This window comes from Hypomesus transpacificus, unplaced genomic scaffold (assembly GCF_021917145.1).
Source record: "Hypomesus transpacificus isolate Combined female unplaced genomic scaffold, fHypTra1 scaffold_431, whole genome shotgun sequence".
Lineage (NCBI taxonomy): Eukaryota > Metazoa > Chordata > Actinopteri > Osmeriformes > Osmeridae > Hypomesus > Hypomesus transpacificus.
Window position 1 is genome coordinate 1 of NW_025813948.1, and position 57,627 is coordinate 57,627.

Here is a 57,627-nt window from a genome sequence, read left to right on the forward strand (position 1 = left end):
TACATCTACTGGCAACATCTGGCTCATTCTGCCCCTCTCGTGTACAGCTGCTGCTGATTGTGTGTGAAGTGGACGGAGACAGGGACGTAGACAGGGAGGGAGGCAGGCAGAGAGGGAGACAGGGAGGGAGGAGCTGATTGTGTGTGAAGTGGCGTTGGACGCGCCTAGATCTGCGCGGCTGGTTTTGCGACACCGGGAGGGAGGGAGATTCAGATGATTCCAGAAGGGAAGAGAATAATAACAGAAGAGTGAGAGAAACTCTTCTAGGGGAGAAGAAAAGGCTGGTAGCGATTATCACTTAGCCATCTGTTCATATTACACACCACCTTGACTCATCTATACACACACACACACACACACTCGTTTCTCTCAATTCAGGACAAGGGGGTCATCTCAACTGTTACCTAAAGTGTTTTTGAACAGAGTTTTTACCTAACTGTTGACACATGGAGATGTTTTTTTAATGACTCCATTTCCTTTTCACAAGCTAGCATACTGTGGTAGCCTACAGATCAGCAGTTTTCTGTCCACTCTGGCTGACGGTGAACGTGTGACTGTTTCATGGTTCTGGTTTTCAGCAAAAGCCACATATCGAGTCAGGCCTTCTATTTGGCAGGTTTATCTATCTGATACACTTCAGTACTGGAAAACACATTATCTTCTCACATCATCTGGCCAACGCAACTGCACACGCAGCGCAAAGAGAGGCAGAAAATAAAGCATTCATTTCTGTATTTTGCCATCACAACATTGTAGCCTATACAGAGAGCTGTTGTTACAAGTCACACTAAGCAAGTAGAGAACTGTAAATATGGACAGCTCTTGCTTGTCTGGTTCGGTTTTCCTTGCCACATGGAGCAACAGCTAACTTATTCTTGCTATAAGTCGCCCAGCGGCAGCCCTAGGAAACGGTGTTACTCATGGCTGTTGACTCTGGGCAAAAAGCCAATGGAAATAATTTGAGGATTTCCACTGAACAACCCCCCCACAAACATGGAAATATGCACAAGCTATATTAATACTTGGCTTTGTCTTGTTGCGGGAAATGCCACACCAATAGCCGAACATCAACAGAACATACGGTTTTCGTAGAGAAGAGCAGTTTGGAACACTTGCATTTTGTCCCGTAAACAGTAGGCCTGACTGCTCCTCCGCCCAGCTCCATGTTTATGTTCCACTTATTTTACACCTTGACTGTGTTTATTTATTAACATGAAGTCAAAAGAGTTGAAGCTCACCTATGTCTTTTTGTGTTGTGGTTCTGGACTGTAAATCAATCTTCTGTTCTTCCTAGCTCCTTTTAGCCTAAATGATTCTTTATTATATTCGGAGTAATGCCATACAAAGGACAGGGATGTCAAAACAGATAACTTTGACCTTGTGAGGTCAAGTCCAAATTGATCGATCCAAATCGATCCCAAACAATAACGCACACGCGCACTTCAGACTGGGAAAGTAGCGCGTGAATATTTTATGATGCACCACGTGCCCACCCTCCTTAAAGGATGACATAGGCTAGTTTGCCGATGATGTCATTCAGAAATGACATCATCCTCGAATGTGGGTGGGTATGAAAGCGAGAGGGGAATGATGTAACCTTTTATTTCACCTTCTCCTCAGCAAAGTCTCTCTTCTGAAACTGTCTCTATAGGCAGGATTGGAAGAAAATATCAGAAAATCAGAAAATGCTTTATTGGACTGCATCATTTTAAATTAGTCATTGTATTACCCAGGATGAGCATATAAAAGCTATACAATAGAGAAATGTTGATTTGATTGTCTTATGCGTTGACAACAGAACAGTGTCGTGGCTGTGACAGAACAATATGCACATCATCAGTCGTTATACGGGATCAGATTTGTGTGTGGTGAGTTGTTCCGTGTAAGTGAGTCATCCTGTACAATGCATTGCAACACCTTGACAGCAAACACCTACACTGTTGCTTTCATTGGAAGTTAAGATGTTTCAATGATAACGATGAAGAGGTTTGGGCACACTGTCAGAGATGTGACAAGTGCAATCACACACACACACACGTGTAGCTGTCCCCCTCTCTAACACACACACACCGCGAACCGACAGATAGTCATAATTCCACGTCGCTAGTTTGCATTTTCAAATAATTCCTTGCTGTTGTTCAATTTCCATGCCCGTTTTTCTTAGTGCAAAACACGTCCCTCCTTTGAGATGTGTGGTCACAAACATCAAACAAACAGCCTCTTCATGTCTCGAGGTCTCAGAGAGACTAACAATGTGGACTGGTCAACTGCCCTGTAAAACCCTGTTATGGCTTCTCCCGAACCTCTCGACACTGCATCATGAATATGATTCCAATTCCCAGCACTGTCTTCTGCATACAGAAACAAAGGTGTGCTAAGCATCCGGAACAGGAATTGCTCCACATATTGAATCATGTATAATACACAACAGATGTGATAAATCATTCCGACCATGGGACAATCAGAGTTGCCATTTGGCTTAGCCTACGAACAGAACTCACCTCTGATAAATTACACATCTATTATTTAGCCGCGCTGACTCACTCTCAGCACATGTCTAAGGAGCAGGATTTGCACTTGTTTTTAGCCCTCTCTGTAGCCAGTGGCGAAAATCTGCTATCAATTTTGGGGGGGACAATTATATGACATTTTCTCAAGAGCAATTCCTAAGGGGGACACCACAATTACTGCTGTGACACAGGCTACATTGTGATATGTTAAATGTAGGCTATATTATCAATATTATTGAAATGTCCAAATGTTTACAGTAATTTATTGGGGGGGGGGGGGGGGGGGGGGGCAAATTATATTTTTCCCAGGATGGGGGGGTCGTGTCTCCCCCGGAATTTCCGCTTATGTCTGCAGCTCTGCTCTTCTCCTGGGGGGAAAGCACAACTTTGATGTTGACAGGAGGAGTCTTGGGAATCTGTTGACAGGAGAAGTCTTGGAAATCGAACACGGCTTGCTTACAGACTGCAGGACGAAACTAAGGACTGGATTTGCACTTTGTGTCTCTGATTCATTGTCTGAACCGACACCATAACCAAGGGGCCTGCTATGTTCAGATAAACCTTTTCAGGACAATACTGGCATTCTGGGGAACGTTTATCTGGCTAAACCAGCGTTTTTTCACTAAGATATTTATGTTGAGCATGGCTGTAATATTATTGTGACGCTCCACAGCCAGTGAAAAGGGTGTGTTTTTTTAAGAAGTTTCGTGGAAGTCAGTGGATTTATGTAGTGTTAAGAAGCAGATAAAAAACAATCCCTGTTTGACTGGTGCTTCCATTACTGCATTTGCTGATGCTGCACATTCCTTATTACTACAGTACAGCACAACAATCCGCAGGAGTATTTAAAAGGGAAATAAATTGAGTAAATCATTTGGTGGCCTGTCGTATTCAGCCCACATGACTTCTGTGGTGGAACAAAGTGTTATCCTCCTCCTGTAGTCTCTCTGCGATCCAAACTTAAGGGGAAAAACGTCCTCTCACTTTGCAAATGTGACCATATTAAACAGAGACCATTTGACAGTTTTGTTTCTTATTTCATTTAGCAAAACTATTCATAATACTTACATTTTCGCTTTATGCCCTGTGTGCCAATGACATCACCATGAGATCATCTTGCTGAAAAGTAGTTTCCCGGGCATAGACACAATACTAGCCAAGACAATGCCTTCTCTGCTTGTACATTAAAGAGTTATGGTATACTAAATAGTATACAAGAAGAACATAATTGTTTATAATGTTTTGTAATATATACTGTATAGTTTTAGACAAGAAAAATAACGGCTACGCGAGTAGAACAACTGGGACAGCAAGGGTGCGCAACTTGTGACGACATAGCCTCTCAAACCCCTCCCTCTGTCTGTAAAGAGTCTCGTTTGAAGATCGCAGACGTGCGGGCGCTTCTCTGTGACAGGCGGGAAGAACATTTGGGAAATATTAAGACAGGATAAGACTATAAGTACGGTCATGATAACGGGTAGATTTAAGAAAACTTAAAGGACTTTCACTCGTGTTGCCCTCTGCCAGGCTTACACACCGGTTGAAGAAGACTTTAGCAAGTAAGGACACACTATAGTTAGTGTCTACCATGACCTGTCATTTCAAGCTTACGTTTTTTTGTAATTTTGTCCTTCTTTTAAAACATCATCATTTTGATAGGTGGGCGCACAATCCCATACGTAGTTGACGTATCGGTGTTTGTGACGATAACCACTTTGTTGTTGAGATTTTTTTTTTTACTGAGTTACAATAGGCTATTAAAGTCAGTATTGATTCTCTACGACTAGTTTCTGTCTATAAACATAGACAACACAGTGAAAAGGTGTTGATGAAATAAGCGAACATAGCATTCTACATGTACGAACGGATCTCCGCATCTCCGGATCTCTTCTATCTGGAGGAATCGTTATTAACGTCTTATTCGTGTAATTTAGGGAGGAGTTGGTTTGGAGCTTTGGGAAAGTCGCGCACTCGGTTGAGCGTTTGGGGCTCGTGCTATAGCATGGCTGGGGCTGGGGGACGTGGATCGCAGAATATCCCTGAAACAGACCGTGGGGCGAATCAAGTCACATGTCACCTGTATATCGTAAGCCCTTTTGGATCAAGGCTTCATCCATGTGACCTTTAAGCCCCCAGCAGTTTGATAACATCCTGATAAATAGATGCTAGGGCGCTATAACATTGAATAATACATCACCAGTTGTTATTGTAGATCCTCGGGTCACATACGCATTTGCCTTCTGGGATGCACTGTTTTGATGCAGTATCCATGAATTACTGAGTATGACTTTCTGCAGGTTTGAACTAGGGCAGGGGTCTCCATCACAGATCACTGGACATAAGGCACTCTCCTCCTCCTCTTCCTCCTCCTCCTCTTCCTCCGTGAGATTCATCCCAACCTACAGAGACAATGCTCTCTCACCCATGACAACAATGTGAGTATTGCACTGCATTATGGAATAATCCAAACAGCATTTGAAAAGTGTCAACTTGAATTGGTATCAGGTGATTGTTTATCTGGTTGTTATATAAATCCTCAGCTATCATGTGTATTGCGATTGCATTCAACTTGATAGATGATATGGAAATGTTATGTTACAGTGACTGGTATGAATATCTTTCCATTTCTAACGTCATTTGGAATAATAATTGGAACCCAATGTGAATGGAATGTGTGTTAAATAATACATCGCATCCCTTACGATTGTTATTATTTTAGTATGCTGCTGTTTTGCATCCACACTTTGTAGGTGGAGGATGTTTTGTGGTGCAGTATGTCTGGGTGATTCAGTCACCTTTAGAATGGACCACTTACGTACTCAGTTTGTTGCCTGTGCTCTGACGAAGACAGTGGCATTATTACCTAGCCTCCCACTTTCAAACGCTCCACCATTCTGCTGTGGAACAAGGTTCCATCACTGGGTTATTCATCTGTCCCTCCTCATTGATTTGAACTCTCTCTCTCTCTCTCTCTCTCTCTCCCTCTCTCCCTCTCTCTCTCTCCCTCCCTCCCTCCCTCCCTCCCTCCCTCCCTCCCTCCCTCCCTCCCTCCCTCCCTCCCTCCCTCCCTCCCTCCCTGTAGGATCCAGTCTGCAATGCTGACATTCCTGGTGCATACACTCCTCATCATCTCCCATGGTAAGTTCTAAACGGACCTACTGTCCCCCTGGGCACCCTGTTTGCAGTGAGACAACTCGATTCGATTCCCAGCTGTCATTTTAAACTAAGCTTTCCTTCAGCCTATAAAGAAAAACAACGTTTCCAATAGCACCTGTGGAATTCTAGTTGAGCAGCAGCTCAAAATTGTCCAATGACCCCTGACCCCTGTCTGGCATTGCCAGGTCCTTATTCCAGTGTCTTCAGGTGTCTTAGAGTATGGAGTCTGATGGTGTGTGAGGCTTTGTGATCATGAACCTCAGCTCTCTGTCTGTGGAGGTGGTTAGTCATGAACACCCCTCATACCAGTCGATATCACCCCACATGGAAACACAGAAAGATATTTCCCCAATGCACCGTAGCTGTCCTCATGAGATGGATGACTCGTGTGTGTGCGTGTGCGTGTGTGTGCGTGTGTGTGTGAGCGGAATGTGTGAAACGCTTTTCTACCCATGTTTTTTCTCTCCTTGGGAGGTTAGCGTACACAACACCCACACAGTGACTAAAGTGTACACTATGCCCTGCACCCTATGTATTTCTAGTATTATGTACTTCAAACACAATGTCTCTTGCAAAAAAGTCAAAATCACCCAAATTCAATGATTAAAATCAAATGTCCACACTACCTTTGGCCTTTGTTCGTAACGCATCCTTAAACCAAGCCCTAACTACCTCATGGTAGTCTTTTACATGAAGTGTCAGATGTTCTTACTGATTTGCGTGCTAACCTCATGTGTCTGGTCCAGGGGTCGTGTGTATGGAGCCAGAGAGACAACCACCTCCAGAGGAAGCAGACCTCCCAAGGCAGTCCCATCTCTGCTGTGACACACTGCCCCCCCACCCCCAGCCCACCCAGCCTGGGAGGTCCAGGGGGGACCTGTCTGACTCAGGGAACCCCCACAGCCCCTGCATCTACTCCACCAGCACAGCGTCTCCTCGACCCCCCACAGAGAGTCAAGGTAACCCCCCTCCCCCCAATGAAGAGGTGGGGGTAGAGGGGGGGGGGGGAAGCTCTGTCTGCATGGCGTAGACTGCTGCTGCTAACACAACAACATTGGGGGGTCAGATGGCTGAGCGGGTAGGGAGTCGGACTATTAATCAGAAGGTTGTTGGTTCGATTCCCGGCCGTGCTAAATGACGTTGTGTCCTTGGGCAAGGCACTTTACCCTACTTGCCTTGGGGAGAATGTCCCTATACTTACTGTAAGTCGCTCTGGTAAAAGCGTCTGCTAAATGACTAAATGTAAATGTAAACAAGAGAAAAGAAAAGCAGAAAGGATCAAAAAGCTGCGGGGGGGGGGGGGGATTTCGACTTCAGATCGATAGCGAGGCGGCGTAGCGCATGCTAATGGCTGGTCATTAGGCCGGCTCATGGCACAGGCCCAGCCCATGCCAAGGCAGCGATCATTATATCCAGGTTACGGTGTCTGCTGGCCCCCGTCTGATTGGTCCTTGGCGTTGGGCTGAGAGAGGTGGGACTCACAGGCCTTACAGATGGAGGGACAAGTCACAGAAAACAGTGGAACTGTGTGAAAAACCTAATTTTCTGTTTCTTGATCATAATAAAGTACTATTTGGCCTTATAAGGGCAGTACTAGGGGAACCTGAAGAGTGTCTTAATGACTGCCTCAATGTTTTGTTTTGCTAGCTTGTGATTATGTGAATGCTAACACGCTAATTACATTTATTTCCAGTCTCTTTGGATATCCAGTGCGTAATTGATGCAAGCGGGGAGAAAGTAATTTGCCGACTCAAACCTCACAAAGGATCGTCAAACTCCACTGTCGGGCTCACAGCAGTTACCTTGCGGCGTTTGGCGTGAGTATCAGATTCAGTCTGCTGGTGAGGAACCAGCTTTACCCATTCAGCTGGTTTCATCTTCCCAGCATTTGCTTTAAGACGTGCTTTGGTTGTGAAGAGCGCAGGTTGGCTTTCGATCAGTGTGTGGGTGTTTGCGTGTGTGCTCCGACTGCCGGCCTGTTCATTTGGCACCTGGGGGTAAAGCCTACGTGAGTAACTGGGTCCACACAGCGGGGGGGGGCAGATTATTGCTAGACTGATAACACATCAACACTGGGATTACCTTCCTCCTGGATACACCAGAGAACGCTGCTCCACACAAGAACCCTTTGATAACAGAACCTGAGCTCCCAGCATGAGGAACCTCCTTCTGATGTGCACACCTCAAACAGCTGCCTTGTTTTCCTAGTGTCATGGCAACCGTAACGTAGAATGATTTAAAACTCATTGAACTGATACCACTTACTGCTTTCAAATCTAAAATGAAAGAAATGGAAGCAGGTTCCCAAAAAAATGTTTTTAAATTAACCAGGTCATGTTACTGACTAACTTTTTAGTTTGTTTTTTTGACGTGTCTTATTCTGTGTTCTTCTGTCTGTAACTATGTGTTCTTATGTTGCTGCCTGTCTTGTTCAGGTCGCCCCTTGAAAAATTGATTTTTAATCTCAATGGGACCTTCCTGGTTATATAATGTTAAATAAAAATAAAAAATAACCAGGCTTGCCGGTCCACCGTGTCACCGGGTGTCGTTTGTGCGCTTGTCTCCCTGCTAAACGACATGCTGGTGTTTTCAGACGCGGCGAGGAGAGAGAGGGCGAGCTCGTGAACGGGATGGGTGCCGTCGACGGCGCCGGAGCGTGTCCCTCTGGGTGCTCCATCGCCGTCAGCGCCGTCGTCGTGGCAACCGTGAACGTGTCCGGAGGCGTGGCCCCCCCGGTGCTGCTCTGCTCCCTTCCCGTTACCGGTAAGGACGTGACGCCAATATTTAAACTCTTGTAGCCTTCTTTGCGTTAGGGTTCGATCATTAAATATCCGTGAATTATTAATCCAAAAGTTGTTGGCAGGTGAGCTAATAGGAGATTTAGCATTAGCCAAGTGTCTTGGTGCCCTGGTACACCTAATACTGTGGCCTCTTTGATATCGCAATGCTTATCGGTTTATAGGCCAGTTAGAGGGCGAAACTGCTGATGAGTGAACAGTGTTCTCAGTTAGATGGAACATACTGTAGGTGGGCTTGCAAGCACACACGCAAGAATATATATGTTCCTCCCTCCACACACACACACACACACGATAACTAAGTGCTCTCCTTGTATCCGGATCATGGTGTGACGTGCAGGGTGAATGTGTCCTGTGCGCTGGGCAGACAGCGTGTTCAGTGAGTGTTCAGTGAATCCACTCTGCAGCCTCACGGCTCCCTGCTCCCACCTCCATACATCCGTGTTTGCAGACGCCCTGAAAACCATGGCGATGACGCCTTGTCTCGTGTGTTTGCTTAGAGACAGGTCTTTGTGAGCTCACGGCTGATTCAACGGAACATTGCACACCCCTCTTCCCATCCCACTCTCTACAGTCTCACGGTGATTAGAGTTTGATTGTATATTTCAGTCAATGGATTTCCCATTTCTTTGACATCGTTCCAGAATAATAGGCTTGCCTGAATGACCGCTTGAGTCCAGTAATGGCGTGTCCCATATGTGAAGCTCTGTTCACTGCAGGTTCCTGATGAGATAAAGAGTTGTTCATCTGTTTTCTCCTCCTCAGTCAGTCAGTGACTCTCCTCTGAAGCTTAACAACTCTCTGCTGTCTCCTTTTTATGACACGTCATTGATTGTTTTGTGTCTCTTAATAATGACACGTCTCTCTTGTGTCTTGGCTGAAATTAAACCCTGTCTCTTATCTGTGTCTTGTAATTCTGACACCTGTCTCTCTCTCTCTTTCTCTCTCTCTCTCTTTCTCTCTCTCTCTCTCTCTCTCTCTCTCTCTCTCTCTCTCTCTCTCTCTCTCTCTCTCTCTCTTTCTCCCTCTCTCTCTCTCTCTCTCTCTCTCTCAGCTGGGCTTCTAAATTACTATAAGGCCAATCACTAAAAGTAATTACAAAACACATATTACAAAAAATAAAACAGCCGGCAAAGTTTGATAATGAATAGCTGTCTCTTATCAGCCATAACTTGACAGGCTCTGTCCTGATTCATATGGGTGATTTCTGAAATATTGACAACACTGTCACGAAGGGCAGGACAATATCGATTGTCCTCCTGGAGTGATGCGCAGGGAAGTGGAGAGATAACTGGATATACTGCCAAGAGGTTATGTCATCTTGGAGAACTGGACATCCTTTTCAAATGTATTTTTAATGAAAATATTGGCTATGATATGAATCAGTGCTTTTGTCTAGAGGCCATAGCATCCACTGAACAGAAGGTGTTGACCTAATCGTGACTGTGTTTCATCCTGTGGGTTTGTTTACTGTGAGGGCAGGGCTGAATATCACGTCGGTGAGATTTGTACATGATAAAGGATGATGATGATGATGTGTGTGTGTGTATCTTGCAGGTAAACCAGACCCACCAGTGAATGTAGCACCCAGTGTGACCCCTGATGGAGACCTCCTGCTCAGTTGGAGTTCTTCACCGCTCCGCCCCGGGCCGCTCCGCCACGCCCCCAGCACCCCCCCCCGCTGCCTGGAAGGTAGATACGCTCAACATCAGCAGCAGCTGAACACACACAACGTAAACATCAACACAACGTAAACATCAACACCTCCAGGACATAAAGTAGTCTATCAGTCTGTCAGATTATGGACCTAAACACAACATTTATTCAACACTTTTTATTGCATTTAGTCATTTAGCAGATGCTGGATAATTGATGCTACATGCTTGTATCATGTATTGCTCATAACCTAATGCTTGTGCTTGTGTGTATTTGTATGTGTGTGTGTGTGTGTGTGCGGGTGTGTGTATGTATGTGTGTGTGCAGCATATAGAGGTGATCAGGGAATCCAGGGTTGCTCTGCTGGACGTGAGAGTGGAGGTCCCCTACGTGGTCCAGGTCCGCTCCCTCGCTCCGCCCCCGTCCTTGACTCCGAGCCACTGGAGCCAGCCTCACCCCGACCTGCTGGAGTGTAAGACCTTTACCCTCCTCACCTCTCCTGTGTTTGCACTGCACATGACGCAAGCCCTGCCCCCCCACCGTCCACCTGCACCATCAGCTCAGGGTGTTTGTCCTTAAACACTAGCTGTGTGCAGTAGCTGACAGGATAAGCGCTTCTTCCGTGTATTTGCGTTGTAGAGGGATTAGTGTGATGGGAGCTGGTGTAACCATCTTCACCCGGACGGTTTCATCATGACAATCCTGTATTCATTAAGATGAATGAGATGGCGAGTTTTGACAGGTTTTTGTATGGCATGGGCCATTAGAATTCTTAGTGTAGGAGTCACCCCCGACATACAGGACTGAGTCATGGAGCTTCTCTTTAGGTACTGTGTTTGTACTTGCACGGAAGATCTTTTCACATTCCAGCGTCAGCATTTATTGAGATCGTACCTAAAGATAATGTAACGCTTAGTCTCTCTGAGAGTTTGGGCCCTGGAGAAGGTCCTAAGCTGGCTAACAACAGGACACGACCTGGCCTCTGTTGGGGAATTGTTTTTAAACGACAGACCGAGCTCATGATTCATCGTGGTGATTCAATCTCTGACCTCCAAAATGATCTATAGAGAATGTGCTTCAGCTAAACTATTAAAAGGGTTCACATTCATTAGCCTGAGCCACGCTTGGGGGGTTTGTCTCAGTGAGAGGAAGAACAACAAGATGAAGGTCTGCCCCTGCCCCCCCTGTCCCCCCCTGCCCCCCCTGTCCCCCCGCCCCCCTGCCCGCCCAGCACAACGCGAACACTGTGTTTGATGGTACAGAAGGACACAGCTGCAGGATAGCCTATCCTAGTTCTTAAATTAAGATATTCATGATTGTTCTTCAACCTATGTTTCATTGTACTTTGACAAGCGTAAACAGATTCATTGTGGCTTCTCTCTCTCTTGCTCTGTCTCTCCCCCCCACACACACCCACACACACGTCTTTCTCAATTCAAGGTGTTCCCACACCTGTGATGTGCTGGCTTTATCAGTCCATCATTGAATGAAAGGATTTGTTTAGCTGTCCATCCTTCCACAGGTTATTACATAACACAATGCATTTCCCTTTTGTTCAATCTTCCCCATCTGAAAGAACAATTATGTGACATTATATTGTTTCTGGTGCGTTGGTGCTAATTGGCCTTATGTCTTTCACCACGTTTTCCTCTAAATAAATCCTCACTGGCCGTAGTTGCCATGGTACCATGGTACCATGGCTCCAACAGAACGACAACACAGAATAAACAACAACACAACTCGATGAACAGCAGAGTCGTTGGCTTTTGAATCGGTTTCTAACTCTGATCGTGTCCCATGTTTGTGATGAGGCACCCTGTGTTTGGTTTCAGACGAGAGCTACTTCCCTGAGAGGATGGTGGTCCATCGTGGGGCTGAAGTGAGTGTCCGCTGCTTGTTCAACGACTCCGCCGCCAACTCCAGCACCTCCGTCTGGTTCCTGAACGGGCACCTCCTTCAGGTCCAGCCCGCGGTGGTCAGCGCCCGGGTCAGCCAGATCACCCTCCGGCCGCCTGAGGAGAGGCTGTACAGCATGCTGCAATGCTACCAGACCAGCGCCGACACGTACCAGTTTAAGATTCCCTACGCCAAGATCTACGTCCAAGGTGAGAATCGATAACGAGGCGATTAGAACCCACTCTTTTAGAACCCACTCTTTTAGAACCCACTCTTCTAGAACCCACTCTTTTAGAACCCCCTCTTTTAGAACCCAGTGTTTTAGAACCCACTCTTCTAGAACCTCCTCTTTTAGAACCCCCTCTTTTAGAACCCACTCTTTTAGAACCCACTCTTCTAGAACCCACTCTTTTAGAACCCACTCTTTTAGAACCCACTCTTCTAGAACCCACTCTTCTAGAACCTCCTCTTTTAGAACCCCCTCTTTTAGAACCCACTCTTTTAGAACCCACTCTTTTAGAACCCACTCTTCTAGAACCCAGTGTTTTAGAACCCACTCCCCGTTTGATTTTAGGGGTTGAGGTTGCGGTTGTGGTTTCAGTGTCTTGCACCCTCCTCTGCTTTAGGAGCGCTCATCGATATCCGCTGTGTGACCAACGGAGACATGGACCGCATGACCTGCAGGTGGAACAACAGCCACTGGGAGGAACCTGCCTTTTTCTCCAGGTAAACTCCACGCAGCAAACATAAAGACGGCAAGCGAAGCAGGCAGCTGCGACTGCAGGACATGACACATCGTGCCTAGCTCAGGGCTAAAGATGTCTGGTATCCATCTACACCCACGGACTCTTAGGGCGTGGCCCACCGTTTACTTCTCCCTCTCTTTCTACCATTCTTTCCTTCCTTCGTCCTTCTCCAGGTGGGAAGCTGTGACCTGTGACATCATGGAGGAGGAAGGAGAGGAGGAGGCTCGGAGCATGGAAGGGGGAAGTGAGGTCAACGGGACAAAGTGTCAAACCGTGAAGGAGGAGGGGGAGGAGAGGAGCTGTACCCTGCGGCTGCTCAGATACACCTTCTGCTACAAGCTGTGGCTGCAGATCCAGTCAGACGACGGCCCCGTGAGGTCACATCCTGTCTACGTCACGCCCAATGAAAATGGTGGGTCGTCCGTACTCGTCATCATCTCTTGTCTCTGACGGGAGAAATCTTGTGAAAATGGTTTCCCTGTTGTGCCTCTGACCCATGTCCTCTCCCTCCACCTCCCTCTACCTCCCTCCACCCCCCTCCCTCCATCTGTAGTGAAGCCCAGGCCTCCGTCGCAGGTGGAGGCGGATGTCTTGCCCAGCAGGGTGCTGAAGCTGCTCTGGCTGTTTCCCAAACTGCCCCCGGGCGACTTCCAGTCCCAGGTCCGCTACCGCCCCGCCACTGGCCGCCAATGGCAGGTGAGCAGCAGAGGCCACACCCCCCAGCTGCAGGGGGCGGAGTTTCATGAGACATTTGGAAAATGGCCAATCTGCCCACCCCCCCGCCAATGCAGGAAAGCTGTCCCAGCTAGGAAAACAAGCCTACGCCCCGGTCCAGATTAAAGAGCAAGAGATGTAGCTCCAAATCCAATCTCCTGTGTAGCCTTGCTTGTAGAAAATAAATAATATTTAACCTCCCCCCTCAGTCTGAGAGCTCGATCCAATCACATCCTCTATTTCTGTTTTGAGCTGTTTCGTGTTAGCATTCAGCGAAAATCTAAATCTAAATTGTCTGTGGTTATTATGGGATGTCTGAGTCAGTGTCGGTGCGCTTGCAGGAAGTGGGGCCTGTGAGTGAGGCAGGGGTGGAGGTCCGGGTGTCTGACGTCTGCGGGGTGTACCAGGTCCAGGTCCGCTGCAGGCCCACCATCGGGACCGGCTACTGGAGTGACTGGAGCAAGACGGTCGACTCCAAAACTCTCAACCGCAGTGGTAAAGTATGACTCCATTAACAGACTGTAATAGATTAATGTTCGTTTCAAATGTATCTCGACTTGCGGTATCTTTTTTAATTGGTGATCTACCGGCCACCACATTTTTGAGTTTTCGGGCTCCACCAATAGGCTAACAGTGTCTGAGAAGTTGTCATGCGCTTTGATAAACCGTAAAGAACAATCGCATGCCAGGGTCATGATGAGACGCTAGATTAGCATTCATGAGGTGCTTTGCATTGACTATTTATGGGTTCAAAATGGGCGTGTTCAGGGCGGGGTATACTGCTGATTCACGTACGCACACTTGTGGGTAATCTGTGATTTATAAAGGGAACATTGTGTACAGGTGTGCGTGCGCGCGGTTTTATAAATCTGAATTTTTGTGTGCGTATTCCATTTTAAGCTTTTGGGCGTACGTACACTTTTAGTAAGAATCCTACGCACACTTTGATAAATGAGAGCCCTGGTCTTTCCTCTCAGCTCCCCTGCAGGGTCCAGACTTCTGGAGGATTCTGGAAGAGGACCTGAACAAGACCTACGTCACCCTGCTCTTCAAGGTACACCCAGGGCTGACGCAGGCACCTTCGCTGCCCTAGGCAAGATGTTTCAACAGCCCCCCTCCCCCCACCTACTCGTTGGTACCACGTCGCATAAAATCATCCAGTAAACTAAGGATGCAGCCATCTTTCCTCTCCGTGCATATGCATTGAGACCTATGAGAACTCCAGACGATAGAAACAGCTCTTAAAGGACGTCTGTTATACTGAGAGTGACAAACATTTTCCTTTGTTTTTCGCAGCATGTCTCTGCGCTGGAGCCGTCCTACTGTGTAGAGGGTCTTGTAGTACAGCACCAGGCCTCTGGGAGCGCTGTGCTCAGGGAGCCCATAGCCCTGGTTCCTTCCCATAGGTTTGAATGGAGGGAGGAGGTTCACACAGTGACGGTGGAGGCCCAGAATCGCTTGGGGTCTTCACGTCACAACATCAACATGACCTTGGACCGACGCGTCAAACGTGAGTCGAACTGGAGAGATATTTGTTGAAGGTGGCGTCATTGAGATGTAAGAGGGTCAGATGGCTGAGCGGTTAGGGAATCGGGCTATTAATCAGAAGGTTGCCGGTTTGATTTCCCCGGCTGTGCAAAATGACGTTGTGTCCTTGGGCAAGGCACTTCAGCCTACTTGCCTCAGGGGGAATGTCCCTGTACTTACTGTAAGTCGCTCTGGATAAGAGCGTCTGCTAAATGACTAAATGTATGAGGGTGAGAGCATGTTCTTGCCTGTTAAAAGCCACGTGACCACGTCACGCCAGCAGCTTTAGCATGTTTTACGATAAAAAGCCCTGATTGACTTTGAAAGAGATGGTTTCTAATGGACCTCAGAAATAAAGCGCTCTGGGTCGTTGTTGTTCAGGATGAGAACATTTCTGTCGCTCTGGTTTGTGCACACACCCAGAGTCTGAACCCTGTCCTCCTCTGTGTGTGCAGGTCCGTGCTTGCGCTGGTTCAGGGCGTCCCTGGTGAACAGTAGCTGTGTGGGGCTCTCTTGGGGCCTGCTGCCTGGTAGCTCCGCCCCCTGGTCCCTGGTGGTGCAGTGGAGGATGGGGCCCCAGCACGGCCACGGCCTGGCCTCCGAGAGCAGTCTGAAGTGGGCCAGGGTGCCGTTCACCGACCGCGTCTTCTACCTGCACGGTACGCACCCCAGACCTGAAGCTTCGTCTCTCTCAGGAGTGGGTTGGCGCCCTCTAGTGGTGGAACTCTTATACGTCTTCTTTGACTCACCCCAGGTGAATTCTACGGCTCTGAAGAGTACGAGTTCATCTTGTACCCCATATTTGTGGACAGAGAAGGAGAGCCGATGCACGCTAAAGGTAAGATTTACCACCAGAGGAGCACAAGCAATCTATAATGCCTCCATAATGAAACATATTAAAATATTAGTATTTTATATTGCTGTTGTCAATGTTCTGTCCTCCCAGACACTAGAGGGCCCCCTGCAGACTACATGCTCCTGTTTATGATCACCTTCCTTGCTATCGTCCTCTTCGTCACTCTCGTCATGTCCCAGAACCAGTAAGAAGTCCTCTCTGTGTGATTCTGTCCAGCTCTAGGCCTCACATCTTTCTTGATTCCCACAAAGTGCCGTTCACCTTTGACCTCTGACCTCGGTCTTGTTCCCAGCATGAAGAAGCTGCTGTGGAGGGAGGTTCCTAACCCCACCCACTGCTCCTGGGCCCAGGGCCAGGACTTTCGGAAGGTAATGACACGTTTTTATCACCAAACAAGCACACACACTGGTTTTAATCCGGTTGGAGATATAATTATTCTACTCTCTATCTTTCTCTCCCTTTCCCTGTCTCCCTCTCCCTGTCCCTCTCCCTGTCTCTCCCTCTGTCCCTGTCACTCCCCCTATCTCTCTCTCTCCCTCTCTCTCTCTCCCTCTCTCTGTTTCTCTCCCTCTCTCCCTGTCTCTCTCCCTCCCTCTCTCTCTCTCTCTCCCTCCCTCTCTCCCTCCCTCCCTCCCTCTCTCTCTCTCTCTCTCTCTCTCTCTCTCTCTCTCTCTCTCTCTCTCTCTCTCCTCTCTCTCTCTCTCTCTCTCTCTCTCTCTCTCTCTCTCTCTCTCTCTCTCTCTCTCTCTCTCTCTCTCTCTCCCTCTCTCTCTCTCCCTGTCTCTGTCTCTCTCCCTGTCTCTCTCTCTCTCCCTGTCTCTCTCTCTCTTTCTCTCCAGGCGGACACCATTGCCCACCTGTTCAGACCCCCAGAGGGTCTCCCCGCCTGGCCTCTCCTCCTGGTGTCCGAGACGATCTCTGAGGTGGTCATCATGGAGAAGACCAGCCCTCCCCACCCCGGCCCTCTCCCCCGCTCCAGGCCCCGTCCCTGGGCAGGACCCCCCCAGAGGCCACCCGGACCCAGCCCCCTCCTCCAGCCCCAGCCAGGGGTTTGGGTCTGGGCTCTCCAGGACGTCGGAGAGCTCGGCCCAGTCGTCCGTCACCTACGCCACCGTTCTCCTCTCTGACAAGCCACGCCTCCTCCACGCGCAGGACGGGGGCAGCAGTTCCAGCGACGAGGGCAACTTCTCCGCCAACAACTCGGACATCTCGGGGTCCTACCCCGGGGGGCTGTGGGACCTGGACCCTCTGCGGACAGGGGGGCCCGACCCTCGGCGCTCCTGCTCCTTCAACTCCGTGGAGGAGTTCTCCGAAGCGTCGGAGCAGGAGGACGAGGTGTTGGGGGGGGGAAAGGGAGGGGAAGGGCCTGTACTATCTAGGGATGGGCTCTCTGCAAAGGGAAGAAGGTGAGGAGGAGGAGGAGGAGGAGGAAGGGAGGGTGGAGGAAAGGAAAACGATGCTTCTCCAAGATGTGGGTGTGGAAAGGGAGGCGTCGTGGGTCGAGTCCAACTCTCTGCTTGGGCGGGGTGGCCCCAGGTTCGAGTCCAGCGAGGGGGGGTCAGGTGACAAGGCAGGAGGTGTCGCACTCTACCTGCCTCAGTTTAGAACTGCACCCAGCATGCTTCACACAGAGGAAACCCCAGACAGCGCCCCCCAGCTGTGAGATGTGGGACTTGCTCCGGATGCTGCGGCTCAGTTTGTCAGGCCAGAATGGAAACAGAGAAGGATGTCATAGTCTCTTCATGTCTGCACACATCTCTGTCAACAACATGGATGAACTGTATATCCATGGACTGTCGTGCCTAAAGAATAAGTGCTTTCAGTCTAAAACGTCAGCTGTTATCTGTGTTCGGGGTCGGAAACGTTTCATCAAGTGCTGCTCTACCTTCAGAAAACAGAGGAAGGGATTCCAGAGGAAGGATAAAGAAGAGGGAGGAAATCTCACCTTCTCATCTTTCCTGGCAAGGTTTAGGTTCAATTTCCACTGGCTGCTATGTTCTCACCAGATTGGACAAGCATTACTGGGAATTCACTTCAGATGCAGATGCGAGTGGCTCTCAAGCTCCAACTCTACTGTGTCAGAGTGGCTGGTCTGTTGTGGAAATATGACTTCAGGAGTGTTGCTTTTGAGACTGACGTCTCAATGAATGTCTCTCTTTGCTGTCGTATACTGTAACTACTGTATTTGAATGTTTGTTACAAAGTGCTATAAACAAGACATCTATTTTCACCATGCGTAATTTTCTATTGAAAGCTGTTGAAAGTCGTTGCAGGTTAGGACAAAAGAATGTACGCCATTTGCATCCAATGAAAAAAGAAAACGATATAAAGTGTAGGTGCAGTACAATGCGCTTTCAGAATATTTTTGTGGTCAAAATAAAATATTTATTGCCAGTGGCATTGGATTATTGAGCGGTGAATGTTGTGAATGTGTGTGTGTGACAGTGAGACCCTGAACTGTTGGCGATGAGCGTTATTTATAATATTTGACTACATGTTAGTTATTTATTCTCCTCCACAAAGACACAAAATATTCTTAACAGCCTGCTGTTTTATGGAGATAAACGTAAATCAATTATGCTGCCTTAAAATTACAACTGGTGGGTTTCAACACTCATTGCTGATTTAAACAAACGTCGGACATGTTGCCTATGCAGTGGCGATTCGTTAGAGCAGCCCTGCCCCACCTTTTCAAGTGTGGAAATATTAATACGCATGCTCAGAATGTTAACGTGATCAATGTAGATTTGGGATGCCAAGTGGGGCTGACCACTATGGGGCTGGCAGCCGGTAGCCCCACTACAGCGTCATTTTGTATTTCAGACCTGATTGGCTGTCTGTCTGTGTGGCGCCAACATTAGTAGACAAGAAGCGGCTTACTGTAAGTCGCTCTGAATAAGAGCGTCTGCTAAATGACTACATGTAAATGTAAGAGCGAGGAGGGTAGATTGTCTTAGCTAGCTTGTTAGCTTCACAAACGCCAGATAACTTGAGAAAATGAATAAAGTGGATTACATACTCGAGCACCGGTTATATACCCTTGCCCATCAGCCACGGGATATTGTCATCACTCAAACTGCTGGTAAAAATAACCGCAGGTTTAACGTGGAGTGGTTTTTGAAGAAAAAGTGGCTAACGGTTAGCATACAAAATAAGGCACCTTTCTTTCTCTTCAAGTGAACCCTCAGCCTTGGTGAGTGAAAGCATATCTTATCATCCTGCCTTTGTGGTGCTGGTCTGTGCATTGGTCATATTTTTGTGCTGGATCGATAGATATGGTGACGAGTGTCAGTCTGTCCATGCTTATCTATTAAGGTTGCTGTCATAGAGACGCATAGTTGTGCGTGTGTGATTTGGTCATGTTTGATTCTGTTGCCATGGGATAAAACGTTTCTGCAAACTGAAAACGAAATGGCAATTATGGCCCAAAATTCAAGTAATTTTTTTTAATGTTTTAATTATATATATATATATATATATATATTTGAGAAACGTTTAATTACTAACTAGAAAACCGCAAGTTTTTCATGCTATCTGCACACGTCAATTTCCTGTTCTAGTAGTGCAGTTACACATAGCCACCAGGAGATGGTAATCTTTATCAATCATACTCGGTACTCGTTTGGTAGGTGGGGATTTCAGCCATGTACTAGAAAAAAAAGAAAAATCTAAACTCTTTAAAAAAAAATACCCCCCCCAAAAATGTTGTACCTTTCCAAGCTTATTCCAAAGCTTTTTTCAGATGTTTTTTAACCTTTCGAGAAAAGAAATTCGAACCATCTTTTTTCCACACCTTTTTTTAAAATCTTTTTATTAATATTTTTACGCCATGAAAGTTTGCACAGACAAGGAATTTACTTTGACAGAAAGGTGCATACATTAAACATATAGGAATCATATATGGGAGTCACATGGCTGAGCGGTGAGGGAGTCGGGCTAGAAATCAGAAGATTGCCGGATCGATTCCCCGCCGTGCAACATGATGTTGTGTCCTTGGGCAAGGCACTTCACCTTACTTGCCTCGGGGGGAATGTCCCTGTAATTACTGTAAGTCGCTCTGGATAAAAGTGTCTGCTAAATGACTAAATGTAAAACGTATATATTCTTAAATGTCTGGTTTGAATGTTGACCAGATCGATTGAGCTGAAAATGACCACACAGGATGACTGTGGCACCCAGGGAGAATGCTGAGGACTGCATAAAGGAACAAAGGAAAATGGTGTCTTTTTTAAAACATGTTTCATTAAAAAAAAGTTATTACGGGATGTGGAAACGGGGGAAGAGAGAAGGGGGCTTGGGTGGAGGGGTGTGACGAGAACATCAAAAGGAATGAGGGCGAGAGGGATAATCACAATCATCGAGACACGGATCTGACGGAGGGAGATCAAGTGGGATTACAGATGGAGAGATGGAGAGACACGAGAGCCAGAGAGGAGGGATTGTGGCACATGCATTCTTAACGAGCGACCAACACAATTCGTCACTGACAACCCTGTCATTTCTGCCCCGGCCTATGGCAGTCGACCCCCTATGGAGCCATGAAGTCAAATCTATGAACCTCTTTTGAAAGAGCACAGTAGGTTCTATTTTAAACCAGGTGATGTTTAGCTTCTGTGGGGAACAGCTGTTCTTAGAATTCAATCTTCCTTCATACCTCACAAACACCCCCCCCCACACACACACACACACACACACACAGGACCAAGTATGAGTGCTCTATCAGAGAAGAGACCATTATTCTTAATAATTCATATTTGAAAAGGGACGATGAAAACAGAAGTTCCACTGAATAAAATAGAGTTTTCTGTGTATTCTTGTCTCATAACTTCAGGGGCCAGTTGTACTGTTAGAGGGGGGCAATTGTACTGTTAGAGGGGGGTAGTTGTACTATTAAAGGGGGCAGTTGTGCTGTTAGAGGGGGGTAGTTACATTAAACACTATTGTTGTCATAGGCCTGTAGTTTTCTTCACTGCCTTGCAGGTATTGAGGTAAAATACCACGTTTGTAATTATTCAGACTACATTAAGGAATAATGAATATCATCCGCAATACAACATTGACTTGTTTTATTTATCACAATTTCCACATTTATCCTGTAGCAACATTGCCAGTTTACAAACACATCAGGTGTAGGAGGTGAAAGGTGATGTTTAGGGAAAAGAATGGTTGTACCAGTTACACCCACGACAACAGCAGCATACCGTACCACAGCACAGAACACTGTGCACTATATAGGCAACATTTACATTTAGTCATTTGGCAGACGCTCTTATCCAGAGCGACTTACAGTAAGTACAGGGACACACACAATGTCATTTGGCCCAGCAGGGAATCGATCCAGCAACCTTCTGATTACTCACTTCCGACTCCCTCACCGCTCAGCCATCTGACTCATCTGACCCAACATATGTACATGTTAATTATCCCTTACTCTAAAACAACTTATAGAATTAAGTGTCTTTGCTGTTGGCTGCCGAAAGGATTGAGCTGTGCATCGGATTCTGAGAACCGCAGACATGGGTCAAGTTTGTTTCTTGGCCGGGCAGTGCGGCTAATCCTTCCCCTAAACTAGAGGACCTGCAACGTTGATGAGCACGAACATGGATTGTATAAAAAAAAAACGCGCCAGAGATGTCCTCATCATTTCGAGTGGGGCCTACGCAGATTTACTGCGGCACTAAAGAGTCAGGGAGTGAAACCATATTTCAATGGAACCTGGCTCCCACGCTCAGTCACGCCTCTCCCTCTCACACATCCCTCCATGTGTGCGTGCGTGCCTGCTCCGAATGAGCAGAGCTCGTTTCTGAACACGGTAGAAGAATTGGCAGCCTGCCAACTTCATTAAAGGCAGGGTATAAATAATGTTGTTGAGAAGCACTTTTTTTCCGCACATTTGCTTAAATTAACCGCACATCTTGATTGTAACCAAAAAATATAAATGTTTGATAGTGAAATTTGATATATAGGATATATGTGGGCGAAACAGGAGTGTAATAATCACAACCAATCATTTAGTTCGGACCTACTACTTGTCTGTCTGTCTACCTACCTCCCGGCAGTAGTCATGTGTTTTGGGGGAGGGGCTTTGAAGGGAGGGGGTGGGGTGTATAGTTTTGAACCCTTTAAAACTTCTAAAAACAGGTGCCTACCCTGTCTTTAAAGCAAACACGAGGCCTAGCATTGTTGCAGTCAGAGTGACTCATCCAGCCAAGAGGAGGAGTTGGACGGATAGCCAGCTGTGGCCGCTGAAATGGCCCAGTAATTACATCAAGTCACATTGAGTAACAGGGGAGAAAGAGGGAGAGAGAAAGAGGGAAGGAGGGAGGGAGGGAGGGAAAGAGGGAGGACAAGAGCTGGCTGAACAAGACGACCCCTGGGGGACGCAAATATGGAAATACTGACAGAGACAAAGGTGGTGTGTGTGTGTGTGTGAGAGAGAGAGAATGCCTGTATGTGTGTGTGTGTGTGTGTGAGAGAGAGAGAGAGAGAATGCCTGTGTGTGTGTGTGTGTGTGTGTGTGTGTGTGTGCATATAGTACAGACGGAGAAGGAAGCCATCCCGACTGTCTGGCAATTCATAGTAGAATCAATCTAAAACCTTCTTCTCACCACCTCTGCTCCTGACTGACAAGAACCAACCGTCTCAGTACAGTGAGAGAGTGAGAGAGTGAGAGAGTGCGTAATGATTATTTAGGTCCCCGGGGACCGACCACTGGTACTGTACATGTGAGAAGAGGGTGTGAAAAACATGAGTGTGGGAAGGATGTATGTATGAGGAGATGAACCGCAGCGTGAGCAGGCCGGTCAGTCAGACCCCCTCCTCCTCCTGCTGTCTCGCCCCTCGCTGAACTCTGGTGGGATGCAGGAGCAGTCTCTGTTTCCCTCCTCAGTCAGTCACAGCTGACCCCTGGGACCCAGCCTTCAGCACTGACAACCTGTCAGCATCTTCAGTCGGGTCAGACTCACTGTCACTGTCACTGCTTCTGTTTTCGCTGGTTGGTCGTCAGCCCCCTGCGTCGACCTGGGGAGACCCCACAGGGTGTCACTGAGCCAGCAGGTCAATCAGACTGCCCTGTCTCCTGGTGTGTCTGGGATGACGGGGCAATGGAGGGTTCGTTCATTTCTACTTCCTGTGCTCCCCCCCTCCCCCTCCTGCTCCCCCGAGACTTAACTTGCTTCCTTCCACTTCCTTCTTCATCACCATGACAATGCTCATTCAGGAAATCAATGCGAAAGCTGCCCTGAGATGTGTGGATTAGATCCATCTGCTTTGTCATATTTATTTGTATTTAATCCACACAAGCACGGTATCATCTATGGTGAATCCAAAGAAGATCCATTTCAAAAACCACATTCCGCCAACTTGACATTGAAGATTCCGTTGTGATTCCTTCTTCCAACTGATACTGGTACAAGTAATCACGTGAATATGTTATCCTCCATTAAACCAAGTTTGTTTACCAAGTTTGGTTCCTCCCTAGCCTGACGTTGTCATACTCATAATTTTTGTCAGAATATGAGTCTGATAACTCTCCGTTGGGCTGTGACTATGGGGCGTGTTTCAACCGAACTCGTAAAACAAATGCCTCTTCGCTCAATTGGATAGACCTACAACCAATCAGAGCAATGTAATATGTTGTTTGTTGAAAACGAAGGCAACCCAAGCGCTCTTTCGTGACGTTGTTGATTATGTTACTGTTGATCATCTGTCCATCATCGTATAAAGCCCGCCCTGGCAATTTCATTGGTCCGCCCAGCTCCTGGTTTTATATCGTTTGTCCCCAATACAAGCCCCTCCAGATTGTTTTGTGGTCGGGGCTAAGTTGGGCTGGAAGCCAGGCTAGTTCCTCCCCAGTTGAGTATTTCATTAGTGACCAGCTAATCTCAGCTGACCAGCTGGTGAGTCATGGTTGTTGAGTTGGGCATACACACCACGGACACCTCGTACCTACTGTCAGCCTGCATGAAGATATTCAACCTAACAATTTGGGACGCTCAGTTGTGGAATCTCAATTAGTGTCAGCGCAGCTATGTTATGTTGTACAGACTCCTTCATCCAGCCTTAGAGATTGAGAGACAGGGAAAGAGAGAGAGAGCGCTGGAGGGAGGGTGAGAGAGAGAGGACGATGGAGGGAGGGTGAGAGAGAGAGAGAGGGAGAGGGCGCTGGAGGGAGGGTGAGAGAGGGAAGGAAAGAGAGCGATGGAGGGAGGGTGAGGGAGAGTAAGATAGGGATGGGGGGCGTGAAGTCTCTAAACCACTGAGGAATCTTAGCGGACTGAGCTCCAGAAATAGACGTTTTTAATCAAATCTGAGTCCATCAGATAACAACAGATAAAGATCTGACACTTCTAGATGTGGCTCAACACTGAGAATTATTAAAAAGTTAGTCAAACCATGTTTTTTTAATTTTGTATTATACATTCCTTTAAAACTCCAGTTGATCAGACGTATAAAAGACAAAGAGAGCTTGAGAGGACATCGCTGATGGCCCTCTTGGCTGTTCTTCACGAGATCACAGAACCTTCCGGTGTCTCTGAGAAGTTTTGGTTGAGATGACAAGCAGGGGCAACACTAAGCATTTCGGGGCCCCGTGAAGAGATAGCGTGAAAGCGACACACCACACGGTGTTCCCATTGCAGAAGAGAAAGAATAAGAGAGAGATGGAGAGATAGAAAGAGAATGTCTGTGTTGGTTGTGGAATGGGGTGCATGTCTTCACTGACAGTACTATTTTCAGACTTTGCCTATTTCCGTGTGGAGGAGGAATTGTATAATACATCATGTGTTGGTGTGTGCATTTATGACGTGTGTGTGTGTGTGCAAACGTAAGGAAATGCTGTTTGTTGTGGTGGGTCTAGGGAGCCTTGTGCCAGAACTATAATTAGTCAACATGACATACGATGGTTGATTCGCTAACCATTCAAACAAAGAGAATCTGGGACTAACACAACAATCCCTCCATTCATCCATCCATTCATCCATCCATCCATGGCATTGGCTGGACATGGCACACATCTGTCCACAGTAGAGTATGCTCTAGTGTACGTGGTCTGAGGAGGACCTGTAGAATGAAGAGAGCAATTTTCCCGCTGGGAAGGTATGGGTGATGTTGCAAAGAGCACTTTGATATGTCGCCGTATCAAGACTCCACCTTGTGCTGTAGGCTGCCGGCATTCTGATCCTACGGAGCTGACGCGTGCTGGATGAGTCATGTCTGGCCAGGCGGCTTGTCAAGCTGGGATCGTGTAGGTAGAACCTCTTAACGTGCCTCGCTAACACAAGATGAGTTACATCAGCTCTGTGTGAGGGGAGGGGGAGGGGGGGTGGGAGTTTGTGTGTGTGTGTGTGAATGTGTGTGTGTGAGTGTGTGTACGTTTGAGTGTGTGTGTGCGGTGTGGGAGTGCAGGGACACATCAAGACAGACATTAGCATACGGAGAGCCTAAGGTGAACACAGGACGTCTGAGAAATAGAGAAGCACCCGATGACTCCAGCTTGACAGGGTTCCACTGAACCTGAGCTGCCAGGCCAGAGGACGTTCATGAGTCATGTCTCCGCTCTCCCCCTTGTTCAGAGTTTCAAGGTCTGAGAGGTCTGCACTGGCATTAGCTGTTGGGTTGTGTGAGTTGGGTGAGTGGGGGGGTGTGTGTGTGTGGGGGGGGGGTTTCAGTGCACATTCATGAAATAGCATTGCTTAGCAACGGCATAAACACGGGCTGAAAGGATTGACAGTTACGATGAACACTTGCCCTTACCTGCCTTACCTTGACCGATTAAAACGGATGGCTAGCTTGTTTACCAACTAGCTGGAGGCTGCATTTACATATCGTGGGAATGTGTGAAAATCTCAGGAAAGCTAACCGTTAAGTCATTAGCATGCTATGGTGGTTTCAGCCCGGCGAGGGGAAAGCACTCAGGAGGAGAAGCAGGAGTTCTGTTAAGGTTATCAAAACTATCAGAGCACACATCGGCTTCTCAGACAGACAGATATGGTAAAGACCTATAGCAGCCGTTATGGTGTATGGATGTGTAATATAGTAGCTTGTGGGCACCATGGTAGCCAATTAAAACTCAAGCAAAGGATGTGAGAGAGAGAAGGAGGGAGAGAGAGAGGGAGAGAGAGAGAGGGAAGAGAGGGAAGAGAGGGGAGAGAGGGAGAGAGGGAAAAGCTGTATTTGCTTTGAGATGTGATGGGCAAGTGTGTGTGTAAAGCAGCCCCTCATAGACTACCAGATGGCTCTGTTTTTAAATCACGCATGGGTTACTTAAGCATTAAACAGTAAATCCCTGTTTGCTCAATACAGCCATGGGGGCCTACGCCCCCCCCCCCCCACCCCATGTCTCAGCGCCACCCTAATCATCGTTACACACACACACTCACTTACCTGCACACACAAAACACACACCTCCAGATTAACATCTCAACAAAACACATTCAAACTACTTCACTGTAGATTCGTGAGCGGCCTTATTTTATATTGACGTTCTTTGAAAAAACAAGGTATTTTCAACCCAGTCAGAACCGGCTTTCAGCAGGTGTTTATACAGGGTTCCTCCCCTGCGTTCCTTTCAAGTTCTCCAAGGACTTGTGTGAACCTATTTTGATTCCTATCAGTTCGGATATTTAAGTAGTCTGAAATGACTCCATCACCAAAGCATCCAGTATTTGCCTGATGCTCGTGATATGAATTGTTTACATGCAGTCATCTAAAAGAGGTGTTGATTGCATTAGTACAATGCTGTCACAGATAAATACCTGGACAATGGAGATGTGACTGCAAGCTGGTGAGAGAGATTGAAAGTGCGTGAGAGAGAAAGAGACAGGAAGAGAAACAGAGAGAGAGACAGGAAGAGATAAACAGAGAGAGAGACAGGATGAGATAAACAGAGAGAGAGACAGGAAGAGATAAACAGAGAAAGAGAGAGAGAGAGAGAGAGAGAGACAGGAAGAGATAAACACAGAGAGAGAGACAGGAAGAGATAAACAGAGAGAGAGACAGGAAGAGATAAAGAGAGAGAGAGACAGGAAGAGATAAACAGAGAGAGAGACAGGAAGAGATAAACAGAGAGAGAGACAGGCAGAGATATATAGAGAGAGAGGTGTATCATCATGCAGTCGTTCTTGCCTTAATGGTGTAATCATACTTTCACAGGCAAACAGCCCTGACCAATTGTAACCTCACCCAGTCTCCTGCTAGTATCCTTCTGTTCCGCCCCCCTGTGGATGACAGGAAGGGGGGGTCATCAGGTCACTACAGGAAGCCACTGTTGGGGTCCCCCTGCCCCTGTGCAAACCACCCTAAAGGCCCACTGCATTTCCAAGATGGGAGAAAGAGACGTTATGTTCTTGTTTGAGTCACTCACTGATTTATTTGTTTGGTTATTTATTCAATGATCTACGGAGAAGGAAATAAACATGGATGTTGTTGTTTTTGGTTGAGGATGAGAGCAGACAGGTTTAAAATGGCACACAGGATCACTCTGGCTGAGCGGTTAGGGAATTGGGCTACTAATCAGAATGTTGCCGGTTTGATTCCCGGCCGTGCCAAATGACGTTGTGTCCTCGGGCAAGGTACTTCACCCTACTTGCCTCGGGGGGAATGTCCCTGTACTACGTCGCTCTGGATAAAAGCGTCTGCTAAATGGATAAATGTAAAAGCACTACGAGGTCAGTTTGAACTGTTCTGCTCCAAGCCAGGAAAACGCAATCAGCTCACAGCGCAAGATTCGATCGAAAGGTTACAGATTATCGTCACATGCGGGGACAAGGGACAGGGAGTAATCCCATGTAACACATCCCAGTGACATGGATTCACATTGCCTAGCTGTTACAAATCAAAGGATTTACCATTTTCATTATGTTAATTCCAATCAGCATTGAATCAAAGTATTCACTGTTAAATTCAGTGTAAGGGCCTACTGTTTCATTGATTGCATTGGACTGTGTCGACTGATGATGGACAGTCATGTATGTGCTCGTCTCCGTTTACCCAGGGACGTCACCAGTTCTCTGCTGTTGGGCTCTCTGTGGCTGGGGTGAAGAAGGGTGTCCGGGTCAAGATGTGTTTGGGGCTGTGGTCCGAATGGAGACACCTGGGCCAAGACTCACTAGGACCTGCCTCTGTTCCTAGCCTCATTCAGGTTGTTCCAAGACTCACTAGGACCTGCCTCTGTTCCTAGCCTCGTTCAGGTTGTTCCAAGACTCACTAGGACCTGCCTCTGTTCCTAACCTAATTCAGGTTGTTCCAAGACTCACTAGGACCTGCCTCTGTTCCTAGCCTCGTTCAGGTTGTTCAAGACTCACTAGGACCTGCCTCTGTTCCTAGCCTCATTCAGGTTGTTCCGAGACTCACTAGGACCTGCCTCTGTTCCTAGCCTCGTTCAGGTTGTTCCAAGACTCACTAGGACCTGCCTCTGTTCCTAGCCTCGTTCAGAGTGTTCTCTAGGCCAGAATGAGAGCTGACAGGACAATCAAGAGAGCACATGCACCGCGTCGAACGCCATCCTGTTGTTCTATACTGATCTGAATGGTTTCACTGACTTTGTTAGCTAACAAACTGGGCGCTGTGGCCTTAACGCTTCAGGGAGACTTAGCAACACGCCACTGTCTCTGCTGACTTTGTTTATTCTTGTCTGGTGTAATTTTCTGTTTTAGCTTCTTGACTAATAAACGTCTAAATCCAGTACCTAGTCACGTCGTTGATCGAGTACCGACCTCTTTTTTCCCCCCCACAAACTCACACGCACACAAGTACGTCGGAACTAGGGTGACCAGATGTCCCGCTTTGTGCGGGACAGTCCCGCATTTCTATCATTTTTCACCCGTCCCGCAAATTGAGACGTTATCCCGCATTCTTACCGATAGTCAGACTCCAAATTTTGAAATGCGTGTTTTATCAAACAGTTGTTTGTGTGTGTAGACAGCCGTGAGGGCTGTCATCAGAGGGCGCCTAGACTCGGCTAGGCTATTTCATAGATGGGCTATGGCTATTTGCTATTTCATCATGTCTGGGACGCGGACCTATGACGCGGAAGAAGTTAAGCGCGCCAATCGAAACAATAGAAATCAGGTCAGAACGGCAAGCAGCAGACATGGAGGAAAACACGACACTCACGGGTAAGAAGAGGAACTGGAAGTGCAGTTTCAACAAAGACTGGGAAACTATCTATCCCTGGGTGAAACCAGTGCCTAGTGATTCTAGCAAAGTGTCGTGTGAAATTTGCTCAAGTCAATTTTCCATTTCACACGGAGGTGAATACGACACAAACAGTGCGAGGCACATAAAAAACGTGTTGCTCAAAAAGAGTCTTGCCAGTCTATGGATACGTTCCTGCTAAAACCCAAACAAGAGTCAAACGCCAACAAGGTAACTGCAGCTGAACTAACTAGTGTTTACCACACTGTAAAACACTCACTATCATACAGGTCAGAAGACTGTGGTAATAAGCTAGCATCTACCATGTTTCCAGACTCTGAGATTGCAAAGAAAATGTCATGTGGTCGTACAAAGGCAGCATCCATAGTAACAGATGTGCTTGCACCTGCCTCTGTAGAGAGTTGTTTGAGAGAATTAAAAATGCCAGTGGTTCAAGAGCTCCCAAGTGATAGAAAAGTCCACACGCCATTTTTTTCAGTGGCTTCAGATGCATCTAATCATGGCACTACAAAACTCTTCCCACTGTCGTTACGATATTGGACACCAGAGCTGGGTTTGAAAACTAAGATACTGGACTTTTATGAAGATAGCCAAGAGTCAGCTGCTGCCATACACCACCAGATAAAGAGCAAGTTAGAGGAAAATGGTCTGCAACTGGAAATGATTTTTATCTTACACTGCAGACAATGCTAGTGTGAACTATGGGAAAAACAACTCGGTTTACCAAAAGCTAAAGGCAGAAAATAGTGGCATCATCAAGGCAAACTGTATGGCCCACATAGTGCACAACTGTGCAAAGCATGCTGGAGACATGCTGAACATTGACATTGAATCTGTAGTCAACAAAATATTCAGCCACTTTTCAGTCTCAGCAAAGCGCACAGAGGAATTAAAAGCAGTGTTCGCCTTTGTGGAGGAAGACTATCATGCTGTACGGCGACATGTACCAACAAGGTGGTTAAGTCTGTGGCCTGCTGTCCAGAGGCTACATAACAGCTGGGCAGCTATCAAGAGCTACTTCTTGTCGCTGGGAGAGAGTGAGTGCCCAAAAGTACTGTGGAAGCTCTTAAAATCAGATCAGGATGGTGAGGGGCATCCCATTGAGCTGCAGGCCTACCTGGCTTTCCTCAACAACATACTCAAGGTGTTCCATGACGTTGTGCTGCTGTTGGAGGGACAGGATGGGACCATCTGTGAGCTCTATGACATCATGCAGACCCTCAAGACCAAGCTCAATCAGCGACAGATCGATTCCTTCTTTGGAATGGAGACCAGTGCGATTGTCCAACAGTTTCCGGACCAAAAGGCAGCATCAATCAAAGAGGATATGTCCAACTTCTACCAGACAGCACTCAACTACCTGGAAAAATGGTATGACTTCAACGACACCAACTATCAGAAGAAAGTTGCCTGCTTGTCACTGAAGAACAGCTTTACATTCACCCAGCTCAGTGATGCCGTGGAGGCCCTACATATAGGGGGGAAACTGGACATGGACGAACTCTACGAGGAGTACTGTGTGACTCTGCCACGCCAGCCGGAAATTGTGCAGAGAAGAGCTCCTGTTGTGGAGAAGTGGTCGACCTTTCTCAAAAGCACGAAGACACCAAACCTGACTGCAGTTGCCTCCTTTGTCTTCAGCATCCCAATAACCAACGCATCTGTAGAGAGAGTGTTTTCCCTGATGACTGCAGCCTGGACCGACCAGAGGAACCGTTGCTCTGTGGAGCTCATCAAGAGTGAAATTCAAGTCAAGACCAACTTTGAATACAGTTGTAAGGAATTCTACAGTTATGCACTTAAGCAGAAAGCCTTATTAGAAGCTGCAAGCTCAAGCAAGAAGTATAAAGCCAAGAAGATCATCTAAGGTAAGATAAACATTGTCTATATAAATTTAGAATATTGTGAGCACTGAGCCAGTGTGGTGCTAGATTTTAAAACAATGCTCTATTCTTGTGTTTTGCTGGCAGGTGCTTTCCGTGGTGCTGAGAGTGCATCGTCTGTGTGGGCCTGCAGTTGTTGCTGTGATGTAGAGAACTGAAAACAAAATTCAGCCAGGTGCTCTCCTTGGTGCTGGAATAGCATTAATTGTGTATTTTTCTATGATTAACTAAACATATTTCATTAAAGTGTTTGCTCTAGTTAAATATACTCAAGCACATACAGTATTCAAGTAGAACATTTATTTTGTGTAGTTTATCTCTATGTGATTCTGAGCTGAGTGAGTTTAGTTATGTTCAGATAATCAGCCTATGTGCTCCATGTTCTACTTGAATACTGTATGTGCTTCAGTTTATTTTTTTCTAGAGCAAACACTTTATTGAAAAATGAAAACATTATTTTATTTAAGTTTGTGTTACCTCCTGACCAGTATTGATTTGCACTTCAGGTTTTATTTATTATTTTATGTAGTGCCTATACCAATTTGTGCGTTTTTGTAGCATTACTTGGTCCAGTAACTGCAGAGCATTTTCAAATGCATTTATTTTGTGTAGTTTATCTCTATGTGATTCTGAACTGATTAAGTTTTGTTATGTTCAGATAATCAGCCTATGTGCTCCATGTATCCAGTGTATGTTCTACTTGAATGTATGTACTTCAGTTTATTGTTTCACTAGAGCAAACACTTAAATGTGGTTGTGTTGTTGTTGCTCTCTGTTGTTGGAGAAAAGGCACATTAAAGGACAATATTTGAAAGAACAATTGTAGCCTTGTCTTTCTGTTTGATTGTACACAGTCAGGAGTGTTAACTTGAGGGGCACTGTGAAACAGCATGAAAACTCCATTGGGAAAGTTGCATTTAAATACATGTGTTACTTTTTTGTTTGCAGGCTGTTATGTGCTCCTGAATCAACCAAATGGCAAATCATAGTAACGTTATAGCAAAGGGGAAGAATAGAAATGTTTATTTAAATTTAATTTTATTTTAGACTGCCTCGATGCATTGATATCTCACATTGTCCCACATTGTCCCACATTGTCCCACACAAACGTTGTCTTTGTCCCACATCTGGTGAATTGGGATCCGGTCACCCTAGTCGGAACACGTCCACACACACACAACAGAGATGGTTAGTACAAATACTTCTTTACTGAACTTAAGTAACCTAGATTTTTCACCATGGCAACATTGCTTACAGTAGTAGCATATTTATGTGTAATACAGCACATTAAATATTTCTGTGGAAACGATGGCTATTACCCAGGGCCGTAACTACCATTGAGGACACCGAGGTCGTGTCCTCGGTATTTTTTTTCGTATTTCAGTTTTTTTTGTGCTTAAATCGTGGTATATAAACTCAAAATAAAGTACACGTGAAACTGACTGCAGGACGATGATCTTGGTCTCCCACAAACCGTAACGTGATTTTATACTTGAAGAGCCGAGTAGCTCAAGAGTTTGGACATACGTGCTGCGCGTCATCAACAAAACGTACTGTCGTTATGGTAACCACCAAACACAAGTCGGACGCTGATGTTACCGCCATAGACCAGAGCCATAGAAAAAGAATTTGCAGAATCTTTTTCTATGGCTCTGCCATAGACATACCGCTACTGTTAGTGAATAGCCTATGTTAGTTACAGTCACTGGAAGAGGAGCGCAGCAAACTAAACATGTAGGTTAAGAGAAGTTTAAGTGGCAGATGACTGTGAGAAGAAAGATTCATTTTCATGTGGAAATATTTGTATTGCAGCACTCGGATAAGGAAACATCAAATCAAAGTTTGGTTAACTCCGTCAGTACCGGTTGTCAATCAATTTCCACCGGTTGAATCAACATTAATTTTGCGATTGATATGTCATTGATGTGATTGATTGAAAATGAAATTCAGTGGCAATTGGGAAATATCAAACTGACTCGCTATGGCTCGGTCGATACGTTCCAGCCTCAGTTTGATATTTCCCGGCATGACCGAACGGTCGAGGTTAGTAAGTAGTTTATTATTAAACTACTTACTAAGTAAGTAGTTTAATAATAAACTACTTACTTAGTAAGTAGTTTATTATTATTTATTAGTTTATTATTAGTTTATTATATGGCAATTTTAGATTCTTTTCATTTTGTAAACGAAAATAAATGGTACCTTTAGGCTAATTGTAGCTAGCTCTCAAGTCTTCTCACGGTGTGTTTCATGTGTTGCCAAGCAACTCATTACTTTTTATAGAAAGCTGACAACATGGTTCTGCTAAAATGGCTTTAATTTCATCACAAAATAACGACACAAGTGATTCAAAGAGTCTGGTCTTCATCCTCACTTTCGATGACAAAGCTTTTCAGCATCATCTGGATAGTAAAACTCAGCAGCTGACTTGTCCATATCGCTCATTTTGAAGCTGACGTCAGAGGGCAATACGGATCCGTATTGACCGGCGAGGAGGGCAATACGCGGCTGGGGTGACTACTCATTATCCAATCAGAACGCTCGTACCGTCGTTGCCATATAATAATAATTGTGGTAACTTGCCCTTACTTCATGAGTCCCATAAAGGTCCTTCAAAAAGCCTCAGAATGCCCCATGTTTACCTCAAAATTTCAAAAGCTCCACACCGCCCCATATTCAAAAGTCATAATGATGATGTTTTTGCTCCTTAAGACTCAATAAGAGAAAATGGCCATATTTAAATAATGTAATTTAAAAAAATTCCGGGGGAGCATGCCCCCGAACCCGCCTAGAAGTTCTGACTCATGACCTCAGTATTTTTTGGGCCCTGCGTACGGCCCTGCTATTACCAATTTGGTTTGAATTCACGCCCACGTGACCACTGGGCCATTTACACGAACCGCTTGTATGAACTCTCTTATGGGACGTAGTTTCTTGTTGTCAAAGAGAATGCGAGATATGTAAACGCAACAGGCAAGCTGCATTTCACTGGATACAGACTGCCGACTGTACCCTAACTGACTATTCCTTAAATAATTACTCTACCAGAGAACTATAGTCACAACTGGGTGGAACTTTGCGGCTGTTGGTTGCCTGGTAGCCCGTATTCTTACCAGTCTGTGTGCATCAGACTCAGGCTCGCGTTGCTACTCACTAGCTGGGCTCAAGCAGCGCGTGCACTGCTACAACTCCTTGTTTTTATGCTGGCCGTGACAGTCTCTGTTCTGCTCCTGCGGTCGAAAGAGATAACCGACAACATCGAGAACCATGTATTTTTTCTCTATTCGTATGAGACTGGTCGTGAATGTGAAGCAGAACTGAAATATTTCTTTCACCTCATCGAAACTAACGACTCTGTAATCGTGTAACCCATTGACAGAGTGGAACAGCACACCAACGAGAGATGTGAAGAAGTCTCGGGTTATAGCTGGATGTCTCCAGAACAAGCTTTTCGTTGGACTATAACTGCACGAGGAGGCTCCTGACTGCTTTGGAATAACGGAACCAACGGATGTCCACGACTCGTTAAAAACGTGGAAACACATTTTAGACGTTCTGTCCTCATTACTCAAGGCTACGGAAAGATCTCTTTGTCACCCCACGCGAAACAGTGGATCAATTAAAAGGTAAAAGCGCGCTTAGATAGTTGAGCATTTAGGCGACACTAATTATCTCTCCGTTATCCTTTATTGCCGTTGAAATGGTTAACATGATCGGAATTCTAGTTTGCTGTTCTTCCATATTCATCTAAGAAGGGAGTTAGCCCATGGACACCCGCTTCCTTTGTTAACTTAAATATACGTTCTGTGATGGGTATATCTCCTGGAAACAGTCGCCTACATTTAAACTTCCCATCTATTAGGCGAGGCTTCATAGTGGTGTGTTTATGTGAACTCTGCGATTTAAAAACTCGGTCTGCAAATTTGATTAATTGGCTTCCTCGTCATTTTGCCTATATAGTCTCTGCGTGAGTTTTTAATACTAAACCCATGTTGACAATGGACTTGAAATTACTTCTATATCACGTTGTCAATAAAACAACCTTTCAGAAACGGGGGGCTTTCAGCTTATCAGTTTGGCCCAAACTCTGTCTCGTTTCACCGTCCGATGGCTCTTCTGCCAGGCTACACCTGACTCCGCTACACTTCGAGGCTCGATGTAACAGCCGGTCACTGCGCTACTGTTATGCTGCCTGCCAGAATTAAAGGCCGTCTGGTAAATCATTTACAGTCTGTCTGAAGGTTCACCAAACATCATTAACGCCCCCCCCCCCCCCTCTATCTTTGTTTAGGGGTCACTACTACATTCAGACTGCTAGTTTTGACATCTCTCCACTAGCTGCTGTAATGGATTGACAGTAGGAGGGTAAGAGGCGTGTGCATCAGAACACAGGTAGTTGAGGACTCGGCTTAGTGAATTATAGTAATTGAATGCTTAAGAAACCCACCTAAACAAATGCATCTTGTTTCGTCTGTGGACCATTTAGCCCCTGTCTACCCTTTCTCCCCCATTCCTGTCTCTCTCTCCATATCTCTGTCCATTTCTCTCTCCCCACCCACCCCTTCCTCCACACATCCCTCCCTCCATCTCTTTATCCATCCGTGTGTGTGTGTGCGTTTGTGGAGAAACCTGGTTAAAAATTGCCGGTGGCTGTGAGCAGTGTGACATGTTCAGTAGGTGTGTGTGTGTTCGGTAGGTATGTGTGTGTGTTCAGTAGGTGTGTGTGTGTGTTTGGTAGGTCTGTCTGTGTGTGTGTGTGTGTGTGTTCAGTAGGTGTGTGTGTTCGGTAGGTCTGTGTGCGTGTGTGTGTGTTCAGTAGGTGTGTGTGTTCGGTAGGTCTGTGTGTGTGTGTGTGTTCAGTGGGTGTGTGTGTTCGGTAGGTCTGTGTGTGTGTGTGTTCAGGAGTTGTCTGTGTGTGTGTGTGTGTGTTCAGTAGGTGTGTGTGTGTTCAGTAGGTAGTCTGGCAGCAGCAGCAGAGCCGGGGCACCATCAATCAGCTCTGAGGTGTGGGCCCTGTCTTGCCAAGGCCACCGGCTGAATGATCACCTGATTTGCTGTACATCACTCTCCACAAGAGATCTATTCTGTGTGTTTGGACAGAAAGAGAGGGGGGACGAGGGGAGAGACATCGAGAGAGAGAGAGGGGTGAGAGAGAGAAGTTTGCTGTGTCTTCAAAGATGTCATTTTTTTTTATGTGTATGTGGCATGATCTGAATATCCCTGAGATTCTTTGGTCTTTGGAGATTTAACTGAAAGAGAATGGATGGATCTGTGTCTGTGTGTGTGTGTGTTTGTGTGTGTGAGAGAGAGAGAGAATCATCAGTTAGACCTACAGTCGTCTGGCAACCTCATTAATCTGTCCGGGTGCTCTGGCTGGGAAGAAATAGCCTAGGTCTGGGACATCTCGGAGACAAAAAATCAACACTCAACCAACACCTGGTGCCCAGGCTTGTGTTTAATACAGCAACACAAAGCACAGCAGGGGGGATTTACATTTGGTTTGGTTATTATCTAGAGCATGTTTTGAAGAAGGTGATTTTGTTTAGAGAGTAATCAGGGGAAAAGACTGATGAGAAGCCTGTACAGACACTAGGCCAACCACCCTGGATTGCTGGATCCATAGACCTTACTAAAGCAAGGATGGGGGGGTAAGTGGTTTGATGGAAGCTAAAAGAAGTCTCAGCTGATGAGATGATAGGATAATGATCGGAAGGTACTCGTGTGGAGAGACTGATGAAAAGAGCTTTCTGCCAATCGGACTGATTTGTCTTTGCGTTAAGACCTCTCGCAATTGTAATGCTGCATCAGAAAATGTATGGATGAAAGGTATTGTATTTCTGGGATACTAAATAGCGATCTTGATGGCAATGCAAGCTACAGTTTTCTGCCTAACTGTCCATGAAGGGTGGACGGAAAACACACAGCTTTTAAAAACATATAGTTTGAAAGATAAAAGTTTTTACCGTTTCAAACGTATTGTTGTTAGCTAGCCAGCTAGCTTGGTGTGCCCAAATAAAAACAAGGGGTAAGTTTGCATCCCGTACACAACCACTCGGATCAACATTCCAGAATTTTCTTGACTTTTTCTAGATTTGTGTGTTTGGTTACCCAGTATTGACATTTAGCTTGCCACATCAAGCTATTTTGATCCTTTTTCTGTAAAATTGCTAAACTACTGAACTGACCGGATACGCTGAAATGCCTTCTGAATATACAGAACTGACTTCCGAACATTTCACATATGTGGATGTGAGTTTTCAGTAGTATGAATGTGTGAATGTTTCATATGTGAATGTGCATGTGTTTCATATGTGTTTGTGTAAGGACCGTCTGAATTATTTCCTAAGCGGCCCCTCATAGCAACCCCGGAGCACCGGGAAAATGTTTTGGACCGACCGACCTTCACAGCGGCTATAGAGCTGCTTGTCGCAACAAAAAATGGTGTGCAATGTGTTAGTAAGCTAAGGGTTGGGGCCCTTACTACAGAACAAACTGTATGAATGTTCTCACACGCATCTTCCATGCATATACGAACACACAAACATTGACAAAGACACTTTCGCACGCCAACACTGTCATCTACATAATTTAGTGAGTTAGTTTCTGTGAGGATGTTTGAAAGTGCTCCTCTGAGAGCCATCAAACCCAGCCAGACTCTGTCACCAAGTCTGTTTATTAATGTGTCTGGAACATTCCCATCATCACCAGTAATATAATGTAACTGTTTGCTTTCAACCGTAGAGAAAGTCAGGGGAATAGTGTTTATTTTTTATAAAGCTTCGCCATTTTGGTTCTAGATAGCATCCTTTAGCAGTACTTGCCAGTAGTCTGCCTCTCATTAGCAAACCTGCCCCCTCCTCCTCTCACATCCACCCCTTGCCCCACCTGGCTCCACTCTTCATGTTAGCCTGTGAGTGGATCACAGACGGAAATAAAGCTTGAAACAGGAAGACGGAAGAAATAATATTCACTGTGTGTGTGTGTGTGTGTGTGTGTATGTTAGGTCAAGGTGAAGTCAAGTCCAGAAAGAGCTCTCACCGCCTGTAATCAGACACAGGCTGTCTCTCTGCTTCTGTCTCTGTAGATCTCCCTGGAGGAGAGAAACTCACTGGCCGCTGCTAGAACATATCCAGCCTCCGCCTTCTCTGTCTCATGCACTTTCTACCTTTATGTTTAGCATACTTCATATGAATGTCTGACAGAAGTGACTGCAGGGTTTTTGGCTGTCGTGGATGTCGATGGCGGATGTGTGAACGTGATTGGCTATTTGGGATGCCGGGGATCTTGTGATTGGCTGGAGAAGAGAAGAGGAATCTCCCTTGCAGGACCAATCAATAACCCCCCGATGTCACCAGCCTCATTATGTAATGGGCAGACAGTCAATGCTATTGATCACAGCTGCCAACTTGGGCCTCAGCCGTGAATTGATTAACTCATGGATGAAGCTGGACATGTCAAGTGTGTTTCCGTGTGTGCGTTGGCATCATTGTTTGTGTGTGAGAACGTGTAGGCTCAAGTGTCTGTGTTTGTACAGTTGTCAATCAGCCTGTCTGGTTTTTTCAGAATGTAAAGCAGCAAGAATCCAATTTAACACGGTCGGGATAGTGAGGAACATGCTCATGCGACCCCATGGAAGCGTTTAAACAGCCAATTCTGATTCCATCTCTCCAGCCATAATGGAAAATAGCTTTTCTTTTCTTCTCCCTCCCCCTAATACTAACTTGTTTCTCAGGGTCTCGAGCGAGTAATTGAAAACATATTTTCACTTTCATATTAGTATTTGTTGTTTTTTAGGGGAGGTGATTATAGAGTGCTGTATTATCCTCCATTCAAGTTGTGGTGTTAACCCTGTTACCTCCTCCTCCTCTAACCCTAACCCTGTTACCTCCTCCTCCTCTAACCCTAACCCTGTTACCTCCTCCTCCTCTAACCCTAACCCTGTTACCTCCTCCCTCTTTGTGGATCCAATCCACTTGTTCCTCACCGAGCTAAATCTGAAAACAGAAAAAGGATGAAAGAGAGAAGGGGAACCTCGCCACTGATGTTTTAGGACTCCTGCTCTTTTGGTGTGAAGACAAGTGTCCTCCCAGGCCTGTTTATGGTTAGAGCAGAAACACGCATGTGGTCAGCCTGATGGAATATTCCAGCTGTGACATCCTCTTCACTTAACTCTTGACTATAACCCTTAACCCACTCTAACCCGAACCCACTTTAACCCAAACCCACTCCAACCCTAACCCTTAACCCACTATAACCCAAACCTTGCCACGGTCTCCGACAGAGACGCCTGTTTGCCAGCTGTCCCAGGCCCCCCAGGCCCCCAGCCTCCACGCCCTCCAGGCCCCCCCAGGCCCCCCCAGCCCCCAGGCCCCCAGCCTCCAGGCCCCCAGCCTCCAGGCCCCCAGCCTCCAGGCCCCCCCAGGCCCCCCCAGGCCCTCCAGGCCCCCCCAGCCCCCAGGCCCCCAGCCTCCAGGCCCCCAGCCTCCAGGCCCTCCAGGCCCCCCCAGCCCCCAGGCCCCCAGCCTCCAGGCCCCCCCAGCCTCCAGGCCCCCCCAGGCCCTCCAGGCCCCCCCAGCCTCCAGGCCCCCCAGGCCCCCCCAGGCCCTCCAGGCCCCCCCAGCCCCCAGCCTCCAGGCCCCCCAGCCCCCAGGCCCCCCCAGCCTCCAGGCCCCCCAGGCCCCCCCAGCCCCCAGGCCCCCCCAGGCCCTCCAGGCCCCCCCAGGCCCTCCTGGCCCCCCCAGGCCCTCCAGGCCCCCCCAGGCCCTCCTGGCCCCCCCAGCCCCCAGCCTCCAGGCCCCCCAGGCCCCCCAGGCCGCGCTGACCCCCTGATGCTTCCTCCCCGGTAGGACCAGTGCCCTGTTGTGTGTCAACACACACGTGTGTGTGTGTGTGTGTGTGTGTGTGGGGGTGTTAGACATCAGGCCTTAGTCTGTCTCCATCTCCATTCCACAGGAAATGCCTTCAGAGTCATTCCATCAAAATCCAATCAGGGTGGATCACCCTTTCCATGAAATACTAGTCATTTCCTGTGTTTGGTGGGCATGACCCTGATGTAAACAGATTTTCCTGGGAAGAGAATCTCCACCCAGTTTACAGCTCACTGAGAAAGAGGACAGGATCAAACCATGAAATCATGTATCGGAGTAATTGAAAAAATTTTTTTTTTTCATTTTGCCTGGGGGAAAAAATTTAAATGGCTTTTTCTTAGCTATCATTTGTCATTTATACACGAATCTGTTATGGTCCCTGCAGTGCACCCATATCAAAATAGGAGGACACAGAGAGGGGATTTATCGAGTGAAATCATTGGGGTAGAATCCAATACCACCCTGTCTTATTGAACAATGTTGTGCATGAGCAGCAAAGCAACTAAAAAGGGGAAAAACATGGTGAAATATTAGACTTTTTTCCACCTGAGGTTTTTGCATGTTCAGCTTGACATTTCAGAGCAGATCTCTTGCAGGACTGGACTGCAGCAACGACGCCTTCCTTGTTTGAGTAGTCAACGCAAAGTCTGCTCCTTGTAACCTCGTAACGGTAAACGATCAGAATGGTAGAGTCATTATCGAGACAAGCACACTGTTTGCCCCACAGAACGATGCTTTTTCACCTCGTAAATATCCTTGTAGCTAATACCGTAAATCTGTAGTCACTTAACCAAGTAAGCAGAACACCCTAACTACTCTTCATTAAACTGATCAATTTCGTTGGCTGACAGATCTGTCCTACTGTGTGTGTATAGAGGTGTGTGTGTGTGTGTATATAGAGGTTTTGTGTGTGTGTGTGTGTGTGTGGATGTTTCGGCCAGTGACTGAAGACGGTATCCTGTGGAGATGATGTTGAAGCTTTTAAACGTACACATTAGTTTTTGCTCTGTCTGTGATTAATAATGCTCTAAACATTTCATCGTTTGCCACAGTAGGCATTATTGATGAATAGTACGGTCTTCATCTTGCACTGTAGGTCCTCTCAACCCCAGTCCATCACTGGGACTCCCTTGGCTTAGCATGATCTTCAAATAGAATATTAGATTCTTGATGCTTTGGTAAGCAGAACTCTCCAAAACGGATTGAACGAAAATGATTTCTTCTTTTACATTTAGATATGATCCAACATGTCCTCCATTGGATAAGAGCAATGTTGACCTGTGCTTCAATACACCATCATATGGTCCCATGTTGGTATCTCTGCTCTCTCACAGACTGTTTCAGACGCGTTTATATATTTTTATTTCTGCATGTGGTGCACCACACACATTGGTCTAAATGAAAAGACTGCAGTGGAATTGCCAAATTTAAAGGATTTCTCTCTTCGTCTTTCTCTTGCTGTCTAACATGTCCAAGCACATTGACTGTGCGCGTTGTGTCTGTGTGCGCGCGCTCGCGTGAGCATCGAACAACAAACCTTTTAAAGAAGCATAAGCTTGTTGTTGAGTGAGAAAATACCTTGTGACAGGAAGAGAGCGTGTGACAGGAACACGTCGTGACAGGAAGTGAGGTCACACACTCACTCTTAATTATCTGGCTGCTGACCCCGTCAGAAACCAAACTCTTCTGAGGGGAAGTGCATGGCGATTGTGACACACAAGTCGTCATTCATTCATTTAGCAGATGGTTTATCCAAAGCACGGGGAGGAGAATTGAACCTGTATCTGCAGTCAAATGCTCTAACCACTGAGCTATACCCTCCCCTTTGTCTGAATGTTTTTAGGTGGTATGCAGATCATGATACATTCAGTTGCACCACAACAGTTCAATGTAATGCCCTAGAAAGGCCTGGCTGAACAGCGCTTTGCTGAGTAATGATGCAAATGCTAAAAAAAATTATGTTTTTGCCAAGCTGAATCAAGTCTGTCTCCGATCAGTGTCACCTGTGGTTTACATGATGGGAGACCTGCAGATTCCTGCTCCCTGTCTCCATTCTAAATGGCAGTGTTCCAGTTTCCTGTCCCCTCCCTTGCGGAATGTAAAACAGAAAAGCGTGACGCGAGGGAGGACCGCCCAGGCTCTCGTTATTAACGACACCACGCAGCCCCGAGTGAGCGGGTGCAGCAAGAAATGAAAAATGATAGTCAAAACAACCAGACCAGAAAAGCTTGTCTGCCAAAGCCAGTTAATATCAGCCTGTCGGTCCCCACGCCGTCTAGAGAGGGGCCCGTGGTGGTGGCTGTGGGGTTCTGTTCGAACAGACGGGCTGAAAGGAAATGTGTCCAGCACACAGGCCCTGGCCAGATCTGCAGGTCCTCTCTCATTAGAGGGAAGTGCCCCGGCTATTTCACCAAAGCAACACATTTGCTCCCTTTGATGGGAGGGTGGGTGTGCCTGTGATTAAGATGGATGAGTCATTACTGTAATTCAGTGAACCGGGTTTACGCATGTGTGTGCAAAACAGGCACATGCGCTTGGCACCAACTCACACATTTACAGACACACACAGCCTATATATAACCTGCTTTTAATAAGCTGGACCTCACAGTTTGACAGACCCCCTGTGTTTTCTCAAAGTTCTCATATTTGTCTCATTTATATGTGCCCACCCTCCTGCACCCCCTCCCCACCCTCCTCCACCCCCTCCCCACCCTCCCCACCCTCCTCCACCCCCTCCTCCACCCTCCCCCTCCCCACCCTCCTCCCCACCCTCCTCCACCCCCTCCCCACCCTCCTCCACCCCCTCCCCACCCTCCTCTACCCCCTCCCCACCCTCATCATTTTCCTACCCCCGTCACGGGGCCTGTCCCTGGCATGGTGACCCTGTACAGATGACAGGGCTCTGGTACAAATCTTCCTGTGTGCGATCAGTTTAATCCGGCTGCTACTGCTGTGTGTGTGTGTCCATGTGTGTGTGTGTGTCTTCACACCTTGGTCTAATGCTGTGATAATTAAGCAGAAGAAACGACAATTAGCTTTCCACTCAGGGACTAAGCAGGTGGGTGTCCTCCCCTACAGAGACGTCCGCTATCAGTCTGTTAACCGCTGTTCACCATGGGGACACCACCTGCACGAGCAAGATCAATCTGTCATTACCAAACTCCATCATAACCTCATCATGATGATGCGCTGACACTGAGCATTATCCTCTTTATGTGAAACAAGCAGAAGAACCTTGCTGGCGGTTATTTATTTGATGTGCAAAATCTAGATGTGGATGTGGAGCTTTCAAGCAGAGGGTCATGTGCATATAAACCACCTGGTCGTTATTCTAACAAATGTCACAGCACAGATAAGAGATAATTCGGTAAAAACTCTTGTCTATCCCAAATCATACATTAAACAAGTCCTTGTCTCGTCAAACGTGTGTGTGTGAGAGAGAGTTTGCATGTGTGATAAACCAGGAAGCATGTGAGCTGAACCAGAGTAGAAAGGAGGAAACAGGTCCCAAGTCTAAACATCCCTAACCAGTTCCTGTTCTGTTTTCACTCAGAATCACATGTTGTAGTTAGACCTATTACACCTGCCACTGTAACTACCTCCAGGAGTTGGGTGAAGGTGGGACTCCAGCATACACTATCATAGAGTATCCATCTAGGATGTTTTTGATAGTCTTATCGCAGGTGAGATACTGTGCTTACAAGACGAGGCATCTCTAGACTCTATGCTAACGAGAGCGCGATAGTGTGTCCCTATGTGCTGTTGATGTTGTCAGTTGGCAAGTCATTTCTGTTTTTCTGTCAGCAAGGATGTGCATCTGTTTCTGGAACGTGGTCATCCTTTACCCGACCTCAAACTCCGCTGAGCCTTTCATCCAGCTGGTGGATGGAGAAATCTCTCTCCCTCCCTCTCTTCCCTTCCTCACCCTCCCTCTCTTCTCTCCCTTCCTCTCTTCTTCTGCCTCCCCCCATCTTCCTCTCCTCACTCCTGCTCACTAAAGCTTCTTGACAGCCAACTCTTGTTACAGTAGATTGGGTGCCTATCAGAGAAGATGAAAATCCCTCCTGGTTTATGAGCGTGAAAGTTATTAGAAGCCTTGTGGTAGCTTTTCAGAGGCTGTGGAGTCGATCTTGTATCGTTTTAAATGATTAACACAGGAGGTATTAAACGGCTTTGGGCCGTTAGTCGCAGGTTTCATTAGTGAGGAATGCTATACAAGCCTGGGAAGGTGATGCCCTGCAGGGTTATGGAGGAATCTGAACCCAAAAGGGAGAGAAGAGCCTACCAAAAGACTTGTGCTAACAAGATGGACGCCTGCACTTTTTTTGGCTGGATGACAGCTCATTACATTTTTCATAGCTCTAAGGGCGTCTTGTTGAAAACATTATTTTAACTAAGAAACATATTTATACAACATCGCCTTTTCTGTTTCTATCAGTCTGTCCGATGACTTATACAAATCAACACAGAGGATTATTTAGTCGTATTTGTTAGTAACATTAACATTTAATTGTGACAGAGGGAACTCTTAAACACTGCCTCAACTGAGAGAGAAATAATTTTCCTGATCTCGGTTGAATTACAAACATTTCCAATAAACCTCAATCCTCACAGTGGCATGTTTTCAAATCGCCCCTGGGATTAAGCTGTGTCGGATGACACACTGGCAAATTTGCGCGACGCTGGAGTTAATATCATGAGTTGCGTTATCTGTCGTCGCAACTGAACACAAAGCACAGGACCTATGCTGCTAAATGCATAAATGTACCCGGGAATAACAGCACAGCTGATTGAGTTACGGAGGCGTTCTGTGAGTAAAGGTAATGATTAAGCCTGATGACTCAGTACAGTGTTCTGTGGAGGCTGTGGTACGCTAGGCAGTGCAGTGAGCTGGTTCCTCCCTCTCTCCCTCAAACGAGGGATGGGAGAGAGAGAGAGGAGGAGACCGCATGGAGGGATGGGGAAGGAAAACGGGTGCCATTCGGAAAGAGAGGAGCGAGGCTGAGCAGGAGAGAGAGGTGTGGGAAAAGAGCCTCTGGGAATTGTGAGGCTGGCAGAGACTTCCAGGGTCACGGTCGTTGTGGCCATATGTCTCTCACCTCCAGCTTAGTGTGACGGGGGGAGGAGTGTGATGGAGATGTGAGGGTGAAGGTGGAGAGAGAGAGATAGAGATACAGAGAGGGAGAGGGGAGAGGGGGAGGGATTCAGAGAGAGTTGACTGGTCAAATCTTCCTCTGTTTCGGCATGTTCTCGAGCCCTGACCGTGCAGAGCGGTCATGCACGTGTTCCACGTGTTACAGCCAGAAACTTCATTATCTCACCCAGTTCATTATCCTTTACCCCAAAGTGCATCAAGGAATCACGTCAAATTGCTTAATTCAACCAAAGGTATTTTTGCATGCAGTAATGTAGACCTTGGCTACCACAAGACAGTTACACAAAGCACAGAGCCTGGTTTTTGTAACGGTGCTATCGTGACCAGAGCCCAATGGGCCAGTGTGACCGGCGTGATGGAGGAAGGTACAGCAGGACGCTGTAGCCTGGAACTCCAGTCAAAATACTCCTTCTCTTCCTCTATTCCTCTTTCTCTTCCTCTATTCCTCTCTCTCTCTGTCCTCCTCTCTCTCTCTCTCTCTCTCTCTCTCTCTCTCTCTCTCTCTCTCTCTTTCTCTCTTCCTCTATTCCTCTCTCTCTGCCCTCCTCTTTCTGTCGTTCTCTCTTCCTCTATTCCTCCGTCTTCCTCTCTGACCCCCTCTCTCTCTCTTCCTATTCAATTTATTGTTTCTTTATTGACACAAGAACATTCTTTCAATTACCAAAGTATTAAATCCATATAAATTAAACCATAAAGATGTCTCTCTCTCTCCCTCTCTCCCTCCCCATCTCTGTCCATGTCTGACTGAAGTCTACTGTGGTTTGTCAGTGCCATGTCTGGGAATTCCAGCATGCCTTTCTCACAGCTCAACCCCTCCAAGAATGAAAAACACTATCTTGTCTTTTGTTTTGCCATGCATATTTCAAAGCACAGCGACAACACTATGTCCTTGAGTGTGTGAAAGAACTGTGTGTGTGTGTTGGAGCGTGTGCATGTCGGGTCTTTGTACCTGTGGAAAATGTTTGTGTGCCGTCACTTGCCTCACAACCAAAGTTGTGTGTGTGTGTGTCATCCTTGCAGGTGTGTGTGACTCCGGGTGCCGTGGAACGGAGAGAGGAAGAGGAGGAACACTCCACAGAACATGAGGAAGAGCAGGAGTGTGCTGACTGTGTCAAACGATGTAAGTACCTGAGACAGGCCAGACAGGTACCTGAGACAGGCCAGACAGCACCTGAGACAGGCCAGACAGCACCTGAGACAGGTAGCTGAGACAGGCCAGACAGCACCTGAGACAGGCCAGACAGCACCTGAGACAGGTACCTGAGACAGGCCAGACAGCACCTGAGACCGGCCAGACAGCACCTGAGACAGGTACCTGAGACAGGCCAGACAGCACCTGAGACAGGTACCTGAGACAGGCCAGACAGTACCTGAGACAGGTACCTGAGACAGGCCAGACAGCACCTGAGACAGGTACCTGAGACAGGCCAGACAGCACCTGAGACAGGTACCTGAGACAGGCCAGACAGCACCTGAGACAGGTACCTGAGACGGGCCAGACAGCACCTGAGACAGGCCAGACAGCACCTGAGACAGGCCAGACAGCACCTGAGACAGGCCAGACAGTACCTGAGACAGGTACCTGAGACAGGCCAGACAGTACCTGAGACAGGCCAGACAGCACCTGAGACAGGTACCTGAGACAGGCCAGACAGCACCTGAGACAGGTACCTGAGACAGGCTAGACAGTACCTGAGACAGGCCAGACAGCACCTGAGACAGGCCAGACAGTACCTGAGACAGGTACCTGAGACAGGCCAGACAGCACCTGAGACAGGTAGCTGAGAGAGGCCAGACAGTACCTTCCAACCCCGCTGGAGAGAAAACGCAATGACTGTGCCACGGTGCGTACAAGGAGAAGTATCTCAGGAAGCTGGAGAGATGAGAGAGAGAGGGAGAGAGAGAGAGAATAAAGAAATATGTGGTTATTGATCGACAGATGAGGTTGAGGTGCAGATGCACTTCCTCCTACAATGTTGCACAGTAGCAAGCTTGTGATCAAGCCGTCCTCCCCTCCTCCCCCCCTCCCCTCCTCCCCTCCCCTCTCCCCCCCCTCCCCCCCTCCCCCCCTCTCCTCCCCTCCCCTCCTCTCCCTCCCCCCCTCCTCCTCCCTGTCAGTTCTCATCTCACACATCCTCAGGTACCTGTCCCGTCATGCATCCTGCATCTAGGAGACCTTGTGTCACAACCATTACTCCACACTTCCTGATAGCACTTTGCTATTACCAGATACGCTGCTCATGCCCAGTACCTCCGGCACCTTGGGAACGGTGTCTTTTTTCTGTTGTCGTTGTCACACACACGCACACACACACACACACTCTGTATCTCTCTTGATCTCTCTGTCTCACCTCACCTCTCTGTTTACCTCACTGTTTAACTCTCTCCATCTCTCTCTCTCACCTCACCTCTCTGTTTACCTCACTGTGTATGTCTCTCCATCTCTCTCTCTCATCTCACCTCACTGTTTACCTCACTGTGTATCTCTCTCCATCTCTCTCTCTCATCTCACCTCTCTGTTTACCTCACTGTGTAACTCTCTCCATCTCTCTCTCTCATCTCACCTCTCTGTTTACCTCACTGTGTAACTCTCTCACGCCATCGCCTGCTTTCTCCTGCTCGCCACCTGTCATTACCTCTGGATCTTTCTTCTCCTGGTACATTTTGTCTGAGAGGGGTAGCAATGTGCATTGTGTGGTTTTCTCAGCAGGTAGACAAAAGGAGGCCTGACCAGCAGAGCGTTGTGTTTGTTAGGAGGTGTGTGTGTGTGTGTGTGTATGTGTACAGTGTGAAACCAGAAGAGGGGGTCTGTCTGCTAGCTTGGGAGGCGTAATGAAATGTTGTAAGCTGGAGGTGGCCAACAGCAGACGCCAAGCGCCCTGATTCAATAAAGTCCCTGCTTTCAACCTGGCGCATGGATGACCCATTATGCATTCAGGTCACAGAAGCATGGCGCGTGTGTGTGCTGGTGTGTGTTTCTGCTCGACTCGTTACGGTGAGAAGGCTTCAGATTGCTCTGTGTCAGGTCGACCAATCATCTCAATCTAACCCCAGATGGAGGCGTGTCTTGGCACACTGGGCTGTCATCAGGACTCTAACAAGCTGCAGAGGTCCTCAGCAGGAGGGCAGATGGAAGTCTGTATCAAGGAAACACCTACTCTGTCTACAGGAACAGACAGCCAGTCTTTCTTTGAGCAGGTGGAACAGTCAGCCTGTCTTACCTTGAGCAGGTGGAACAGTCGGCCTGTCTTTCCTTGAGCAGGTGGAACAGTCGGCCTGTCTTTCTTTGAGCAGGTGGAACAGTCGGCCTGTCTTTCTTTGAGCAAGTGGAACAGTCGGCCTGTCTTTCCTTGAGCAGGTGGAACAGTCGGCCGTCTTTTAGACGCCGTCTGAGGCGGTTTGTGTTGGTCGAACACCCTGCGAAGCAGACACCCTACGAGGCAGACACCAAAACAGACGTGACGAACTGTCTTACTAGCTGGAGTACACTCGCCGAGGTGAGTCACCGACGAGTTTGACAACTCAGTTTGAGGACGTGTTTCCTGGTAGGAACAGCTGTTGGGGTTAGTAACTGTTTCTACAGCTAGAAGACTTGGTAGCCCTCCTCTTCCCACCCCCCCCCTCCCCTGCCTCCTTTCTCTCTTCTCCCTCCCCCCTCCTTTCTCCCTCCCCCCTCCCTTCTCCCCCTCCCCATGCTCCTCCCCTCCCCACGCTCCTTTACCCTGGCCACCCCTACCCTGGTCATCCCTACCCTGGCCACCCCTACCATGGCCACCCCTACCATGGCCACCCCTACCCTGGCCACCCCTACCCTGGCCACCCCTACCCTGGTCATCCCTACCCTGGCCACCCCTACCCTGGCCACCCCTACCTTGGCCACCCCTACCCTGGCCTCCCCTACCTTGGCCACCCCTACCCTGGCCTCCCCTACCCTGGCCACCCCTACCCTGGTCACCCCTACCCTGGCCTCCTCCTCCATCTCTTCAGTCTTCAGCGGAGAGACAAGCGCACGGTCAGGGGGTCGGATGCTGGTTGCCGTAGCAACCCCAATTCTTGGCTCAACCTCCCTCGGGTGACAGGGATTGGCTGTTTTCAGAGTATCTACAAAGACGTACACACACACACACACGCACACACACTCTCTCACTCTCTCACCCACACACACACACACACACACACACACACCCTTGTCAGGCAGAAGGGTGGTGGTTTGGTTGCTGTAGAGACAGCAGAGAAGTGTGTGTCAGTGTAGTAACATCCTCTCCCTCAGACTGTCTGCAGGCAGGCAGGCAGGCTGACAGGCAGACAGACAGACAGGCAGGCAGGCTGACAGGCAGGCAGGCTGACAGGCAGACAGGCAGGCGGGCAGGCAAGCGGGCAGGCGGGCAGGCAAGCAAATGAATCAGAAACGGAAGCCAAGGCAATCGAATAACAAAAGTTAAAAACCACAATTGAAGGCTGGCCTGAAGGTAATTTTCCTGTTCCTTTTACTGCGGCTATTTTCTCCCTGATTCACAGTTTAAATTGGTTACGTTCACCCTGATTCCCCTCGGGTTAGACAGGCAGAGATCTTAAAAGGTTCTGCTGAATGACGTCTGTGTCTCCCTGTTTGGGGCTGACCTGGCCTATAACCACGGGTGCTGATTGGAGTAGAAAGAATCTGCTCAACCAATGGGAGGGGACAGAATGAAAACAGCGTTCAGTGATCGTAGGGGTCAATGGAGACAGAGGCTGTATTGTACCGTATGATTGGTTAGGGGTCGGAGGTCGGTGGTAATGTGTTTCAAATGGCTGTACTTTGCTAATGGTTCTCTGTGTGAGTGAGCTGGCGCAGAGAACCCAGACAACCCTGTCTGTCTGCCTGTCTCTCTCTACCTGTCTGTCAGTCTGTCTGTCTCTCTACCTGTCTGTCTGTCTACTTGCCTGTCTATCTCTCTACCTGTCTGTCGGTCTACCCGCCTGTTTTACTGTCTGTTTCTCTATTTACCTGTCTATCTGCCTGCCTGTCTGCCTGTCTGTCTGTCTGTGTTTGTATGTGCGTCAGTCATTGAAAACTCAGTCCTAGATGGATGTGTATCGAGCTGTTCTCAGAGAGATGAAACAGCAGTGATAATCCCACCAAGCAGCTGTTGTTCTCACCACTCTGTATGTGGACGGTGGGAGGACCCACAATCCCCTTCACCAGGCCGTTGTAGGTTAACCCTAGCGTGGCTGCCTTAACCCTAGCGTGGCTGCCCTAACCCACTCACAATAGAAACCATGCAAATGTCCTTAGCTAGAAATTAATTATACATGCCAAACTGTTCTACTAAGTACACAGTGTGCACACATATGTGGGAGAAATAACAGCTGTGCTTTTCTTGTAAGTTACACATATTCATTGGCTCCCTCTGTGTTGAATCACCCTGCTCTAAAGCCCAGAGATGAGCTCCTGATTTCAATATGAATGTGTGTACGTGTGTGTGTGTGTTGGAGTCACGTGGGTGAAGTGTACGTACATATGTGTGGGCGTGGGTTTTGACCGTGTGTCTTTCTGCATGCACCTGTATGTCTTTCTGCATGCACCTGTGTGTCTTTCTGCATGCACCTGTGTGTCTTTCTGCATGCACCTGTGTGTTTTTCTGCATGCACCTGGCTCCAAGCCAGGAAGTAGAAAGCAAGTAAGTTTAACTGTCTTAAAAAAACTGCAATCAGTCTCTTTCAGTCTCACCCCCACACACTCCACCAACCACCCCCTACCCCATCCTCCACCCATCACCCCCTACCCCACCCCCCATCCTCCACCCATCACCCCCCACCCCACCCCCTCCACGGGCCAGACTGCCCCCAGTCAGACTAGGACAGGACAGCCTGGTCTTTATAGACAGGGCATCAGTGTGGGTTCTGCAGTGACCCGGGTCATATGCCTAATAGTCTCTTAAACAGACTCTCTATAACCTTACACTGAAGAGCTGATTCAGCTGAGGGCTTTAAAAGCAGGGGGTAGACCCTGGAGGGTCCTGAGATCTCATCATCTCCCTTCCCTGAGTGTGTGTGTGTGTGTGTGTGGTAATTGGTGAGACAGGTGCATGGGCAGAGCCTAGGGAGCAGGTGAGAGTGTGTGTGTGTGTGGGGGGGGGGTCAGAGAGACTAATGAGTGGGTTGCTGTGTGTTGGCAGTGTGTCAGTCTGCAATGTCACAGGGGTGAGGAGGAGGGGGGGAGGAGGAAGGACCGGGGCTGAGACGAGAGGAGAGTTGAGTGGAGGGGCATAAGAAATCACTGTATCACGAATCGTCTGTATCTATCACTGTATGTCTCTCTCTCTCTCTCTCTCTCTCTCTCTCTCTCTCTCTCTATCTCTGTGTATCTATCTCTGTCTCTCTCTGTATATATATCTCTCTCTCTCTGTCTGTATCTATCTATCACTGTATGTCTCTCTCTCTCTGTGTATCTATCTCTGTCTCTCTGTATATATCTCTCTCTCTTTCTGTGTATCTTTCTCTCTCTGTATCTAACTCTGTAGATCTCGCTCTCCCTCTCTCTCTCTCTCCCTCTCTCTCTCTCTCTTTGCTTGTGCCTCTGCTCAACCTCTTTTCTGTCCTTGAGCCTTTAGAGGATGTCTCCTACCTCTTCACGGTCACCTCCTCCCCTCCCTCTCACAGCTCTCCATCACTCCTCCTCTCCCTGGCACAGCGCTGTGGTGGTTTGCTTTGTGTCTCAACGATGATGGACGAGAAAAATAAAGACATTCAGTGTCAAAAGAAGTTCACGTTGTGTTCCTTCCACACAACACCTTAGAGAGAACTACTTCTCCCTCTACAGAACACCTTAGAGAGAACTACTTCTCCCTCTACAGAACACCTTAGAGAGAACTGCTTTTCTCTCTATAGAACACCTTGGAGAACTACTTCTCCCTCTACAGAACACCTTAGAGAGAACTACTTCTCCCTCTACAGAACACCTTAGAGAGAACTGCTTTTCTCTCTATAGAACACCTTGGAGAACTGCTTCTCTCTCTACAGAACACCTTGGAGAACTGCTTCTCTCTCTACAGAACACCTTGGAGAACTGCTTCTCTCTCTACAGAACACCTTGGAGAACTGCTTCTCTCTCTATAGAACACCTTGGAGAACTGCTTCTCTCTCTACAGAACACCTTGGAGAACTGCTTCTCTCTCTACAGAACACCTTGGAGAACTGCTTCTCTCTCTACAGAACACCTTGGAGAACTGCTTCTCTCTCTACAGAACACCTTGGAGAACTGCTTCTCTCTCTACAGAACACCTTGGACAACTGCTTCTCCCTCTACAGAACACCTTGGAGAACTGCTTCTCTCTCTACAGAACACCGTCTGAACACTGCTTCTGGTTGAGAGCGAACCTTGGGCTCCGTCCGTGACGTGTGAAGAGAAGAGCCAAGCTCGTCTGCGACGCCCCACGTGTCTAAAGACGCCACCCAGTGAAGCGTAAACATGGTTATTTATGCCCAGCGATCACTCAAAACACTAGCAGCACACAGCCAGACAAGGCAGGAGGGGAAATTAGGCAGAAGGAGAGATGGCAGGGAGGGATAGAGACGTGACTGACGATTCAGCAGGAGGAGGGGAGGAGGGCCACGAGGGATTGGGATCCGTTTCCAACGGCCGGCCAGGGGAGGGGGGTGGGGGGGGCGGGGTAATGGAGGGAGCGAGGGGTGGGGGGTGGGGGGGGGGGGGGGGTAATGGAGGGAGCGAGGGGTGGGGGGTGGGGGGGGGGGGTAATGGAGGGAGCGAGGGGTGGGGAGCTAATAAAACTCCTCTGACAGCCAGATTCTTAACTGTGTTTACATGCCTCCCTTTTGAGAAGCCTTGTGAGTGCGTTTCCTTTAACACAACTTAGAATAATTACTTTAACCAACCTTGAAGACTCTAAACCTAGTCAATACAGAGTGAATAGAACAACCCTGTAACTGTGTGTGGGTGGGAGTACGCGTGTGTGTCTGTGTGTGTGTGTGGGTAGGTTGGTGTGGGTGGATGTGTGTGTGGTTTGAGCCACATATGCTGTGTGTCCTTATCAAACACTTAATCAAAGTCAGTTTTAGCTTTCTCAGCTGTTACGGACCGGTGGCGCCCCCTGGTGGACAGAGTTATGAGGCACCAGCTGGTCTGTAGGGAACCTAAATCAACAAATTCAAAATGCCTTCCTCACTCTCTCTCCTTATCCCCTCTCTCTTTCCTTTCCTCCTTTCCTCTCCTCCCTCCTCTCCTCCCTCCTCTCTCTTCTCTTCTCTCTTCCCTCTTCTCTCCTTCTTCCTCTCTCTTGTCTTCTCCTCTCTCCTCTCCTCCCTCCTCTCTCCTCTCCTCCCTCCTCTCTCTTCTCTCCTCTTCTCTCCTCCCTCCTCTCTCCTCTCCTCCCTCCTCTCTCTTCTCTTCTCTCCCTCTTCTCTCCTTCCTCCTCTCTCTCCTTCCTCCCTCCTCTCTCCTCTCCTCCCTCCTCTCTCTTCTCTTCTCTCCCTCTTCTCTCCTCCCTCCTCTCTCTTCTCTCCTCTTCTCTCCTCCCTTCTCTCTCTTCTCTTCTCTCCTCCCTCTTCTCTCCTTCCTCCTCTCTCTTCTCCTCTCTCTCTCCTCTCCTCCCTCCTCTCTCTTCTCTTCTCTCCCTCTTCTCTCCTTCCTCCTCTCTCTTCTCCTCTCTCTCCTCCCTCCTCTCTCCTCTCCTCCCTCCTCTCTCTTCTCTTCTCTCCCTCTTCTCTCCTTCCTCCTGTCTCTTCTCCTCTCTCTCCTCTCCTCCCTCCTCTCTCCTCTCCTCCCTCCTCTCTCTTCTCTTCTCTCCCTCTTCTCTCCTTCCTTCTGTCTCTTCTCCTCTCTCTCCTCTCCTCCCTCCTCTCTCCTCTCCTCCCTCCTCTCTCTTCTCTTCTCTCCTTCCTCCTCTCTCCTCTCCTCCCTCCTCTCTCTTCTCTTCTCTCCTTCCTCCTCTCTCCTCCCTCCTCTCTCCTCTCCTCCTTCCTCCCTCCTCTCCTCCCTCCAGGACAGTAAGGATCCTCTTGACTGTGGTCTGGGTGAGTTCTTCACCTCTCCCTCCTGCACGCTGGGCGTCGACCTTCGTCGGGGCCGCAGGCGTTTCTCCGGCAACCTGCAGCTTCCCCCGTTGTCGTGGCGACAGTCGGAGAGGTCGCGGACGCCTGACGACGACCTGATGACCCGCCCCACGACCCTGCCCTTCCTGGCTCCGCCCCGCATCGACATCACACCTTCAGACCCTGACGGGTGAGTGTGTGTGTGTGTGTGTGTGTGAGTCACACAGCGCGGGGGGCTCCAGACGCTCCACCCAGGGGAACTAATGTGACCTCTGACCTCCAGCTGCCCGGGTGACAGACTGGCTGTCATCCCCATCTCTTCACTCTCACAGCGTGTGTGTGTGTGCTTCCTATATCAGTGTGTGTGTGTGTGTGTGTGCTTCCTAGTATCAGTGTGTGTGTGTGTGTGTGCTTCCTAGTATCAGTGTGTGTTTGTGTGTGTGCTTCCTAGTATCAGTGTGTGTGTGTGTGTGTGCTTCCTAGTATCAGTGTGTGTGTGTGTGTGTGTGTGCTTCCTAGTATCAGTGTGTGTGTGTGTGTGCTTCCTAGTATCAGTGTGTGTGTGTGTGTGTGTGTGTGCTTCCTAGTATCAGTGTGTGTGTGTGTGTGTGTGCTTCCTAGTATCAGTGTGTGTGTGTGTGTGTGCTTCCTATATCAGTGTGTGTGTGTGTGTGTGCTTCCTAGTATCAGTGTGTGTGTGTGTGTGTGCTTCCTAGTATCAGTGTGTGTGTGTGTGTGTGCTTCCTAGTATCTGTGTGTATGTGTGTGTGTATGTGTGTGTGTGTGTGTGTGTGTGTGTCGATGCTTCCTCATGACCTCATCAGCACCTGGGGAATGTGTCTTTCTTCTCCTCTACTTTCCCTTTCCTCCTTTCCTCCATCCCTCCTTCTCTCCATCCCTCCTTTCCTCCATCCCTCCTTCTTCCACCTGGGGAATGTGTCTTTCTTCTCCTCTACTTTCCCTTTCCTCCTTTCTTCCATCCCTCCATTTCCTCTGAACACACCAGCCCCTAAGGGCCCACATGGTCCACCTGCCCGGCCCTGAATGAGGATCCTGCGGCGCTTCAGAGGAGGGTTGTGAAAGGGAAAGTCTGGCAACCTTCTATTCTTCCGCCCAAAGTGCCTGGGAAGTCAGACAGAGGAAACAATCCCCCCCTGTGTCCCTGGAGCCCTGGGGGTTGCCAGGTTGTCGAACTCTCTGGGTCGTTATCCCAGACTCCCCTCCCCACTCTCTTAATGGGTCAATGCTAACAATGCCTCGGGCTGATTTTTCATGTTGACTTTACTGCAGAGGCCTTTGTGGAGCCTTTCAGTACTTGATGTTAAAAAGGTACCTGACAGCAGTAGGGACTTGAAGTTGTGTCCTAGCAACGTGGCTCCACAAGGTCAAGTTTGTTATGCTTCACTATACTGAGGACATTTGGTCCCCACCATGGTAGTTAAACAAGACCACACACACACACACTCTCTTTCTGTCTGCAGACCGAACTGGAGCCAGCTGTCCACTGGTGTCAAATCCAGATAAGGATTTAGTTAACAAGCTAATCAGTGTGTGTGTGTGTGTGTGTGTGTGTGTGTGTGGAGGTATGGCTGTATGTGTGTGTGTGTGTGTGTGGAGGTATGGCTGTATGTGTGTGTGTGTGTGTGTGTGACAAACACACACACACACACACACAGTCCTGTGTTGAAGGGTACTGAGACTGCAGACTATCTCCTCTCTGTATGGTGTTGCATTTAGCTGTCATAGACTTTCCAGACATGATACATTGTCTAGTAAATCACCCTTAATGTGAATTGGGTTTGTCTGGTGAAATGTATCAATTAAACTCAATTATATTCAGTTGGTTTCATTAGTGCAAAACAACATTCAGCTCTCAACAGAGCTTTGAATTCAAGGTGTAGTACAGTAACCGATGCCTGCATTTCCATATTCCACCAGAAAGGGGCAGTTTGGGTTTGTTGCATTTTTCTTGCATTAGGATTCATTCGTCTCCACAACAAGGTCATGTTTAATTATATGTAAGTCCATGTTTGAAATATAGTTTCACCTATTTCTGAGGACTACACACACACACACATATACACACACACACACACACAACGCAGATATTTTCCGCACGACTCCATCGACTGGCACATTCAAACCCCGACCCCACAACTTTTGAAACACTCTTAAAATTCTCCAAATGCTAATCTAGCTAACACAAGCTAATCCCTAACCCAGGCCTATCTGAGGATGCGCTCAGTCCCAGCAGGGAGGGGAACCATGTGGGCCTGCTGTTCTCTGGTGTTACTGTGTCCTCCACAGCCACGTAGAGCAACCCTACCCCTGTGTGTGTGTGTGTGTGTGTGTGTGCGCTCTTAAGATGGCCTATATCTGAGTGCTTTAACCTGTGAGGCCTACTGCTGTGTGTGTGTGTGTGTGCGCTCTTAAGATGGCCTATATCTGAGTGCTTTAACCTGTGAGGCCTACTGCTGTGTGTGTGTGTGTGTGTGTGCGCTCTTAAGGTGGCCTATATCTGAGTGCTTTAACCTGTGAGGCCTACTGCTGTGTGTGTGTGTGTGTGTGTGCGCTCTTAAGATGGCCTATATCTGAGTGCTTTAACCTGTGAGGCCTACTGCTGTGTGTGTGTGTGTGTGTGCGCTCTTAAGATGGCCTATATCTGAGTGCTTTAACCTGTGAGGCCTACTGCTGTGTGTGTGTGTGTTGGTTGTAGAGTTTCTGTATACAGGGGTACCCCACGCTGAGCTGACATTCAGAACCGTAGTGAAAACACCTGTGTCCCCCCCTCACCCCAGCCCTCCGTGTGTGTGTGTGTGTGTGTGTGTCTCTCTCTGTCTCTCTCTTTCTCTGTCTCTCTGTCTGTGTGTGTGTGTGTGAGATAGAGTTTGTGTGCACATCTGCAGGGTAGTGGTAAAAGCAATCCAGCTGTGTCTTTCTCCACATTTCTCCCACGCACCCCACCACACACACACACAACCCCCCCCCCCCCCCACCACACACACACACACACACACAACCTCCTCTTCCCCCTCCCCCTCCAGTGCTGTACTTGATCATTTCTTTAAGGGAGGAGCTGGGTGTAGCTGGATATTTTAGGAAACAATTATTTTTCTCGCTGACGTGACACTAATGCAGCTGAGCGCAGGGTCCGCACATTGATTCTGGACTGTAGACGGTGTGAACTAGATAACGAGTGTGTGAGTGTGTGTATGTGTGTGTGTGCCCACTTTTCACGCAGCGTGTAAGAGTGTGTGTAAACCCAGGTGTTGTTCGTAGATCCTAATGAGACAGTTATTAGCAAATAACAGTACGTGAGAGTGTGTGTGTGTGTGTGTGTGTGTGTGTGTGTGTAGCAGCGTATTCCCTTAGGGGAAAGCAAGGTGGCATTTTTGTCCAGCAGCCTGTGAAACACGTCTCTGTCTCTGAGCTCTGCAGTGTCAGGGTCCTTCATTCTCTACTCCTCTCCTCCTCTCCGCCTCTCCTCTCTTCTCCTCTCCTCTCTTCTCCTCCTACTCCTCCTCCTCCTCTCTGAGCTCTGCAGTGTCTGGGTCCTTCATCCCTGCCACTGCAGCTGGAACATTGGACTTTACACCTTTCATTGTGCAGACAGTTTATCGTCAGGCGGACACACACTCATACACACAGTCATTGTATGATAGTGTTTGAAATCTGGTG

The 57,627-nt window shown here is 47.8% G+C and overlaps 3 protein-coding genes across 3 annotated transcripts; all 3 read left to right on the top strand.

The window, feature by feature from the left end:
- Nucleotides 1-3,880: 3,880 nt before the first annotated feature.
- lepr (leptin receptor) lies at nt 3,881-18,251 on the top strand. Its single transcript, XM_047016922.1, is given in 23 exon segments — nt 3,881-4,069; nt 4,808-4,945; nt 5,593-5,648; nt 6,413-6,625; nt 7,360-7,483; nt 8,260-8,429; nt 10,022-10,156; nt 10,448-10,509; nt 10,511-10,592; nt 11,953-12,225; nt 12,643-12,742; nt 12,936-13,174; nt 13,316-13,458; nt 13,818-13,971; nt 14,454-14,530; nt 14,773-14,986; nt 15,459-15,662; nt 15,758-15,841; nt 15,950-16,043; nt 16,152-16,227; nt 16,699-16,844; nt 16,846-17,200; nt 17,202-18,251. Coding segments are annotated over 22 exon segments (3,333 nt in total). The 5' UTR covers nt 3,881-4,069; nt 4,808-4,934; the 3' UTR covers nt 17,523-18,251.
- Nucleotides 18,252-29,538: 11,287 nt separating this feature from the next.
- Nucleotides 29,539-32,047, top strand: LOC124464974. The gene is made up of 2 exons (XM_047016921.1): nt 29,539-30,882; nt 30,985-32,047. The coding sequence occupies exon 1, from the start codon at nt 29,784-29,786 to the stop codon at nt 30,879-30,881; it is 1,098 nt and encodes a 365-aa protein (XP_046872877.1). The 5' UTR covers nt 29,539-29,783; the 3' UTR covers nt 30,882; nt 30,985-32,047.
- A 1,770-nt stretch (nt 32,048-33,817) lies between these two features.
- On the top strand, nt 33,818-54,323 carry LOC124464976 (cAMP-specific 3',5'-cyclic phosphodiesterase 4B-like). The gene is made up of 3 exons (XM_047016923.1): nt 33,818-34,523; nt 45,940-46,039; nt 53,901-54,323. Exons 2-3 carry the CDS (start codon nt 46,001-46,003, stop codon nt 54,141-54,143), a joined length of 282 nt encoding a protein of 93 aa, XP_046872879.1. The 5' UTR covers nt 33,818-34,523; nt 45,940-46,000; the 3' UTR covers nt 54,144-54,323.
- Nucleotides 54,324-57,627: the final 3,304 nt, after the last annotated feature.

Coding starts and splice junctions, on each gene's coding strand:
- LOC124464974 (XM_047016921.1), top strand. CDS start 29,784: ATGGCCCACATAGTGCACAACTGTGCAAAGCATGCTGGAGACATGCTG.
- LOC124464976 (XM_047016923.1), top strand. CDS start 46,001: ATGAGGAAGAGCAGGAGTGTGCTGACTGTGTCAAACGAT. Junction 46,040..53,900: donor TGCTGACTGTGTCAAACGAT/GTAAGTACCTGA, acceptor TCCTCCCTCCAG/GACAGTAAGGATCCTCTTGA.